General features: G+C 46.2%; 1 long non-coding RNA gene across 3 annotated transcripts; it reads right to left on the reverse strand.

Annotated features, from left to right (window-relative positions):
* Positions 1 to 30,542: 30,542 nt before the first annotated feature.
* Positions 30,543 to 49,075, reverse strand: LOC128597562 (uncharacterized). Of its 3 annotated transcripts, none has more exons than XR_008383282.1 (4): positions 48,960 to 49,075; positions 46,881 to 47,029; positions 36,539 to 36,599; positions 30,543 to 31,724 (listed from the first exon to the last, which is right to left on the reverse strand). It is a non-coding gene; the product is annotated as an uncharacterized LOC128597562 (long non-coding RNA). The 3 variants fall into 3 exon arrangements; XR_008383284.1 differs by lacking the exon at positions 30,543 to 31,724 and adding an exon at positions 34,031 to 36,103; XR_008383283.1 differs by lacking the exon at positions 46,881 to 47,029 and having other exon boundaries at positions 36,539 to 36,611.
* Positions 49,076 to 72,089: the final 23,014 nt, after the last annotated feature.

Below are 72,089 nucleotides of genomic sequence, written 5' to 3' on the forward strand. Positions count from 1 at the left end.
CCACATTGAACTCCTGACGCTTCCCTAGCACCAAACTGCCCGACTTCCGCAATTTTTCTTCATTCTCACTAACAATTTGGTAATGAAATATTGATTTTTAGTTAGATTCAAATAGATGTTATTAAGTTTGCATTGATAAATCGTTCCCTTTCTCAGGCTGGAAGTACCTCAGTCAAATTCTAAGTGCGCTCTCATACCTGGTGATGTATTAATCTGACGTGTCTGTCAGCCGGGCTTCGGGGCAGAGCTGGGGGGTGGAGGGCGTTACTACTAATTGCTCCTACCTCCCACAGACAGGATAACTCCAGCCTGTGGGTTGTAAGGATTTAGCCCTGAGACCCAAGGGAGTAAACATTTCCTTGGTGGATGGAGTCGGTGGGGGTGGGCTCATACTTTTAAAAATGGTACCATTTCTCCATGGAGGTGGGCCTTTCATAGAATGAAGAGGTGGCCCGTTAACTCTGACTTTTCCCTCACACCCTTTGTTAGTTGGATACGTAATGTCCAGGTTACATCCTAAAGCAGTGATTTTCAACTGGTGTGCCAGGAGAGGATCTTAGGCATGCCGGGAACATTTTTAAAGATCATTCATTCAATTATTTTCGAAAGAAGTCCAAACCACCGTAAGTATATTCTATTTTTCACTCTTGTTTTTTAATCAACATAATTTAAGTGTGCCATGGAAGTTTAACTAGAGGTTCAAGTGTGCAGTGAGATTAAAAAAGGCTAAAAGGCTCAGTCCCCAGATAATAAGTACAGTGGTTATGGCACCAGCCACATGCACTGAGGCTGGAGGGTTCAAACCCAGCCCAGGCCAGATAAAACAATGACAACTGCAACAATAACAACAAAAAATAGCTGGGCGTTGTGGCAGGTGCCTATAGTCCCAGCTACTTGGGAGGCTGAGGCAGGAGAATTGCTTAAGCCCAAGAGTTTGAGGTTGCTATGATCTGTGACACCACAGCACTCTACCCGAGGGCGACATAGTGAAACTCTGTCTCAAAAATAAATAAATAAATAAAATAAAATAAAAAAGGTCGGAAAACACTGTTATGAAGCGTTGAACAGACTGACTAGGGTGGATCACTTCCCTACTACAATTAAAGGATCAGCTGTAAATGATCACAGGCAAAAAACAGAAGCTGTGGCACCCTCCGGCTCTGACAAGGCTGCTGGGTAGGGTGGACACAGATACAGGTGCCTAACAACCACTGGCCTTCGCTGGCCTGACCACATGGAACAAAGGCCAGGACTCCAGCAACTCTGCTCTCACCTGAGTTACCACTACCAGTGTTTGCTCACCACCCCACATCACTCTATCCCTCATCCCACGAATCTCACTCAGATCCAACAGCTCCCTGAAAGACCACACCCAGGTCTACAGAAGAGATGCCGACCTCCAGGAGCTCGTAACTCTTCCGAATCTCTGCAGTAGGCTCAGGGGCTAGGGCGCCAGCCACATACACCAGAGCTGGTGGGTTCGAACCCAGCCTAGGCCTCCCAAAGGACAATGACAATTACAACCAAAACATACCCGGGCGTTGTGGCGGGTGCCTGTAGTCCCAGCTATTTGGGAGGCTGAGGCAAGAGAATCGCTTAAGCCCAAGAGTTTGAGGTTGCTGTGAGCTGTGACGCCACGGCACTCTACCGAGGGCAACATAGTGAGACTCTATCCCCAAAATTAAAAGAATCTCTGCAGTCGCCAAGCCTGGGATATCTGTCATTCAGGGAGATAGGGAAGGCTTACATTAGTGTCCTGGGCAAAGGTAGTTGCTTGACCCACCCCAGGCTAATTACCAAGGCTCCATCCTGACCTCTCCTTGTTCAGCAAGGAGGCATGAGGCCTCTGGGAGACCAGGCAGTGCTTCTCCTGAATGATTTCGAACTGTAATGGGAGTTGGGATATCCTTTCCTCTCATGCTGAAACAAGGATTCAGGAACCAGAGCACACATTCTACACTCGCTGTGCAGAGAAAGCCAGGCTGCTATGGGTCAAGGGTAAGGCTGCAGTGGTGTGCCGGCCCCCGGGGTCCAGGGACAGCCAGCAATGCCTCTTCCCTCCCTGACACTCAGCACCCTCTTTTGTCTTGGGTTTCTCTCACCTGCACCCAAGAGTCTGGCTTCCCTTTCTCTGAGTGCCTCCTGCTCCTGTGAACCCACTCTGACACCACACGTGTGGTCACAGCCTCCAGCGGCTTCCATCCGCACAGATCCTTAGCACCCAACATCCAAGCCTTTGAGATGTGCTCAGCTCACCACCCCCCCCCTTCTTGGGCTAAGCTTCTGCCTCAAGGTATCCACGAGTTCCCCTCCCTTCTCCACTTCTGAATTTTTTCAACAACTCTTCAGGATTCTTAGAAGGACCTCTTCTTCCCTGCGTGTGTGACCTCTTCATTCCCCTTCTGGAGGCCTCCCTGAGGCCCTTCTCTGGAATCCCCTCTCACATGCCTTCTGCTCTGCTAGACTGGAAGCCCAGTGTGGGGGATCTTAGTCCAATTCAGTCTTTTATCACCAACCCTTTGCAAGGCGTTCAAGTGCACACGACAGATAACATAAGCACTGGTCACATTAATTCATTCATTCACTCTCAGCCTCTCAAAGTCCTCTCAAAGTCTTCAAAGCCAAGATCAAACACTGCCTCCTCCCTGATCCTCCTGAAGCTCCTTCAGCCAGAGTTAATGTCTCCCATCTAGGTGTCTCCCACACACACGGCTCCCACCTCCTCATTAACATGCATTAGTTAGTGTGTGCGTTTGTATCCGCTCCCTTAACAGCTCACTTAGACTGTGTATTTCCTTAGATTGGAGGTAATTCCTATCGTATCTGTTACCTACTCTTGAAAATAAGATCCTTAATGATAAAAATCTGACTTTTTCCCCCTTGGCATCTAGAACAGGGTTTGAAAGAAGCTGAATAAATGTTTGCTGAATTGAATGGAATGGAATCAATTTCACTGAAGTGGATGGATGGGAATATGATGGGCTACCTTTGAGCCCTGGGTGTTTGTCCATATATCGGTTATGAATGAGAACAATACTCAGAACCAACCTCATTTAAATAAAAAAAAATAAATAAATAAAAAAATAAAAGGATTTGTGAACTCACTTGATCCAGGGCTAGACTCTTACCTCAGGCTCTGCAGGACCCTGGATCTCGAACAAGGTTATTTAAGACCGTCTTTCCCTATCACTCCCTCCGTTTCTCTCTGCACTGACTCCATTCTCAGGCAGACCTTAGCCTCATGGTGCCAAAATGGCTGCTAGAAGCTCCAGCCATCACAGTCAGTCCTCCACCAATTAGAAACGAGATGACTTCTCTCTTTGGACTGCTCTGGGCAAAGACCTGTGTGTTCTGATTGGCTCAGCTTGGGTCATGTGACCATCACTCTGGCTGGTCCTACAGAAACACCAAGAACTAAAGGGGAAAAGAGTTCCCCAGAGCTAACGAGGAAAGAATAGATACTCTGACTTGGAGCTGCAGCTCCCTCCCTGCCCTGGTGCCCTCCAGCTCACTAACCCTGGTCCCTCACAATGCAATTTACAGAGCACGGTTGTTTCCTTGGATACCTGCCCTTCCAAACTAGCCTACCTGAGTCTTTGTAAAGAAGCTTATGCAAAGAGTGACCGTTCATAAGGAAGCAGTGGTCTCCCTCCTACCTGCCCAGGGCTTGGAAAAGGAAACAGGGCGTCTTCCCCCAGAACTCCTTCTGAGCTTCCAGACTGGGCTGCAGAACTATGGCACGGGAAGGGCACATTGCAGAGGTGGGAACTCCAGGGATGGCTAACACCGGGAGTTCAGCAGAGAGACGCAGGTGCCAACACAGATCCTAGCCTGAGCCATCCCTGGGGTGTGCAAGGCTGTCCTAGTAAGGGATTGATGTTCCAGCTCTTTTCCACAATGGGGACAGCTGGGACACACAGAGAAATCCCCGCTGTTCAACTGCCTAAGGCTGCAGACCTTCCAACAGAGCTGCTAGGCACTGCCACCCGCCATCCACCTTCTCTTTCCGATTTCTTCTACTTTATATTACCGAGAAAAACAAAAGGAACATGTCCCTTTATGATGGGCATTATTGCTCCCTCACCCTGTCTTTGCACCCAGCCAACGCCGCTGTCCAGAAAACAAAGAAAAATCATTCTGGTGTCCTGGTGGCGAGCACGGCACTCGCCCGGCCCTTTCCCCTGCACTAGCTGTCTTCTGTCTCAGCTTCCCAAGCCAGGGCTGTGCCAGTTGTCCTGCATGGGAGACCGGCCTCTCTGGGCGGAAGGTAACAGAGATGCCCACAGCCCAAGGGCCTGAGACCCCTGCTGCACCCAGGCAGGTGAAGGCAGGGCCAGACGGGCAAGGAGAGAGGAGTCCCTGGCTTCGCCCCTGCTGTTGGAGTTCCCTCTCCTGGCCACAGTGAATCCGATTTAAATCTGATTGATTTTATCTGTGAAATGAGCTGAAAATCCCTCCCAGTGAGAAGTGCTCAACTCCTTTCCTCAGTTCAGACAGTCTGGATAAATCAGATTGCCCACCACCCGGAGCCCTAGTGCGCTGCGGGGAGCAGATGGGTGGAGGTCGCCAGGTCGGTGGGAAGGTGGGAAGGTGGGGCAGGCTCCTGCCCCCCAGGGAGGAGCTGTTCCCATCCTTCCCAAGGCTGAGAAGTCCTTAGCAATCCAGTCAACACTGCCCTGTCCCCTAATACCTTGCGTTTGATGCTCAAGACTCCTCGGTTCAGGTTCTCCAGAAATAGAAATAAACCCAGGAGAAGGATATGGGGGCAATTAGTTAATCTGGGAAGGGGTCCCAGGAAGGACCTTTGAGGAACTTGGGATATCAGTTAAGAAAGAGAAAAAAGTAATGGACCAACGTGGTGACTCCCACCTGTAACCTCAGCACTCTGGGAGTCCCAGGAGGATGGAGAGCTTGAGCTCAGGACTTCCAGACCAGCCTGAGGAAGAGTGAGATCCCATCTCTACTAAAAGTAGGGAAAGAAGCCTATGTATTTTGGAGGGCACCTGTAGTCACAGCTAGTTGGGAGGCTGAGGCAGGAGAATCACTTAGGCTTAGGAGTTTGAGGTTTATGTGAGCTGTGACATCAGGACACTCTACCCAGGGTGACAGAGTGAGATTCTTTCAAAAAAAAAAAAAGGAAAAGAAGAAAGAGAAGAAATCCGGTAAACCTGCTCCTTAACTCACTGCCAAGAACTGGGGCCAGTCTCAGAGGCTGGAAAAGCAGGCCTGGCTCTGAGAGGGGGGAGGCCGGGATGCTTATATTATCCACTGGCCCCATCCATCCCTCCCAGGCACTTCCGGCCTGCCCTGGGCACGGGTCACTCGCCAACAGAGACACAGACACAATTCTGCCATGCACGTGTAGAATCCTCTGCTGGTGCCCTTGGAGCCAGGCCTGGGGGCCATACGGCCAGGACAGTGAGAGCAGCTCTCTCTACATCCTCAGCTCCCCCTCCATCTTCTGTCTTGGCCCTTGCAACCCGTGACATTCTTCCCCTGCAGCTGCAGGTTCACATTCTTCCTCCCAAGGCTGGGTTTTCTGCAGTCACCCCAGGAGTCCTTGCTCAGCCCCAGAAGTCCTTCCCCAGCGCCTCTACCAGAGGCAGCAGCCTTCTTCCTCTGGGCCAAGCCCCTCAGCTTTCCACCTCTACTAGAACAAGAATACAAATGATGACAAGGCTTCTTCCTCTCATCGAAAGAGACTCTGGTGTGATTCTCTAAGAGCCACTGATGGAGCTTATGTGAAAACTTCATTAACTGGTTGCCAATTTCCGGTTACTCCAGGGTAATCTGAATGCGGTGGGCAGGAGGTCACGGTAGGAGCAGTCAGGTGCAGAGGAAGCTGAGGCTTGGCCCGGCCCTGAGACTCCCACATGCATGTTGTGATGGGACATGGGGGTCTGCAGCCTCAGACTCCTCCCCAGTTAGCCCAGCCTCCCCCAGCGGCCAGAGCCCCAAGGGGAAGAGAGACAGCTGGAGCCCTCTGTGCCAGAGCCTCAGAGCCTTGCATCACCATAGCCTAGCCAGGTAGCTCTTGAGGCCTCTCTTCCAGCAAAGAGGGAAGCCACATTGTGAAATGGGGGCCCATCCCTGCCTGTGCATCATCCAAAGCTATTAGGTAAATATGAGGAATTCACAAGTGGGAAGATAAGCTTGCAAATAAAAGCCCAATTAAGCAATGAGTGTTTTAGGCCCGGTGGTGGTGGCTCCTGCCTGTAACTAACACTCCTGGGAGGCCGAGGCACGTGGATCACTTGAGCTCAGGAGTTTGAGATCAGCCTAAGAGCCAGACTCCATCTCTACCAAAAATAGAAAAACGAGTCAGGCATGGGAGGTGGGTGCCTGTCTTCCCAGCTACCCAGGAGGCTGAGGCAAGAGGATCATTTGAGTCCAGGAGTTTGAAGTTGCTGTGAGCCATGATGTCACCACACCACTTACCCAGGATGACAGAGTGAGACTCTGACTCACACACACACAAAAAAGGAATGTGTGGTTGTAAGATGCTACTTCCTATTGGCCAGCCTGTCACAGGGAATTCACAGGGGCACCAGCCTGGAGAATGGTACTGGGAAACAGAGGAGAGGGTACACAGAAGCTTGTGCAAGTCAGTAATTACAAACAGACATCCCTACTTGGCCCTGAAGGTGGTTCCTCTGCCCCTCGGGGAGCTGTGCAGGGCTGCAGTGCCCACCTGCGGGTCAGGGGTGAGGACAGGGGCAGGGCAAGAGGAGGACGCGCCCTTCTACTGTCCTGCACTGTATCATGTCTGCAAATAAATGGAATAATTCAGTTTCCAGGACTCTTAACCTTTTCACTTGGCATAAATTGTGATCACCCAAATAAATACAGGCAAATCACATTAAAAACATATATATACGAAGCTCATTTATCCAAGACGTTTTCCGACTCTGAAAAATACCTGTATCTTACTGAGAGAGAAAGCGGGGGAGCTCGATTCAAGCGACGTGCACATCCAGTTCTGTCTCTGCCGGCTCTGGGCAGGGGTCTTTTGATTCTTAATGGCCCTAATGACCTAACAGTCCCACCTCAGACAGGTCAAAGGTCAAAGTTCCAAATTGGCAGAGGGAGGGTGAGATGTACGAGCCGATCGTAATGTGGTGCCAGGAATGTTTGAGCAATAATCAATTGCAAATTACGTCTTATCAAGTTAAGAGTCAAATGGACGGGGTTGTGGCTGAATATTTTATCAAAGCAATTTAATAAGAATGCAAATGACTGATGAACCTTTAAAGAGAGATTTTAGGTACCCTGAAGAGCTGCATTGCACAATCCCCTGCCTCCATTTGGAAAGAGCTGGGAGTGGGACAGGCTTCTGGAAGAGGCTACTCTGGGCCCTTTCCCCCAGTCAGGGGCTCTATCCCCCTCCTAGGATCCCATTCACAGGGATGTGTGACCCTGTGTTCCTGGGGAATGAGGGCCATTGCCGTCCTTTGCACACAGCGCTTCTGCTGAAACTGTGACCTGCCATTCATCTCAGCCTGCTCGCCAGGGTTATGGGGAGGTCAAGCCTCCCCAGAGTGTGGCGGGGAAGGCAGGCCAGGGTCCAGGTTGGAGACAGGCTCCCAGCCCTTCAGAGCTGCTGCTTCCTCCAAGTGTGTCTCTGCAGATGCTGTTATAGGCAGGGCTCTCAACTTTCTGGGAGCAGAGCAGAAATATTGCTGCAGAATGCCTTTCACCGATATAGCACAGTCCTCAGTGGCACTGGAGTCACATTTAAAATGCTGTGCAGAGGCGGAAACAGCAGGTGAGGGGCCCCCAGAGCAGGCTCCGGCTTTGACCCCCTGCTTGGGTTCACAGACAATAGAAAAGAGAGGAAAGAAGGAAGAAGGAGAGGGAGGGAAGGAGGGAAGGAAGAAAGGGGCGGGGGGGAGGGAAGGGAGGGACGGAGGAAAGGGGAGGAAGAAAGGAAGGCAGACTCCGCATCGCCGGTGGCACATTACCGTTTACACCGGGCCCTCACTTCTGCCAACCCTTGTGGCTCACAGCAGTGCTCCAGAGAAGAGTGTGGCACCAAGTTTGTCCCCCTCTCACAGGTGAGATGACTGGGACCCGGGGAATGAAGGGGCCTTCCCAAGGTCACTGCGTAATGGAGGTGGGTCTAGAAGCACGTGGAGCCAGGCCAGCCCATGATCACTGTGAAGAGCTGTACGCCTCCAGAAGACATGGAAAGCAACGTTCCCAGCAGCAACGGACAGATGTCATCCGGGGGACAGTTGTGACACAGGCCACTGATGGGACAGTTGTAACACAGGCCACTAATGGTCCACTGCTTTTGCACCAGCACTGCATTCGAGGGTCTGCCTGGCCCTGGTCAAGATGGCAAGAGGGGGCAGAGTCACCTCAGCCCCCGGCTGGAGTAAGAGGCCACTTAGTGACCAGCCCACAGGCCAGCCGACCCCAGGACGAGACGCGATTTTGCAGTAGTCTCTGGCTCTACCCTGTTTCCTCGAAAATAAGACAGTGTCTTATTTTAAGGTGTGCTCCCAAAGATGCACTAGGTCTTATTTTCAGGGGACGTCTTATCTTTCCTGTAAGTAGGTCTTATTTTCAGAGGATGTTTTATTTTCGGGGAAACAGGGTAGAATCAAGTGCTTATCCTCGGCTGCTGTTTGCAGCCAGCACAGCGTTCAGGGAGCTTATGCCCAGGTGAGGGCGACAGAGCAGTCGCCCCAGCTCTCTGCCTCCTGGGACTGCTCTGAGGATTCACCTCCATACCCTTGGAAAGCTCAGCAGAGTACCCAACCTCGGGCTCTCACTGTTAGACTATTTTCGGCTCTCTTACAACGTCTCAAACAGTCCAACTGCAGGGAAAATGGGTGAGTGAGGCAGGAGGTCCTAGGGTCCCACTCCACAATTGCCTCTGCTCCCTGCACAAATGGAGCCCATCCCCTGCTGAGGATGGGGAGACAGCCAGGGAATCAAATCTGAGAATGTGCTCGATGTATTCCCAGCTGGGATGGGCTGGTCTGCCTGCCTACCTTCCCTTTCAGGGATGGTCATTTCCAGGATCAAATAAGTCATCAGGAGAATCTGGTCTTGCTGAGATTGCCCTTCACAGAGTCACTGTCTTCATAGCCCCCCTGACCCTCTGCACCTGCCTGGGCCCTGCCTGGAACCCGGCGGGGGAGGGGCACCCTTTGGGGGCTTTAATTACACTGATCTCAGCGTCTGTTGAGTGATCACTCATCTTTCTCTAAGCCCCCATTTTTCCCAGAGCATTTTCTTGATGTTATTAGAGCTGTCTATAAAATATGAATCCCAATTCCATGACAGTCATAAAAGCCATAAAATTCTATGCCTGCCATGAAAATATTACATGATTTATTTTTGTGTGAAGTACATATTAAATCTCAGTCCTGGTATAGGAGCCTGGCTCTTCAACATCACAAACTTTTAATAACACACATTTTGCCTTAAATTGCTATTATTTTAAGTTTCTTTCTTCGTTTTACAATAGCCCTCATTTCAAAAATAGGATCAGAAAACAGCCCTTATTTATAGGTTAAGGTTGGTATTCACCGTCGCTTAAACTTTCCCCACCTTTTTTATGGTATTTGTTTTCGTTTTCTATACGACATGGTTTGTGGGTTTGATTAGTTTTGTTTTATGTCGCCTGCCTTTGGAGAAATACCAGGTGATGAAGCAAAACTTCCAGGATGCGTCTGATACCACTCTCCGGGGTCATGAGGTGGGTCTGAATAAATCCACGTCAGAGACCACATGGCTGGAATAGACAGGGAAGCAGGGAAATCTGCCTGGCATAGAGTGGGAGGGACAAACATTCAGAATATCTCTCTCCTTTTTCCAATGCCCATGGATCAGTTCATAAGAATTTACCAAGTTGCCTGTGTCTGCCAATCAGTTATACCCTGATGTGGGCACATGAAAGAAAGAGGCTCCTTGGAAAGAAAAGATTCACACACAGGAACCAGTCAGAGGACAGTGTGAGGCAGGGCCAGGCCGTGCAGCTCACACTGCATGTGTTGGAGGGTGATCAGGAAGGAGAGCAACCATCGGGTTTACTCTGCATGGAAAACCAGACTTGAGTTGGCACTTGGATGACAAGGGGACTTTAGAGAGGCAGCTAAGAAGACAGGACAGTGCTAGGCAGAGGTGCCTGGGCTCATGGAAAGGAGGGGAAGACTAGAGAGACAGAGAAAGGGTTGTGCTGGGGCAGGCACAGCACTGCTGGAACCAGGCACCACGCCAAACCCCATCTCACCATTTGCCTGCTTTTCTGCTCAAAGACCCCACACAGCATTTCAAACAAATTCAAGGGTGCAGAGAAGATTGATTTTTCAGCCTGGACGATATATGTGACATTTGGAATGAGTTGAAACTGATCTAAGAGATTTTTATTTCAAAAGCTATCTGATATATTGTGTCGATGGGGTGTTTCATACACCTCGTCAGAGTTCAAAGACTGCAGCCGGGAGGACAGGGCTTCCAAGGTGGAGAGCAGATGTGTACAGCTGCCGGGAGAGGAGGTCCTGGCCCCCTCAAACTGGGCCCACCTACCACCCGACATTCAACAGGGACAAAGCCACATGTCTGGTCCAGGCAGCCCTCGGGTCTGTGGCACCTTGGCTTGGGTACCACATTTCCCTGACTCCTTCTCTCAGCTCCTGGGCCCTTCCCGAGGCATCTGTGGGGCTAGGAGTCACTCACCCTGTCACTGGGTGCTTCAACAAGGTCACTGATGAGACACTGCCGTGGCCAGTTGTTCTGATACTGCTGCGACCACACTCATCTACCACCCCCAAGCACATAAGCCCAGTTAAAGCTCATGCTAGCATCTTGTTAGGGAGGGCAAGCCCAGGAGGCAGAAATGAGGGTGAAGGAAGTTGAATAGATAGGGCCAACATGAGGCTGGTCACTCTGGCTACCACTGACGTCTTAATCTTCTGGGACTGACATCTGAGGAACTTCAAAAAGCCACATCTCAAGATCATCCATCATCAGGGTGTTGGGGTAGATGATAAAAGTGGAAGAAATAATTTGAAATGAGTGGTCAAAGATTTTCCCCATAGGACATTAAGACCTCTACTCTACTGAGTGCCAGGGCATTGCATAACTTGTAATAAACACGGAGTGGCTGGAGGAGAGGTTAGAGATGATGTCAGCTGCACCTATGTGAAAGTCGGGGATGCACCTGTGTGAAGTCGGGGACGCCCCCCTCCAGAGCTGACCACTGGGGCAGCAGCCAAACTAAGAGGGTCATGCAAGGGGTCCCAAATCATTCCTTGGGTCTGGACGGCCTGCCCTCCATCCATTCACCACCCCAACCCAGTTGTTAATGGCTGTGAGTACACGTTACCCTCTCCCGTCAGATCCCTCCACCTTGTGGGTTCAAGATGACCCCTTCTCCCGAGGGTCATCAAGCTTTGCAAAGTGCATCACAGCCACTGTGGGTCAAGTATGGGGGCAGCTTTCAGAGTCCCCAGCCCTGAACTTCAGGAAACAGGCAGGTAACATAGCATCTACCTACCATTGCCTGGAGTCTCCAGGAAGCTGCCTGGCCCTGGATGGCAGCCTTTCTGGAATGCAATAAAATTCCGTCTCCTAAACACAACCAACGAGCCTTCTTTTGACATGAAAATATCTGCCAAAACAATCCCACAGATTAAATAAATAGTAATTCTAATATTAGTCTCAAAAATCACACATCAAATAACATCTTTTTGCATTACAGTGGATTTGGGTATTTTTTTTTTTTTTTTTTTGCCAAATTAGATAAATGCCACCACCTCACTTAAAATACGGTATCACCTCCGTAGCTGACCACCTCCCAACACTGACCACTTCCTTAAATTGACCTCACTCATACAGACTGGACATGCACCACAGGTACGTATCAGCACAGCAGGCCTAGTTCCTTACGTTGAGCACCTCCGGATGTTGACCAGTTTCTTACAGTCCCTTGGATGGTCAACTGACAGAGGTTCTACTGTAATAAAAATAAGAAGATGAACTCAGCACTTTGGGAGGCTGAGGCCGGTGGATTCCTTGAGTTCAAGGGTTCAAGACTATACTGAGCAAGAGGGAGTCTCTACTAAAAATAGACAAACTAGCCGGGCGTTGTGGCGGGCGCCTGTAGTCCCAGCTGCTTGGGAGGCTGAGGCAGGAGGATGGCTTTAACCTGAGTTTGAGGTTGCTGTGAGTTATGATGACACAGAATGACAGATGACACCCTCTACCCAGAGTGAAAGAGTGAGACTCTGTATCAATAAATAAATAAATAAAAATAAGGAGAAGGAGGAAGAAGAGGAACGAGGAGAAAGTTAAAATAGTTGAAGGGAATCTGAGCCTGGCGTGGAGCAGACACCCTCCCAGTCTGATGTTTTCCAAAGAGCCTTTCTGGAGTAAGCGGCAGTTGGAAGGACAGAGGCAGGAGACGAGGCATCTGGAAAAATATTAAGAGTTTTGTGAAAGAAAATCAATCAAAGAAGATACACAAACCTGATTAGGAAAAGAAAAAATATATGCTGTAATATAGAGAGCAGCCTGTGAACGGGTGGCTGGTTCCTATAAGATTAAAGAAAATAACCCGAGGTGAGGCCTTCCTTCTTCCTCTCTGCGCTTAGCGTCACCCACCTGGAAGCTGCCTCCCCCTGGCTTCAAGCAATTTGCTGAGAAAGAATATTTTTGCTACTAAATGATCTCATTCCCCGGTGGTTCCTACAGCCACTGGCTCCGAAACAAACGGCCTCGCTGGAGAACGAAGGATTGCAGCCTTTGGGTGCAAGAGGCCCTCGTGCCGGGCCTGCGCCACACCCTGCTGTCTGCTCCTGGGGCTTTTGAAAAGGTCCCAGTTATAAAATTAAAAGTCAGGGCAAGAATAAAGGTTCCAGGTCTCCTGTGAGACCCTCCCTGGCAGAGGAAGCCTCTTGGTCCCAGCAGGGGGAGGGAATTTCTAGGTTGAAGTATCTCAGTGCTCAGCTTTGAAGCATCAGTCAAGAAGGCGGCCAGTGCCAGGCCCAGAAGACAGAGCAGGGTGGTGGTTTATAGGAAAGCTGTGACTTGTGTGGCGTCTCAGGCCTAAAGAGCAGGGGGTGGGGGTGCACGACATTCCTCTGACACCAGGCCTTCACTCCGAGGTTATCAAAGAGAGCACAGGAGCTGGGAAAAGTGTGCCTGATCAAATGACCTCTGCCATTCCAGGAGCCACCTGCTTCCTGTTTCCAAATGGTCACAAGACAGGATGGTGGCAGGTGCACTCACGTTCCAGATACCCCTGAGCTCTGTTGATGGGCACTGCACCCTGTCTCCACTTTGGGGAGAACAGACCTCCCTGATTCTTTTGCTACATAGTTTATTATTTTGATATAGAAATTGGATGAACAGTATGAACAGATGTAGGACATTAACAAAGGCCATTTGACAAGTACATCTGCCTTGGTTCAACAACAACAACAAAAAAATACCCCTCTCTTCTTTATTTCTTAGGTATACTCCTTATTGTGGGTATAGGAAGTCATCTGACTGTACGGGATAACTTGTTTATTTCTAAACTTGTCTATTTTGTTCCTACATTCCTGCCTCCTGGGGGTCTGGCTACTAATTGCTGAGAAGACCACCCTCCTTCTCAGCACCAGTTTCCACTGGTTGGTGCCGGGCCATGTTGAAATAGGCACAGAAGTCAAACTCCCACCTCTTACCAACACAATAAATTAAGAGCACATTAAAAGATTACATTTTATATTTATCATAGCCAGATTTTGCTTTCGTGTCTTTCTCCCTTTTTAAATAGGAATAAAGATCTCATACAGGTTTTCTAATTTGTTATCTAGTATTTATGATAGGGAGAGAGTTCTGTCTAATCACAACTCATTAAAATCGCGTATTATTCACAATAACCCACCGCTGAAGACTCATCATGTTAGCCAGAAAGAATAAAAAGTGTTTTTAAAATGCAACTTCATTTTCAGCATCTCTCTTTGGAGACAGTCCAACGTGTTAAAGAAAGGAGAGGAATATACTTAATAAAATACCTTGGCAAAGAAAATTTGCCTCAACAACAACAGAAATGAAAGAAATAATATGAAGGGTCGCTGAACTGCTTCACAGACACCAAGTAAGAACTCAACGGGCCGAGCTCACTTTCAACTGTTGCCCTAATGAAGAGAGATAAGGAAAAAAATCAGGCCCGGAATCCGCCTAGTCTATCTCTTATTTTTAATCATGATTCCTTTTCATCCTTCTGCATCGGATTATAACTCACAGGTATCTTGTTAGCCGGATGAAGCAGTTCTCTGCTGGCCTCGCGTTCCAGGCGGAGCTGATGTTCAGATCATTATTATATGCACAAAGAGGCAACCGTGTAACATTTGTAATTCTGGCGACTGTCACCCCCCACCCACAGCAGGCCATCGGAATGGAGGTTATAAATACTCAGTTTGCTGAGTGAGATGATTCTGGCATCAGCTATGTGGCGTTTCCCACATGTTTAGCCTGAAAGAAGACATTTGTTTGGACTGCTATATGCTTCTGTGTACTTTTTTAATGCAATAAAATTGACAGATGACTCCTTTTTTGCAACAGGTTTGGAGAAAGAAAACGTTGTGGTCTCACCCCTCCCCTTTCTTCCTTGATGGCTGTTTAGACAGCGGTCTTAAAAAAATCGCTCGTTGCTAAAATCCCTCATGCCCATTTCATATTGTGTTGATTCATATTAAATTCATGACAACAGAAAAGCAACTTGAGGCACTTTTGGAAATGACCGCTCTTTAGAGCGCCTCTCCTTCCTCCGGGCTCAGTGGGCCCAGCGCCATAAAGCGGCCTGCTGTCTTGTGTCATGAAAAGAAACAGCTTTGCCTGGGAATGCCATTACTGTGTAATGAGGCATGCAGCAAAATATACCTTCAGCAGCCACTTGATGAAGGCTTGCTGACACACCAGACCAGACAGAAATGCTTTTTTGTATGTTCTTCCTCATTTTGTCCATCAATCACATCATTAGTCAAAGCAGACAAGCCTGTCAGCCGGGCCCAGATGCAGAGTGGCAGACGACCAGCGGACAGGTGCTGCTGCTCCCCCAAAACGAAATCCTGAAAGGAGAAAGGAGCCAAGACCTTGTTTCAAGGGCTGGAATGTCAATGAGAAAGAAAAAAAAGAAAAAAGAACACGCACACACAGAGAAAGGAGTTCAGAAACGGACTTTTGAGGAGTTGACCAGCCCGGTGCCCCAGTATTGCCGGAATGAGCCGGAACGAGCAGGAACAGAGACTCAATTTGGAGAGGTTCAAGGGATCAAGAACAAAATCCATTTTGTTTCTTGTGGTCCATGAAGTATTCAAAGGCAACATTTAAAAACAGTAAGTAATGAAACTTCCTTTGTGACCCTCTCCTATATCCCAAATGTGTAACCTTAGATTGGGTGGCTCAGATGCCTCAGGCCGCCCAAACTCTCGGGAGCTATCTACCCATCTGGGATGGGAAATCACTCATTCCTGGGGAGATAACCCAGCCCTCTGGTGGGAGCTGCCCCTCCTTTCCCCCAGGTCCTAGAGTTTCTTCCTTTCCGGAATCATTTTTGCCACACTTTCTCCCTGGAACTTGACAGGTTAAAGTAGCCAACCCTATGGAATCATCTTCGATGGTTAATTTCCAGCTCTTCAAACAAGCCCCCAAATGAATGTATGTAAGGACCTGACTGCTTAGTTACCGCCTGGTTACCACCAAGGACTAGCTCACTCATCGGGCCCCCACCCCCAGCTTGGCCATCTCAGCTGCAAGGTCCAAGGTCATAATTTGTGATAGTCCAGCGGAGTTGAGGGCTTTCTTAGCATGCACCATTTTATGGTGTTTTGTTTCCTGTTTTGTAAATAGACTTTTATCTGTAGGACAGTTTCAGATTAACAGAAAAATGAACAAGATAGTACAGAGTCTCATCCCCAGTGCCTCCTATCATCAACATCTTAAATTTGTAGAATGCATTTGTTATAATTAACAAGCCCATATCGATGTATCATCATCATTAACTAAAGCCCAGCTCTTATTCAGTTTTTCTTGGTTTTACCTAATGTCCTTTTTCTGTCCTGGGACCCCATCTTTGGGGATCCCACATGACATTGAGTTTTTCCGTCATCTTCTCTGCTGCAATTCCTCCAACTTTCTTGGATGTTAATGACCTTGATGGTTTTGAGGAGTTCTCCCATGGGCCCTTTTTGGGACATCACTTGTTTTTTTATCTTGTATTCACACATACATATATATTCTTAGAAAATACATGTATGTGTGAATGCACATCTTTTACACTTCAATAAGTACTACCACTCAAAAGTGGGGAGGGGCCAGGGAGAGGGAAGGAAGAGAGAAGACCCTCGAAAGGTCAGAAGTCTTCAGACAGCACCAGAGAGAAGATTCTGACACTCCCATCTTTCCTGGACTTGACCTTTCCAAAGATGCGCTGAGCGGGAAGGGGCGAGACCTGATAGATTCAAACCCACACTTACCTTTAACTAAGAATTAAATCTGCAGAGATTTCCTCTGGGGTTTCCAAAAGGAAAGCAAGCCTGTCATTAATCTCACCAGCCATGAGATGCCACCATGGCCTGATTCCATTTATCTGGGGAGCAGCTGTGGAGACATCAGGTTAGGATGACACAGAGATGGGGACCCGAGAGGATCAGGGCTGTGGCCCATCTGAGAGTCTAAATGCACCAGCGTCCCAGGACCTAGACAGGTGCTGGTGGGAATTCAGCTTCTGAAGATGCCTCTCGGGTCCTTTCTCCTTCCTCTGTCTTTCCTTAATCCTTTCCTCTTAACCTTTTTCATCCCTCTCCACAAAGCTCAGAGGCATTGGTGAGGGAAGAGATAGTCAGGCTGAATGTGTGCTCACACCTTGAGCGATAAAGAAAGACCATTCCCTTCTTCCCCCCTCTCAACATCTTACTTGGAGGACCACCAATTACCAAGACACCAAAAAACACAGCAACTCGGTACCCAGCACAGCCTCCCAAGAGCCTGAACATCATATGCAATGTTGTCAAATTACACTTTACATCTCATCCTCGCAAGCATCCCAAGTTTTCCAGCTCACACACATGTTTTATGAGCCTGCCTTTCACCCAGAAGGTCTACAGAAAGTAAAATAAATGAATCTAACACTCTGTTCAGCTTGGATCCGCTGACACTTATTCTTAGAGGGGACAAGTGAAAGCTTTGCTTGCGCTGTAGGAATTTTCAGGTCTGAAGTGCGGAGGATCAGCCGTCCGTCCGTCAGTTTTGCAGAGGGTCTACTAGGTGCTGGTCACATGGACAGACTGGTCCCTGCCCTCAGGGAGTTTTAATGGTTGGACAAACAGGGCGGGCTGCATCCTTCCTCCTCGTGACCATCCACCAGATTAGATGGTGCCCCTGACTCAGTGAGGGACAATCCAGAGGGCAGATTAGGCTATGAAGGTTCTTTTTCTGGGAGTTCAGAAGAAGAACGCAGAACACCTAAATCAAGTCTCTACAACTTCCAGGTGGAAGGATGAGCAGGGTCAGGGCTGAATTGGGCTTCAGATGCAAAAGAGGATCAGAGAGAGGAGAGAGAGAGACAAAGAGAAAGGCCGGGATGAGCAAAGACCAGGTAGGTGGCCTTAGGGAACAGGTGCCCAGATGCTTTCCTGGACCCCTGGATTCCTGTTTCCAGTCCTGTGGCATCCCCGTCCCACCCTTGGTTCCTGGGAAGTACCTCCCTAGCCGCCCAGCTGATCCCTGCCCTTGCTCAAGCCGTCTTGGCAAAGTGGGGGTGCTTTTTCTGTACCTCAAACGCCCCTTACCAGGACCACACATACCAACTGGACCTTAAATTCGGAAATATTCTCTATATCAGAGGAAGGAGAAATAGTTGTGGAAGGAGATAGTCACGCAGTAGCCACAGAGTTTTTAAGACTCAGATAATAATCAGAAAAGAACGATGGTGTCACACTCAGAGCACCGAACAGAAGTGGGGTGTGAGTTGAGTAGCGTGAATCTGCTCCTGCCCTCAAAAGATGCCATAGGGAAAAGAACTGATAAAAATGGTATAAAGTCAAAGAAGTGAAGGCAAGAGCTCAGCTTCTTCCACACGACTTAGCAAGTCCCCTAACTGCCCCGACCCCACGCGGCGCCCTTCTCAGTGAGAGACAAGCCTTATCCCCCCGTGCAACATGACTCTGTCTCTCCCTCCTGAAAGAACACACTTTAGAAACAAAAGTCTTCCAGGTGGTGCCTGTGGCTTAAGGAGTAGGGCACTGGCCCCGTATACTGGAAGTGGTGGGTTCAAACCTGGCCCTGGCCAAAAACTGAAAAAAAAAAAAAAGAAACTAAAATTTTCCTTTGAGATAGATGATTTCATGAATGACTCTGATAACATGAGAAAACAAAGTTCTGGGAATGACTTTTTTGATGTTTTACTTGGTGAGTTGGTCGGAAGCCTGGGGAAGTCCCCTCAGACTAAAATCTTTTTTCCTGCTTTTAGGAAGTTCTTCCCATGTCTCTCAAAGGAAAAATCACCCTCTCTCAAATCATCCTGGTCTTCCTTCCCAGGGCCTTGGCCTGGTGCTGGCTGTCCCTGGGGACAATAGTAAAATAGCCGTTCTTTAGAGAGCCTTCGAAGGGCAAGGTAATGCCAGCCCCTTCTGAACACTCACTGTCTATTGCCTGAATCCCAACCAAGCAGAGGGGACATTTTCAGAAGAGGTCCAGAAATGCCAAGAAATTTTCATGAGCTGCCAAGCATGCAGGTGATGGCCCTTGGGTGCAGCTCTCATGGAGGGCTCCAGGGCCCTGCCCTGCCGTGACAGGTGCACTGCCCCTGAATGCTCAGGGCTGGAGATGGGCAGAATTTTGGAGATGCCTGATATTCCAGCGTAGCAGCAACTCGATTTGTAAGCTCCTTATTTGGCATCTTTGTGGCAAGGTGTGTTTCCATTGACACTGAGAGAGCAGATAGAACAGCCTATTTCTGTTCTATAAGTGGGAGAGAAAGTCGGAGGAAGGTTCAGGTATGTGCCAACATCAGAAACAAGACTCTTCGTTTTGTTGGCCAAGCTCTTTATAAGGGGTGACTGTTGGAGTTGCCACGCTGCTGAAGAAGAAGAGAGGGTGAAGTATCAGAGGTCCCTGAGACCACCCAGCACTCAAGGACCAAGGCACGGTGCAGAGGTCTGGTGCACCTGGGAAAAAACAGGTGATGTTTAAAGCTTTCAGAAAATGGAAGATGCTTCTTGAGGCTTTGAAGAGAAGTCGTGTCTCAGCTCCGTGACCGACACCGGAGGAGGAGAGCATCCAGTGGCACACAGCTCCCATCAGCCCGCACTGCTGCAGGCCCTGAGCTGGGACAGGGCTCAAGGCCTTGAGTCCCTATGAAGCAGGAGGCTCCCCCGGGTGCAGTTCAAGTGCTGTCATTTTTATTATTATTATTAAATCATAGCTGTGTACATTGATACGATCATGGGGCATCATTCACTAGCTTAACAGACCGTTTGACACACTTTCATCACACTGTTTAACATAGCCTTCCTGGCATTCTCTCAGTTACTGTGCCAAGACATTTACATTCCACATTTACCAAGTTTCACATATACCCTTGTAAGATGCACCACAGGTGTACTACTGGGACTTGATCAAACTAAAAAGCTTCTGCACAACCAAGAACACAGTAAGTAAAGCAAGCAAACAGCCCTCAGAATGGGAGAAGATATTTGCAGGTTATGTCTCCGACAAAGGTTTAATAACCAGAATCCACAGAGAACTCAAACGCATTAGCAAGAAAAGAACAAGGGATCCCATCGCAGGCTGGGCAAGGGACTTGAAGAGAAACTTCTCTGAAGAAGACAGGCACACGGCCTACAGACATATGAAAAAATGCTCATCATCTTTAATCATCAGAGAAATTCAAATCAAAACTACTTTGAGATATCATCTAACTCCAGTGAGACTAGCCTATATCACAAAATCCCAAGACCAGAGATGTTGGCGCGGATGTGGAGAAAAGGGAATACAAGGGCTGTCATTGATCTCTTTGCTCCTGCAAAGCAGCTCCCAGCTAGCTCCAGGGCACACTGTCCACAATTGTGAGGTCACTCCGCCATTGCCCTCCAGGGAAGCTGGGCACCTCCACCTCACAGGGCCTGGTGGTCCAGCAGGAGCTGGGCAGCGCTTCCTGACATAGGACCCTGGCAGCTTCCACTTGTTCTCCACCAATATAAAGATGATTTTGTGCCTTCCTGCTTCCCCACATGGGGTGCTGGGCACACACCTGTGTGTGTCCCTCCTGCCTGTGAATCCGACTGGAATCACAGGAGCCCAGATGTCCAGGGTACCAGCCTGTCCCCACACCTTTCCCACCCCCACCTGGAGGCCCTCCAGGCTGGATGGAGACCAGCAGCTGTCCTGGCCGGTCAATAATTAGAGGCCCCTTTAAACTGATAGCATTTAAATAGGAAATATAAGTATAAATATTTAAATATTAAATTTAATGGCACACTGTTTTAAATTGCACACAAACTTTATGGATGCCCTGTATTTGCTCAGCATTTATTCTAAAAAGATGGGGATGAGCAATAGGGTAGCAAGTAAACTGCATAGCTTTCATTTGTTTTTAAATTTTACCGACTTATACATCAAGAAATAGTAAAAAATAAATAAACAAATAAATATCACCTAGATACACAGAATAAATGTGTAAGCCCCCAAATCTACCCCTCTCTCTATTTTCATGGCTCGCTTCAGATGCAAGCACTGTAAAACATCTTTCCAGTCATATTTCCTACTTTTTTCTACAAATATGTATGATATAAAGATTAGATTTCCACCTAAATGAGAACATGTTAAACCTATTATTCTGTCCCTTGATTTTTTTTCACTTCATTCATTCTAATGATCTTTCGAAACAATACACATTATTCTTTTTAACCACTGCCTGACATTCCATAGTATGGACATACCGTAATATATTACAAAATATTTAAGGGTCTCTTTCTAATTTTTTTCCATTATTGCAAATAAGACATTGGTGTACAATCTTGTGCATAAGTCTTTGAACATGCGTAGAAGCATTTCTACAGACCAGTGTTTTTCAACCTTTTTTAAACTCATGGCACCTAACTTGAACCTATAGTTAAACTTCAGTGGCACACTTTAATTATATTGATCCAAAGAGTAAAATAAAAAAGAACATACTTACAGCACTTTGCACTTCTTTTGGAAAGAATGTAATTAATGATCTTTAAAATTTTTCATGGCACAATTAAAATCCTCTTACCACACACCAGTGTGGCAGGACATGCCAGTTGAAAAATCAGTGCTATAGATGATATTTCTGCAATGGCAATTACTTATTTCAAAGATGTATACATTAGAAGTTAAGATGCCTTTTGCCAAAACCACCTTTTCAAAAGGGCTAATTGATCGTTCACTGACAGTAGATAACATGATATATTTTCTTTTCTTTTTTTTTTTTTTATTGCTGGGGATTCATTGAGGGTACAATAAGCCAGTTACACTGATTGCAATTGTTAGGTAAAGTCCCTCTTGCAATCATGTCTTGCCCCCATAAAGTGTGACACACACTAAGGCCCCAGCCCCCTCCCTCCATCCCTCTTTCTGCTTCCCCCTCCAATAACCTTAATTGTCATTAATTGTCCTCATATAAAGATTGAGTACATAGGATTCATGCTTCTCCATTCTTGTGATGCTTTACTAAGAATAATGTCTTCCACTCTTGTATTCTAGCATGCTCAAGACTTATGTCTTTTAAAATTTTACTGTAGTAATGTCTATAAAGAAATAATCTTGTTTTAATTTAGATTTGCCTGATATTAGAATGTTTAAATGGTTTAAATGTTTTAAAATATTAAGTATTTGCTATTTGTATTTCCTGTTCTCTGAATTGCCTAATCAGTTTCTTTGTATATCTTTCTACGGAGTTACTTTTATTTTTGTCACTGAGTTTTAGGAGTGTTTTACAACTTAATTTTTTTTTTTTTAGCTGCAGGGTATCACTCTGTCTTCCAGGCTAGAGTATAATGGTGTTGTCATAGCTCATAGCAACCTCAAACTCCTGGGCACAAGCTATCCTCTGCCTCAGCCCCCTGCATAGCTGGGACTGCAGGTGTGTACCACCACACCTCGCTAATTTTTGTAGACATGAGCTCTCCCTATATTGCCCCGACTGGTCTCAAACTGCTGGCCTCAACTGATCTTCCTGCCTCGACCTCCCAAAGTGCTGGAATTAGAGGCCTGAGCCACCGTACCATGTCTATTTACAGACTTTGATCTCGTTTGTTATATACGTTATTGATACTTCCCTGGATCCATCCTTTGTCTTTTGTTCAGAAGACTCTTCTTTGATTCAATGTAGTAAAATTTTCCTTCAGATGCTCTGGATCTTATATCTTATTACAGAACACTTTTTACACTCTAAGATTATTTTCTGTCAACAATTCTTACGAGCTCCCAATCCATGTCAAAATTCTGCGTGTCATGAAATAGAGGTCTAATTTTCCAGATGAATAGGCAACCATCTTCATTACCAGTTAATTGGTTGATTCTTTTCCTTTCTATTGAAAAAGCCACCTTTGTCATCAACTAAACTTTCAATTACACGGATCTATTTCTTTTCTTCCTTATATATATTTTTTTTTTTTTGGCCGGGGCTGGGTTTGAACCTGCCACTTCCCGCATATGGGGCCAGTTCCCTACTTCTTTGAGCCACAAGCGCTGCCCACACGGATCTATTTCTTCCCTCTTTATTCTATCCATTTCTTTCTTAAGATACATGGTTTTAACTGATAGACTCTTAGATTGAATGTGGAAATTCACAGGGAGCATTAATCCTCCCACCTCACCTCGCTTATCTTCTTTTTCACAAATGTTCGTGATTTTTTTTTTAGACAGAGGCTCAAGCTGTTGCCCTGGGTAGAGTGCTGTGGCATCACAGCTCACAGCAACCTCCAACTCCTGGGCACAAGTGATTCTGGGACTACAGGCACCTGCCACAACGCCCGGCTATTTTTTGGTTGCAGCCGTCATTGTTGTTTGGCAGGCCTGGGCTATATTCGAACCCGCCAGCTCAGGTGTATGTGCCTGGCGCCTTAGCTGCTTGAGCCACAGGTGCTGAGCCATGATTCTTTTTTTTTTTTTTTAATAGATCCTAACTGTGTACATCACTAACTCTTCATGATGCTGCTGCAATATCTCTTCCTTGTGATTTTACAACCAGCTTTTCACCTTTCTCTAAAAATCTCTTTCTGAGGTTTCAATGGGAGTTAAGTTAGACACACATCTTGAGCCCCACCCCGCACTGCCTTCATTTCAGACACTCCGGACCATTTTCTAAAGACCATTTCCTTTCTCCAAGGAAACTTCAGTTAAGTCTCCTTTATATCCACCATCAACTTTTATCATTGTATTGTCATAAGCTTTCCACATGTTCTTTCTTGGTATTAAATAGGATATTTTCACGATGTATATCCTGATGGTTGTGAAGAAACGTGACCTCTGTATGTTTATCTTCCGTCCAGCTGCCTTCAAATACATCTCCAAGGAACTTACATGGAATTGTCAGATAGGTAAGCATATAGCTAAAAAATACTGGAGGTTTTGTTTCTTTCTTGTAATCTTTATCTACCGACCTCATTTCATACCCTCCTTCAGCACCTGGGACTTCAATGAGCACCTTGTCCAGTATCTTCACTTCAAATCAAATACCTGTGACTTTACCTGGTTAATTGGGATTTCTTAACATTTTTATTGGTTTAGGAGGCTTTCTTCCTTTCTTACCTTACTAAGGACTTTAAAAATAAAAAATAGAAGATTAATTCTACTTAGTGCCTGGTCATACAGCATTCGTATTTTAATCTCTAAATGTTATTAGCTACAGTGATACATATCTGTAGATTTAACCATCCTTTAACTTCTGGGATAAACTCAACTTAGTACAAAATGACATAAATATATGTTATTTAGAATTTGTGTATCTATACTCATAATGAAAGTTTCAATTTTATGCTACTCCTGTCTTTCTTTTTGTTGTTTTTGTTGTTGTTAGAAGAGAAATTTTACCATTGTAGAATGAATTGCAAAGCTTTTCATGTTTCTCTAGGCTCTGGAATATAAGAATTGCCTATGAGAATATTTCAGATTGTATATGAAACCAGCACATTGTATCCCTTGATTGCACTAATGTACACAGCTATGATTTAACAATAAAGAAAAAAAAATTGCCTGATTTTTTTTTTTTTTTTTAAGATTTACTACAACTTATCTGTAAATGGTCTGAGTCTGGTGCCATTTTTTTGAAATTATTTTTACTATTTTGGTAAATTTTTTCTATGAGTTCTGTTCTTCTCAGGTTGTCCACTTGAATCAATCTTGGTGATGTGTATTTACTAGAAAAAAATAGTAGATTTTGGCTATGTTTAAGAATGTAACAATGGGGCACCAGCCCCATATGCTGAAAGTGGAGGGTTCAAACCCAGCCCTGGCCAAAAACAGCAAAAAAAAATAAAAATAAAAATAAAATAAAAAATAAAAAGAATGAAGCTGTAGGATTAACAAAGAACAAACTGGCAACTTTGGGGGGCACCTGTGGCTCAAAGCAGTAGGGCGCCAGCCCCGTATGCTAGAGGTGGCAGATTTAAACCCAGCCCTCCCCAAAAAAAATAATGTTTGCTTAAATTTATGATCTCATTATCTGAAGCAATGTTGTCTTTCTCATTTTTAATATTATTTATCTTTGTGTAAGCTATTTTTTCTTAATCATAATGATCAGATATTTTTGCCTTTTCTAAGAAGCAAACATTAGAACTATTTTTTATTTCATGAATTTTGGATTTTTTATTATCATCAACTTTCTCTTGGTTTCTTTAGGTTTATAGTATTATCCTTTTTTAAGCTTCTTTAGTTAAACATTCAGTTCATTTAATTTCAATCATGTTGTTTTTCTAGTATATACACTTAAAGTTCTTCTTGTCACCATTTTTAAAATAATTGTGTGACTATCATTTTATTGTGAATTTATTACTTTTATTTTGATCTCTTCTTTAACTCAAGGATTATTTTAGAAGTCTGGATTTTCAATGCTGTCTGTCTTCATGATCTAAATGATTTATGATTTGAAGAATTTATAAAAACTTGGAGATTTAATACATGGTCAATTTTATGAATATTTCACATGTCTGAAAATGGTATGCATTTTCTGTTGTTCAGTATATTATGTGTATATACACACACATACATAGTTGAGTATATTAGTGTATCATATTATTGTATTATTTAAATATTCTATAACATTACTCATTTTTCTTTTCTTTTTTTTTTTTTTAAGACAGAGTCTCACTCAGTCACCTGAGTAGGGTGCCACGGTGTCATCATAACTCACAGCAACCTCAGTCCCTCAAGCCATCCTCTTGTCTCATCCTCCCAAATAGATGGGACTACAGGTGCCCTCCATGTCACCAGTTAGTATTTTTTTTCTTATTTTTAATAGAGATGGGGGTCTCACTCTTGCTCAAGCTGGTCTCAAACTCCTGAACTCAAGCAATCCATCCGCCTCTTCCAAAATGCTGGGATTACAGGTATGAGCCACCAAGACCCACCCTTCATTTTTCTTTTAATCTATGTTCTTAGCCTATGGAGTTCTCAGAAAGGTCAGGCAAATGTCTCCCTATAAAACTGGGGCATTTTGTTTATTACATTCTCCCTGCATTTATATTACATTTTGCCGTGTATGTTTTGAAGCTATGTTGGTGGATACATAAAGGTCCTTTTTTTTTTTTCAAAATGAATGTAAATATTTTGCTCAACTTTCTACATTTACCTGGGCAATAGAAGATTGTTTAATGCAATCTGAAGGGAGACATCGTGCCAGGAGCAAAAAAAATGGCGAATTAGGTAAGGGACAGATTACAAAGCCTTTCAGTGCCGTGCTGCGGGTTTGGGGCCTTTGTCCTCTATGGAATGGAGTCATCAAAGGTTTTAATCAAGGCTGGAATAGGTTAAGCTTTTGTTTCAAAATGATCACTCCAGCTGCATTGTGAGGATATCAGTGTGGAAAGGTAGACAGATTGATAGGCAGAGAGGAGTCCACATAGGGGGACAGTGGGGACAGAAAACAAGGCACATGTTTAAAGAAATACTTTTAAGTCACACTTAGCACCCACACAGGCATTTCACAGGGTAACAGATTCCGCACATGAATTGTCCATGGAGATAGAGGCTGTGGGCAAAGGAATTAAGAGACCCTTGGCATTCAGGATTAAAAGACTCTGTCACTGCAAAGGAGGGGATTACGAAAACCCCAGTCTGCAGGGGCAGCTCAGATTGAAAACACAGAGAAGCTCCGATATAGCATTACAGGTTCCCAAACGAACCCACACTAGACAGCTGGAAAGACAAAGTACACCAGGGGCACTGCCCCAAAGCAGACATCAAACAGGGGGAGCAGCTCACTATCACAGTGTGGGGGCTGGACGTGTCCCGGTGGGGAGGGGGCTGAGTCACGGGGCTGGACTTGTCAGGGGGTGAGGGGCCCTGAGTCATGGGGTGGCCGCTAGGAGCTCTCTGCTTCCTTTTCACAGATAAGGAAAAATGGGGCATGACCACAGTAGATCCAGCCTCCCCCCTGTGGTGACAGCATCAGACTTGGACTATCAAAGAAACAAACTAAGGCCTGTAGTCCCAGCTACTTGGGAGGCTGAGGCAAGAGAATCACTTAAGCCCAAGAGTTAGAGGTTGCTGTGAGCTGTAACACCACGGCACTCTACCCAGGGTGACAGATTGAGACTCTGTCTCAAAAAAAAAAAAAAAAAGAAAAGAAAAGAAACAAACAAACAACCTAAGCATTGCTAAGGTTCAACGGAGTAGCTATCTTCTTAGAGGAATTCTGGTCTCTCTGATTCAGGGACAAGATGATTCTCCTCCTATCATTGTGGAATAAAACCTCATTGAGCTGACAGCAGGCTTTTCCCAATTGTACATCTCTAGAGTAGCCTCCTCAAAATCATAGTTAGTTAATACCCACCCATCCCCTGCCCCCTCCCAAAAAGGGGGATGAAAATAAAGCTATATTTCTCTGACAGACGCTAACAAAATATGGAATATTCTGGGGAGAAAGAAGGAAGAAAAACAACAGAATAAATTAAACTTGGAGTTTCAACGCTGACCTTGAGTTTTCCGTCTGTTTTCAGAACTTGAGGGTCAAGGAACGTCTGTTTCCAATTAATTTTATTCTTTATCATTTTCCTTAAAGAAAAACATGCCTTCAGAATCAAAGGCTTCTCTGTATTTAAAAATATATAAATAAATAACAAGGGCTAAGAAAAGTGCTACCATTTAAAATTTGCTTTTGCTTTTTTCCCCTCCCCTCGTTCAGCCACAGAGAAATGTGTAAATTGGTACCAAAAGGTTTAGAGAGAATTGCAAGAAAAACCTACCATTGTTTTACAGAATGGTTTTCTTTTTCAGAAAAGTTAGGAAACTAGTAATTTTGGAGAGTCAATCATCAAATTGTGTTTAGCAAACTGGTGGAACAAGCAGATGAATATATGAATATATTTCGTTTAAACTGAAAGCATTTTTTTAAATTTGCGAATCTTTCTTAGTGCCAACGTTTTAAAATAAGGATATTTCACATCAAGATTTGAGTTCTTGTTTTATTTTGAAAGGTACAGAGATCTGACAAATGGCAATGTACCATAGCCTGCAGGTGCTGGGTGTCTGCTCCCTTCACAGGGACACACCTGGATGGCCGGGACCTCACCACGCTGGGCCTCGGGGCAGGTGCTGTCTGGCATTAAGTTTGAGTCATGGTTTTACTTGAACCATAAATGAGAAGGAAGTGATATCCAGGTTGCTCTCAACACAGAAAAACAGAAGGTATATCATGAAGCCCAAGGGTTGGAAAATACAGTAATTGGAATACTCTTTTCCTGGCCTTGTCTAGGTTACCTGCGTGGCCTCGGTCAGCCTGGCTTTTGCAGCCACTTCCAAGCACAATACAGCATGTCCTGGAGCAGCCCCGCCCTCAGGTGAGGCTTACTGAGGCTTTTTCCGGCCTACGTCTTTATTCCAAGAAGGTCTGCAGCATTTCCCCCTGGGTGCCTAGTGCCTGAAAGATCACAGTGGGAGCTAATATGACATGTCATGTCTCCCACTGCGCACACGGAGGGACGCTGGGTAGGATGCAACGACCCCAACATACTGAAAATGCAAAGCTGGGATTGAAGATAAGGGATCCTCCTAGGTCCAAGTGAAGAGGAAAGCTGGGTGTGGTGGCTCATGCCTGTCATCGCAGCACTGTGAGAGGCCAAAGCAGGTGGATCCCTTAATCAGGAACTCGAGACCCACCTGAGAAAGTACAAGACCCCATCTTTACTAAAAATAGAAAAAAAATGAGCTGGGTGTCTTGGCAGGTGCCTGTAGTTCCAGCTAATCGAGAGGCTGAGGCAAGAATGGCTTGAGGCCCGGAGTTTGAAGATGCTGCGAGCTATGATGCCAAGGCACTGCATCCAGGGTGACAGAGTGAGATTCTATATCGAAAACAAATTTTAAAAAAAGTGAAGAGGAAACTGAAAACAAGAGAGGTGCCCTTGGTGCTGACTCCATGGCCCACCCCAGGGTGTGGAGCAGGAGCTGGGGAGGGCAGCGGGACACTTCAAACAGGAGACGCTGCAAACACGGTGTAAGCAGAGCCACGCTCCCTCCGAAGGTGCGAGGGGAGAACGGCTCCCGGCTGCTCTGCCAGGTTCTGATGGCCTGGGGCAATGCCAGCTTGTAAGTGCCTCACCCTGTCCCTCATCCCCACGTGGAAATGTGTGTTCAAACTCCCTGTGTTTTCTGCCACACATGTCTGCCTTTGTGTCCAAATTTCCCTTTCTGTAAGGACAGCAGTCGTATCGGGTTAGGGTCCAACCTAATAACTTCATTTTAAGTTGTTTTCCTCTGTAAAAACCATATTTCCGAATAAGGTCAGATTTTGAGGAACCAGAGACTTCCTCTATAGGAAGGAGGAGAAAAAAAAAACAAACAAACGACAAAAAACAAAACAAAACAAAACTGTTAAGACATTTTAAAAAAATAGACTCCTGAAAGTAAGGGGAAAGACACTTTGAAAAAAAATTTTTTAAAGAATCAAATGGCGGGGTGCAGTGGCTCACACCCGTGATCCCACCACTCTGGGAGGCTGAGGCAGTTAGATCGCTTCCTCCTATGGAACTTCAACCACACCCCCTTTCCAGGGGATACAGTTCAACCCATTATGGTTATCCCTTTGGGGGCGATTTTAAAGGCTATTTGGAAGCTGAAGATGAGGCTTTAACCTGGTGTGAAGGGGAGTTGGAACATGACCCCAGCAACTTGACATGACCTTCCAAGAGCCTAGTTACAAGGAAGGCTCTGTGACAAACTTCAGGGTCCATGATGGGGGACGGAGGCAGAAGCCCAATCGTGGTGCTACTGATGGTCCCGGGTATCCCAAGGAGCAAAGGACACAAAACCTCTGCGAGAATGGCTCCATCACACAGTCCACCTGGGATTCTCACAAGTAAAATACAGTGACAATGGCAGAGAAGTAGCAAAGTGGGCGGTGCCTGTAGCACAGCGGTTACAGTGCCCAGCACATGCACCAAGGGTGACAGGTTCGTACCCAGCCAGGACCAGCTAAACAACAATGACAACTACAACAAAAATAAACAGCCAGGCATTGTGACAGGTGCCTGTAGTCCCAGCTACCTGGGAGGCTGAGGCAAGAGAATCACTTAAGTCCAAGAGTTCGAGGTTGCTGTGAGCTGTGACACCACGGCATTCTACCCAGGGCAACAGCTTGAGGCTCTGTCTCAAAAAAAAGGGTAGCAGATTAGGAAAGAAAGTCAGCAAAAACCATTAGTGATAAAGCCCAAAAGTTAAGATAAGGGAATGCTGATTTAAAAGATACTATATATAAAATAAATTTGTTTAAAATGATTTTAAACTGTTAAGACATTAAAATGGACTCCTGAAAGTAAGAGGAAAGACACTTTGAAAAAAAATTTTTAAAGAATCAAATGGCGGGGTGCGGTGGCTCACACCCCAGATCCCAGCACTCTGGGAGGCTGAGGCAGGCTAAAGCTTGAGCTCAGGAGTTCAAGACCAGCCCGAGCAAGAGCGAGACCCCATCTGTACTAAAAATAGAAAAACTAGCCAGGTATGGTGGTGGGCATCTGTAGTCTCATCTACTCGGGAGGCTGAGGCAAGAGGATAGCTTGAGTCAGGAGTTGTGAGTTATGATGACTCCACGGCACTCTACCAAGGGTGACAGACTGAGAGTCTGTCTCTAAATAAATAAACAAATGAATAAATACTAAATAAATGAATCAAATAGATAAAGTCCCCCTAAAAAGAGAAAACATAGTCAATAAAATTAGTGGATGGCTTAAGGAGTAGTGTACAGTTACTTAAGTTTGCTTAATAAAATAAGTGAATGGGTTAAGACATAGCTTAAGATAAAATGTCAAAGGCATATACCTGTGCGCTATAAATAAACTTAAAATTATATTTCATTATTTCTCGTTATCTGTATATTTAAAAGGAAGATAAAGAAAACAATAAACATTGACTCAGAAGTGCTCAATACTGCTCCATAAAGTCCCGTCAGCACGGCCAAGACAATCGAGGTCACACAACATCATGTAGCAAATGAGTAAATCCATGAGTGTTGCTGGAAATAGAATGTTCCCTGACAGAGAAAGGAGACACATATATTAACTAGGGGGATTGAGGGCAACGCCTATGGTTTTAGGCGTAATTTGGAGGGATTACTGTGAATGAATTCACGATTTTGGGTGGTGCCTGTGGCTCAGTGAGTAGGGCGCCGGCCCCATATACAGAGGGTGGCAGGTTCAAACCCGGCCTCGGCCAAACTGCAACCAAAAAATAGCTGGGCGTTGTGGTGGGCGCCTGTAGTCCCAGCTGCTCGGGAGGCTGAGGCAGGAGAATCGCGGAAGCCCAAGAGCTGGAGGTTGCTGTGAGCCGTGTGACGTCACAGCACTCTACAGGCGGCAAAGTGAGACTCTGTCTCTACAAAAAAAAAAAAAACAGAAACACCTTTTCTGGTTTAGTACACTGAAATGACCTGGAGCAATGACCCTCACACAGAAATAAGCACAGCCCGGACAGCGGGCTTTGTTTCCAAATGCCATTCTCCACCACAGGGAAGCAGGGTCTTGGGGAAATGGCTCTGATTCAAGGAGGGAAAGGAGAAGCTGACCTTGGAACAGCTTATGACATAAAGCAAAGAGGTGCTCACAGCCTAAGGGGATCCTGCTGGCCAAATTGAAGACAATCCCAGCATTGAAGAGAATCGTGGAGAATATGGATTGCAGCACGCTGACAGAGAAATAATTGACAAATTTGCGGCAATGGAGTCTTAATTACTTAACACCAGCTAATATTTGTAGAAGTGATGATTGCATTAGAAAATCACCATTTTAATGGGTGCAGTTGCTCACACCTGTAATCCCAGCACTCTGGGAGGCTGAGGCAGGTGGAGCCCCTGAACTCAGGAGTTCAAGAACAGCCTGAACGAGAGCGAGACCCCATTTCTGCTAAAAGAGTAAAACTAGCTGGGCATCGTGGTGGCAACTGTAGTCCCAGGTACTTGGGAGGCTGAAGAAGGGGGATCGCTTGAGCCCAGGAGTTGGAGGTTGCTGTGAGTTGATTCCATGGCATTCCACCTAGGGCAACAGAGTGAGACTCTGCAAAAAAAGAAAAGAAAAAAAGAAAAGGAAATCACCATTTTGCAAACACAAATGTGTAATTGACTCAGACATGGCTTTTTCTAAAACAATTGGTCAAAATACAAAGGGTGCCGAAAAATGTATACTCATTTTAAGAAAGGAAAAAACTGGAGGCGGTGCTGTGGCTCAGTGAGTAGGGTGCTGACCCCGTATACCGGAGGTGGCGGGTTCAAACCCAGCCCTGGCCAAAAACTGCAAAAAAAAAACAAAAAAAAGGAAAAAAACTGTATTAAAATGATAATACTCAATATATACTGGCAACAAAAGATGAATCCAACTCCTGTCCCAACACCTCTTACTAGTGCAGAATTCAGATATGATTTGAGTGTTACAATTTTAATCAGTATTTCCCTTTCTTGAAATGTGTATACGTGGTTCACACAGCCTCTATATTGTTGGAGAACAAGATATTTACAAGGTGTCTGAGTATCAGCCCTTAGATTACTTATTAATTACAAGTACAAGTTGCTTGTACAATGGAAAGACTCAGCAGTCACCACTTTAACCAGTGACAATTCATGGGGTGGGACGTGGTTTCTCAGCCTTTTGCCTAAGATGAAGTGTCACAATTCACGGCACAAACTGACATTGCCTTCCTCCTGATGCCCAGGTCACAGGAAATGCACACTGCCGCCTGAGTTATTTCCCTTAGAAAGACTCTAATTTCACTCCCAAGCTGATGCAGCCTAGTAAAATTCAGAAGGAGGCAAGGATGGGGTATCAAAAAGTAAAGATGGGAGAAGATTCTCGAACGTCTGAGGGGCTCACGTTCAGTCCTGGGCGCCCAGCTTCCCTCAAGATTCTCTCCTGAATGGCCAACAGTCAGGCTAATGCTGCTTCCTCTGGAATTTTCCAGTATGAGGCAGCAGGGTCCTGGCTACAGCTGTTATTTAAACCTGTGGTAAAAGAGCTTAGTCTGGCATAAAGATATTTTATTCATACCCATAAAGCAGGTCCTGGGCTACTTTGAGTTTTGATGGTGACACTGGGGCTGACCACAGATGAGCTGGGCACTGCATGTCTGTTCACACCCCCAGAGTCTGGAAAAGCAATTCCAGCTTTATCCCAAATATTAGCCACCTCCTTGGGGGGCAGGGGCTTGACAACAGGGCCTAAAGCTGCCCCCTCCACCTGCCAACGCTTCGAATCCCCTGCTCAGCCTGAGCCTATGAGACAAGTGGCTTCCAGAACCGTGCCTGAGGTCAGGATATCTGAACGTCAGGCCAACTTACCACAGCACTTGGTCTTCCTCTCAGTTTGGGGGAGTTGGGGGGAGGGGTTCTATGCCTTTGTGTTTATCCTTATTTTACCTTTCACGGGATCTTTTTTGGCAGGTTGTAAAGTACATCCTCTCTCCCCAGGACATTCTCTGCTGTGCTGCAGTCCATCTGAACAAATATGTATTTACAACGGGTTCTTTTTTAAAACATGCATTATGTGCCTAATAGACTGAATGACTCTTTGGGGGAAGTGCGGCATAGATCCCGGCAGTTTTTTGCTGTCTATAACATTCACCTCTTTTATATGGCTATTTATTTTTCTGCTGGTTTGGATGGTGAGAAGGGCTGTGAGGAGGAAAAACCATATACCCACATATGAACAGCTATATATAAAACCAGGAAATTGGACTTATAGTACTAATGATCTTTGAGGCTGATATGAATTTTAGTTCTGTGCTGAAAAAGGAAAAGAAAAAAGTAACGTAAAAGACTCTTTATCCTGGTTGTGAGTTACTTTATAAGTTTAAATTTGGGGAGCAAATTCTTGTAACAGAATGATCTCATTTATGAAATGAAGTGAAATCCCACTTATATTGGGGAAACAATAGGGGAACCTTATTATCTCTAGTAACAAAAAGTCTAAGGACAAGACAACTCCAGAGATGGTCAATCTACAGTTCAATGGTGTCCAACAGGACTCGGATTAAATCTTTATTCTATCTACTACTTCATCATGTTAGCTTATGGTCATGCAGAAGACTGCCAGAGTTCTAGCCGTCATGAGTCAACCCATTAATGGCCTATGGAGCAGAAGAGACCCTTCTTTTTTATATCACTTTAAAAGTAACGTTTCCTCCTAGGAGAATTCCTTCCCCCATCTTAATACAGGCCTATGGCAAAGGCAATCACCGTTAGAAGAAATAAAGCCACAATGATTAGCCCTGATCCAAGGTTATTACGCTTTATTTATGTCAATTACATCGTCAATATTTACCCCATTAGAAATCAAAACCACAAACAAAATTTAAAAATGTGTTCATTTATTTGAGAAAAAACAAATACGTATGTTAATATAAATAGCATAGAGTTAGGAAAAATAACTATATTTTCCAAAATGAAAAACGAACAGTGGGAGAACTGGTATTCTTTTATATTGTGGTAATTTTCCAACGCCTGGTTGATTCCTCATACCTACTTTTGCCATCGGTCTGCTGTGATCTGTTGTTTGGTTGAAGCATATGAAGAAATCTAGCTACCCAGTTGCAAAAGGGAAGAATATTTTAAGAGCCTCTTTGGATAACTGCAGACATGCTTCTTTGATAATATACGAAAACTCAGCAAGTGGTAGTTTTTTTTTAAGTATGAGGTATAGCATGAAATCTGAAGCATATCAAAGAACTGGGTTTTTATTTCATTACATTAAAATCCATTCTCTATCTAACTTGCTGTCTGAATGGGTCCAGCCACATTTTGTAACATCATATAGGGGTCATTTCCATTCATTCAACCAGTGGAAAACACTAGTCCATTGAATTATGCAAATCTTCCAAGGTTGACACCCATTGTTACACCATTTGAAAAATAATATTCAGTAAAGTCTTCACTGGTCATCAGGAAATCTTAAGCTATTGGGGAGTTATTAATCTCAGGACGGAAAATACAATAGTTCTAAAAATTATTATTTTTCTTGAAAACTTAAATTTTGTCACTGGCAACAGATACTCTTTAGATGTTTTCTTTGTTTATTTTTGAAGAAAACATCTGCCAAATCCCCCAATTTGAATAACCATTAGTCAGATGTTCTCTAAAGCAAAAATGATGTCTTACAAGAAAAGCTAACGAGTTCCGAACCCAACTTGAACCACTGCCCAAGAAAAGGACTTTTCCTGGAGATGCACACGTCCATCGTACCTGGGTATGCAGCAGAAATGATGTTTCCATAATTCCCATTTCTACTCAGAATAATTAAATGGCCTGTACTCAAGAGTTAAGACTTAATAAGAATCATAGGTTTTACTGTTTCATCTTGATGTCCAAAAAAACTGATACTTTAAACCGTGAGTAGTAGAGATCACAACGTGTATTAGGGCCACTGCCTTGAGAGGTGCTGGGTCACTAGCAATTTTGCTCATTGTCGCTTTTTTACCCTTCAAGTGAATGTCAACATGGAGAAAAGAAGACTAGGTCTCAGCATTGTCATGAAAATACTTTTGATTTTAAGGAGTCCCTGTAAGGGTCCCCAGGACCCTGGGTTTCTGTTGATCAGACTTTGAGAACTATTAGTTCCTATCACTTGGGGTTTTTCTCTGCACCTGGGATAATTTCATTCTCTTAAAAGTCATGTTGTGGGGGCTGAATACCAAAACAGACATGGTCCCTGACTACAGGAAAGAAATGAGGGATAGCTGCTGGGCAGGCAAAAGTGTTTGCCAGAATGCTACAAGGTAGAGCTCTATATACCACAGAGACAACAAGGAAAGTGTTACCCTCCCAGACTTCCTCTAGAGACCTAAGGGCCAAGGCCAGCAGCATCTCCACCTTTCACTCCTTCTGGGAGGATGGGAGCTGGGGAGAGACCAAGGTCCTGGATTTGATCAACAGCCAGCAGCTCCAGGCTGGGTGCCATGCACGGAGATGAGAACAGTGTGACACAGTCCCAGCACAAATAGATCTTAAAGCTTACAAAGGCAATCAATCAATCAATCAATCGAATATATTCATTCATTTTTTTCACCAAGGAAGTGCTTGAACAAGGCCATGGAGTCAACAATGTGAACGAGACATGGTCTAGCTTCACAAAACTCACTGTCATGTGAAGGAGATATGTACTTTGGGATATTAATATTTGTTTAAAATCAAATTGGACTTGTGACAACGACTTTGAAGAAAGAGCAGAGAGGTTCATCAGCAGTACCCAACTGTGGTGCCCTTCTTGGAGGCCAGGGAGAATTTCCCTAAAGAAAAGACAATTGACTGAGTCTTGGGGGATGAACCCAGTGAGGTCAGCAGAAAAAGCATCACAGAAGAGGGATGGCGACTACCCAGGCATGGAGACCCAGAGGCAGGCTGGAGCTGTCTGAAGAGGAAGAAGGCAGCCTCATTTCTGGACAGCAGAACCTGAGGAGATAGTGGTTTGAGGTAGAGCTGGGGAGAGGGAGGCTGGATTGGGATCACGAAGAGCCTAATTGACCAGGGTAAAGAATTTTGGTTTTCCCATTCTTGAGACACTTTACTAAGAAGAATGTGTTTCTACTCCATCCAGGTAAACACAAAAGATGTGAAGTCTCCATCTTGTCTTATGGCTGAACGGTAACTCCACGGTGTACATGTGCCACGGTTTGTTAATCCATTCGTGGGGTCATGGCACTTGGGTTGAGTCTGGGTATTGGGTATTGGTAATTGTGAATTGAGCGGCAATGAACATTCTACTGTCCAATGGACTCAATAATAATACAATATATATACAATTACACACCCACATGAAAGAAAAAACACAAATATTCTGTAGGGAGATGGTGGTGGGAGGAGGGAAGGTGGTTGGCAGGGTCTTACCTAATGTGCACAATGTGGGGGTGCTCAGCACGCCCCCCCCAGGTGAAGGGCTCAACTCCAGCTTGGACTTTATCTTAGAAATGAAAACAATGTAACGTAAATATTTGAACCCTCATATTAATCTGCAATTTAAAAAAAAGAAATTTTAGTTTTGTCCTAAGGAAAATAGGAATCCTCTGATAAATTTAACATGAATATTTAACAGGAGAATAACATGGTAAAATTTGTATTTTCACCATGTTATTAGTTGGCTTAAGGATGGAAAATAGCCAGGAGAGAGGAAGGGTGGCTATGGGAAGTGGTCAGGGAATTACTGGAATCACCTGGCTCATTACCAGACATATACACAGCACCTCGCTCTGCCTGCCTTGCTACTGAGGGCCAGTCATAGGTGGGGCCAGCCATGGGTGGAGCCAGTTGTGGGTGGAGCCAGTCATGGGTGGGGGTCAATGGTGGGTGGGGCCAGCTGTGGGTGGGCCAGTCACGGGTGGGGCCAGTGGTGGGTGTGGCCAGCTGCGGGTGGGGCTAGCTGTGGGTGGAGCCTGTCATGGGTAGGGCCAGTCATGGGTGGAGCCAGTTGTGGGTGGGGCCAGTGGGGGGGGAGCAGCGGTGGATGGGACTAGCTATGGGTGGAGCTAGTTGTGGATGGGGCCAGTGGTGGGTGGAGCCAGCTGTGGGTGGAGTCAATCCTGGGTGGAGCCAGTCATTCCTCATGGGAGACTTTGCAAGGCTCAGAAGACCAGGAGACGCTGCAGGGACATGGCAGAGCCTTGAGCACCAACCGAAGAAGAGGTAGCCAGACAGGCATCATCTGCTATAAAGCAATCAGGAGGAAACTCATTCTATCAAGTCCTCTTCTTGTTTAAAGAAATGGAAATCCAACAGAAAAATGAAGTGATCGGAGAGGATTCCATAAGGAAAGGGTGGTCCTGGAGTTAGCAGGTGCAGGACATATACACCAAACGTCTGCCGTGAGGCTTCAGGTTGAATCAGCCCAGAGAGTCACTGAGCTCAGGTCTTTTTATGCCCTCAAGTAATGGGTGAATCAACGTCAAGCAAGGGCCAGAAAACCGACTCCAACCTTCCCTCCTGCAGACCTGACTTCCCCTCCACGGTGGAACCACTGTCTGCAGCCGCTGAGCTGTGACTTTCTCCCATTACCACCATATTTTCTGTTCATGACTGGAAGCAGGGGTGTCCAACCTTTTTCCTTTTCTGCTGTATATTGGAAAAATAAGAGTTGTCTTGGGCCACACAGTAAACATACAAACACTAAGGAGAGCTGATTAACAACAACAACAAAGGTCTGATACCACAGAAAAAGCAAAAAAAGGTCTCATGAAATTAGCACGTGGTCCCCACACAGGCTGCTGGTTGGACACCCCTGACTGTTAGAACTCTACTGAGACCTTAGTCACTTAATGAGAGGGGTGACAGGGACGGGCGCTGTGCTCACGCCTGTGTCCCAGCACTCTGGGAGGCCAAGGTGGGAGGATTCCCTGAGCTCAGGGTTTCAAGACCTGCCTGAACAAAGCAAGACCCTGTCCCTACCAAACATCAAAAAACTAGCTGGGTGTTGAGGCGGCACCTGTAGTCCCAGCTACTGGGGAAGCTGGACAAGTGGATTGCTTGAGACCAGGAGCCTGAGGTTGCTGTGAGCTGTGATGATGCCACAGAGTAAGACTCTGTCTCAAAAAAAAAAAAAGAAAGAAAAGAAATGATAAACAGGTGGATCTTCTAGGGATGTAATACTGAAACTAGTCAACACTCTGGTGACATTAGGGAAAAGTTTCTGTAATGACTTAGGATGGGCTGACGATCCTCAAAAATGCTGCAAATAAATCATAATGGACCCCTGAGCAAGTGGGCACCGCAGACGTTGTTGGGCTGCTGGGATTGTGCACAGGGGCTTAGCCGTGTTGTGAAGACAAAACACCTGCAGTTGGCCCGAGGCAGGTGGAAACTTCAGCAAAGGTGTCCAGTCCAGGTAACAATCTCACCTGAGCACCACCTCTCCACGGGGACGATCACGGGGGGCAGATTATTGATTCTGATCTCAGAACACAGCAGTCCTACTGTTCTTCCTTTGCTTTAAGAAATAGTGATTTTAGGGCGGCGCCTGGGGCTCAAGGAGCAGGGCACCGGCCCCATATACTGGAGGTGGTGGGTTCAAACCCAGCCCCAGCCAAAAACTGAAGAAAGAAAAGAAAAAAGAAAGAGAGACAGAAAGAAAGAAATTAAATAATCACAGAACAAGGTGATTAGCAAGGCCAGCCCAACACTGTGGTTCCACCAGTGTGTGAAGTAAGCTCTGGTGGGAAAAGGGACTGCAGACATATTAAACCAAGCTTTAGACCAGGGCTTTCCAACCTTCTCTATCTTATAGCGCATTTGAACCTATACACTTAAATTACATTGATCAAAGAAAGAGTGGGGAAAAAAAAGAATATGCTTACTGTGCTTTGGACTTCTTTAGATAATAATTTAATTAATGATCTTTAAAAATGTTTGCAGCACACCTAAGATCCTCTCATGGCACACCAGCGTGCCGAGGCACAGCAGTTGAAAATCACTGCTTCAGCCCCACTGGCGAGACGCGTGGAAACCATTAACATATCTTAGGCCACAATAAGATGAAGAATAAAATCCGCTCCTGGCAGCAGGGGTTCCCATAGAGATCATGCCTGTTCATTACAAATAAACCGTACAATTTGCTTGCGTTACATCTCCAGTGTATCTTAGCTCAAAAATAAAACTCCTAATAGAATAAAGGCCCTGCCTATAAATCTCAACACATCCTGCATTATTAGGAAAACTTTTTAAAATTCATAACTTATTAAGTCATAAACTCTTTTGATGAATAAGACCCCACATACCAAATGGTGAAATGCTATGAGATCTGGTAAAAGAACAAACCTGTTGAATAAATCTGCTATGCAAAAATTTATCTCAATGTTGTATATAATGAAACCCTTCTTAAACAAAACCCTGATAAAACAATAAACCTGCTCAAAGATTAAATTTGCTGCACTCTGGGGCCGTATTTCTCACCTGTTTTTGGAGCTGCCAGACAACACAACCTGTTTAACCTCTGTAGTCTATTTTTTTTTTTACACCATTTTTTGCTGTTCTGTTTCAATCACTTCTATGGCTACAAAACATAAGGAATTTCCCACAGACACAGCATGGAATGTTACTAAATTATTACCATGGACAATGTTGGCAGGGACGAAGTTTCTCCCCAGTTTGGACCCCTCTTTCTCAGCTACCCTACCATGTTTTATTTTAAAAATCTTTTCTTCATGTCTGGCTAAGCCTTATTTTCTCTAATGAATAAAAGGTCCTGGATTCCTGCCCCACTGCCTGCCCCCCAAAGACGATGGGGAAATGGAAAGCAAGCAGAGAGAGAAAAATGAAAAGCTTTGAGGTGAGGCCTAAAGATGGGAAGAAGGGCCTAGAATGGAAATAACAAAACAGACCCCCTAAGTTTCTCTTCACAGAGTATTAGAGGACAGGGCAGAAATATGGTCATTCAGAAAACTGACCAGTAGTGGGAGCTATGCCGATATCCAAGGGCAGACATAACCAAGTGACAGGCAATGACTAGCCATGGTCCTCCCAGACCCCCTTCCTCCAAAGTAGAGAAAGTAGTGTTCAGGGAAGGAAAAGTCACCTATAAATCTCAAAGAGAAATAAAATCTGCTGATGGATTTTAAATTACTTTTTTGTGTTCGCCTTCTTAGCCAACCCATTTAGAAAAATATTACTAAACATTCAAGTAACAGACATCCACCTAAGAGCTGAACTTCACCCTGGTACCTTTGGGAAGCTAAACGCTGATTTTAGAAAGGTCTCCATTGCAGAAATAATGTCTAGAATTCACATCTGGAGAGTTCCCTCAAAGCGAAGTCATCTGGTCTCTACAGAAACACTAGTCTTCCTCACTGTCATGGTCATTGCCCCTCACAGTCCTCTGGGGGGACTGGCCTTCATTCACCCATTAACTCACTTATTATGCAACTGAGGTCCTCATATTTTTAAGGTCTTACGGCAGGTGCAGGGAGTGGGGTGTTGGGGGAGCAGACAGAGATGAGCAAGGGAGCCCGACTTTTATAAGCGGCTGCACTCTCCGTGAAAGTGTCTGTGCCCTGTGCCCTGTGCCATCACCAGGACGGCAAGAATAGCACAAAATGCTGTGTTGCCCGACCCCCGTGAATACACCAAGTAGACCATTTCTAGATGGTTTTAGTCTCTCGGAGGCTAATAATGATGCAAAAACAAATGAGCTGGGGGATCATCATTTCATTTTCATCATCATATTTATTTAATAACAGCTTCATTTATATATAATTCATATACCATGAAATATACCTTTTGAAAGTGTACAGTTGAGGGAATTTTGGTATATTCATGGAATTATGTAACTATCATCACTATCTCATTTTAGAACCTTTTTATCAATCCCCAAAGAACCTCTGAACCCATTATCAGTCATTCCCCATACCCCTAGCTTAGCTTCTAACAAATCCGAGTCTTTCATCCATTCGTGGATCGATGGGCACTTGGGCTTTTTCCATGACTTAGCAATTATGAATTGGGCTGCAGTAAACATTCTGGTACAAATATCTTTGTTATGATGTGATTTTTGGTCTTCTGGGTATATGTCTAGTAGAGGAATTATAGGATTGAATGGCAGGTCTATTTTTAGATCTCTAAGTGTTCTCCAAACACCTTTCCAAAAGGAATGTATTAATTTGCATATGTACACCATGGAATACTGTGCAGCCTTAAAGAAAGATGGAGACTTTACCTCTTTCATGTTTACATGGATGGAGCTGGAACATATTCTTCTTAGTAAAGTATCTCAAGAACGGAAGAAAAAGTATCCAATGTACTCAGCCCTACTATGAAACTAATTTATGGCTTTCACATGAAAGCTATAACCCAGTTATAACCCAAGAATAGGGGGAAGGGGGAAAGGAGGGGGGCAGGCTGAGGGGGATTGGTGGGATTACACCTGCGGTGCATCTTACAAGGGTATATGTGAAACTTAGTAAATGTAGAATGTAAATGTCTTAACACAATAACTAAGAAAATGCCAGGAAGGCTATGTTAACCAGTGTGATGAAAATGTGTCAAACGGTCTATAAAACCAGTGTATGGTACCCCATGATCTCATTAATGTACACAGCTATGATTTAATAAAAAAAAAAATCCGAGTTTTCTACCTCAATGGATGTGTCTACTTGGGACATTACAGATAAATGAAATCATTCAATATTTCTGGTCTTTTGTGAATAGCTATTTTCACTTAGCATACTATTTTTAAGGTCACCCGTTTGTAGCATAATCAGTATTTCATTCCCTTTCCTTGTCATTCCATTATATAGATATATTTTATTTATCCACTCACTAAGTAATAGATATCTTAGTTGTTTCCACGTTTTTGAATGAAAATGTTGCCATTAAATATCTGTATATAAGTTTCAGCATGGACGCTCCTGTTTTCATCTCTCTTTGGTATACTCAGAGAATTACTGAGTCATACCACAACTCTCCATGTAAATATTTGAGGAACTGTCAAAGTGTTTATAATACCATCAGTGATGTACTATGACTTAGTTCCTCCACAGCTTTGCAAATGCAGTAGAACTTCCACAGCTGACCACCTCCCTGCACCGACCACCTCCCTGCACTGACCACCTCCTTAAGTTGACCTGATTTTCATAGACCAGACATGTACCACACGTACGTGTCGGGACAGTGGGCCCAGTTCCTACGCTGACCACCTCTGTGTGTTGACCAATACGTTACAGTTCCTTGGGTGGTCAATTCACAGAGGTTCTGCTGTGGTTCCCATTGTCCGCCTCTGGTTTAAGGCATTCTTGTGAATAGGAAGTGATGCCTCCAAGATTGTGGTTGTTATTTACACTTTCCGAATCATCAGTGATGCTGAGCAGCTTTTCCCATGCTTGTTAGCCATTTGTATATCGTCTTTGGAGAAATGTCTAAATATTTTGCCCATTTTTAATTAGGTTATTTATCTTTGATCATTACATTTTAAGAGTACTTATATAATCTAGATATAAGATCTTTATAAGGTACATGATCTGCAAACACTTTTTTCAATTCTGGGGACAACCTTTTCAGTTCCTTGATTGTGTTCTTTGAAATTTTTAATTAAGATAAAGTCCACTTTACTATTTTCTTTCTTCTGTTTCTTATGGTTTTGGTATCATATTCAGGAAAACCATGAAGTCATGAAGCATCACGAAGGTTGACCACTTTACCTTCTTCTACTAGTTTTGTAAGTTTAACTTTTACGTTTATGACTATGATCCTTTTTAAATTGAGTCTTGTGTATGGTGTGAGGCAGGATGCCAACTTTATCTTTTTGCATGTGAATATATAGTTATCCCAGAGCCATTTGTTGAAAAGAATACATTTTCCCTGTTGAATTGTATTGGCACATACCATTCAAAAATCAATTGATCGTGGATAATATATATGAAGGTTTCTTTCTTTGTTTTTCCCTTCCCTTCTCTTTCTTTCTTTCTTTCTTTCTTTCTGTTCTTTCTTTTCTTTTCTTCCTTCCTTCCTTCCTCCCCCCCTTTTTTTTTTGGTGCTATGACTTGGATGCCAACTGGAAGGTTTATTTCTCCACTTTCAATTCTATCAGCTCCACCTCCATCTGTCCTTACGTCACTCCCCCATTGCATTGAGTACCGTAGCTTTGCATTAAGTTGTAAAATTGGTTTAAGTATGATGTGAAACCTTGGTTCTTTCTCAAGAACGGCTTGGCTATTCCAAGCCTCTTGCATTTCTACAGGAATGTTAAGATCAACTTGTCAATTTCTGCACAAAGGGAGCTGGGACGTTGGCAGATGTTGAGCAGAATTCTGTAGATCAATTTTAGAACCATTGACCAATACAACTGCATTCCTATCCACAAACACGGGACGTCATCTCATTTATTTACATTTTTTTAATTTCTTCTTTTTTTCTTTTTCTTTTTTTTTTTTCCTGGGGCTGGGTTTGAACTCACCACCTCCAGCATATGGGGCCAACACCCTACTCTTTTGAGCCACAGGTGCCGCCCATCTTCTTTAATTTCTTTCAGCAATGTTTTATAGTTGTCAGGACACAAATCTCAATTACTTATTAAGTTTATTCCCAAGTAGGTCTTATCTTTTTTGTTTGTATTACAAATGAATATTTTGAATTTTTGATTGTTCAATAATGGTGATAGAAATACAGCTAATTTTGCATATTGATTTTGCATCATACAACCTTGCTGCCGCATTCACTTACTGGTCTAACAATCTTTTTAGCCACAATTCCTAATATGTTAGGAATTTTAGGATTTCCTGTTATTTATGCATGATCTTATCCATAACTAGAGAGTTTTGCTTCTCCCCCATCTGGATCCTTTTGTTTATGTTTTCTTATCTGATTGCCCTGGTAAGAACTCTCAGTACAATATCAAATATAAGAAATGGCTTTGAGGCGGCACCTGTGGCTCAGTGAGTAGGGCGCCGACCCCATATGCCGAGGGTGGCGGGTTCGGACCCAGCCCCAGCCAAACTGCAATAGAAAAATAGCTGGGCGTTGTGGCGGGCGCCTGTAGTCCCAGCTGCTCAGGAGGCTGAGGCAAGAGAATCGCTGAAGCCCAGGAGTTGGAGGTTGCTGTGAGCTGTGTGAGGCCATGGCACTCTACCGAGGGCCATAAAGTGAGACTCTGTACAAAAATAAATAAATAAATAAATAAATAAAAAAGAAAAGAAATGGTTTTGAAAACTTCCAATAGGACTTCTAAAGCCCTAGGATATGTTGGAGTTTTCAGAGCCCCCTCTACTCACTTCATTCCCAGATTTTTTATTTCAATGTTTTGGCCAGCTTCTTGTCTGCTGTATTTGGTGTTATAGTCTGAGTCCACCGTAATGGTAAATACTGATTTTCTTCAACAAATGCCCCAGAGATGGGGCTGTTCCCAATGAGGGTGCACCAAGGTAGACAAAGACAAGCCCTAAGAATGGGGCTTTTCTAGAGTGTTGTCCAACAGGTAAAATAGTGACAGTTCTTAGGAATGGGAGCTTTGTGGGGAAAGCTCCAAATCCACAGTGACACGGTCTATTTTTTTTTTTTAAGACAGAATCTCACTGTGTCCCCCTGGGTAGAGTCCCACGGCATCATAGCTCACAGCAACCTAAAACTCTTGAGCTCAAGAGAGCCTCCTGCCTCACCCTCCCGAGTAGCTGGGACTACGGGCTCCTGCCACAATGTCTGGCTAGTTTTTCTATTTTCAGTAGAGACGGGGTCTCGCTCTTGCTCAGGCTGGTCTCCAACTCCTGAGCTCGAGTGATCCACCTGTGTTGACCTCCCAGCGTGCTGGGATTACAGGTGCGAGCCACCACGCCCGGCCCACACTGACACCGTCTAGAATATTACAGAACTGGAAAAAGGAGGATGAAAACAGGGCAAGTTCAAATGCTTTCACTCTTGTTCTCCTTGTCAAGGCTCAGCTAGGATTTTTTTTTTTTTTTAAATAAATGCTCTTTGGGTCATTGGAGGGCTTTCGTTTCCAGAGTTTGACAGTGTTCCCAGTGTTATCATGTTTTTTGTGAAGCAGCAGAACCCCAGGGGCTTTTCCCCACCATTCTACAAAGGCTGCCATCGGGCTTTTCTATCTCCTGTTTTCCCTTCTTCCCATGCTCAACCCAACCCAGTCACTAAACAGAGCCATGTGCATTTTAATCCAGTTTTTCTGAGACTGAGTTGGTCTATACCACACGCCAGTAACAAGTCCCCTTATCCTCTGAGATGACATCTTGAAATCCTCCTAGAGCTGCGTGGAGTGAGAGTCAGAGCATGCCCAGAACTTTGACTTGAAAATGAAACGGTAGTGATCAGACACAGCTAATTGGCATTTGAGTAAAAAATCCAGCTTATATGAAATGACCTGGGTGAGGAAAACATTTTTTTGAAAGACGTGGCGCAGTGCGACCCATGACGTGGTACCTAAGATGCATTTTGATCTCTGACATGAAAAAGGTTGTTAATAAGAAATAGATATTAAAATGAAATGTTAAAATTATCGAAAGCAATTAACCGTAATTGTATCCGTAAGTCTCCAGAGCAATTAGGAAGTGACTCAGACCCAGTTGCACAAGCCTTGTCCCCGCACGCTCTGGTCCCCTCGTCCACTGCTTGTCCCTCCGGGGCCTGGCTCTGCAGTTCAACTTACATTTGTTTTTATTTCCTTCCCAAACGGTAACTGGCCTCGGCTCAGACGCCGTGATCTGGCATCTCACAGCCATTTTTCTGAACATAAACAGCCTGCATTTAAAACTCTCCAGGTCATCTGTCTTCATTTGAAGACTGGGTTAAAAAATAAAATTAATGATTGCTATCAGGGGGAAGACGAGCAACGTCTTTGGTGAAAAGTAGCTCTGCCATGTTTGGCCAAGGCTGACATCTTTCACCGGCTGGAAATGGCTGGATATACTTGTAAACATTATTAAAAATAATAACTTAATGTTTCCTTCCTGTGACTTGCTAGCATTAGCAAGGTAGTTCCAATTAGTATTTCCTCTGAGTGAGAGAGGCCTTTTACTTCATTTCATTTAAAAGGGGATTTGTTTTCTAATTTTTACTTCTGCGGTTGTCGATAATAGAACAGGGCCGAGTGACGGCTGCCTCCCCCTGCCCCCATCACTTATATTTTGCAAAGCCACGGCAAAGGAATATGCATCTTTGATTTTATTTGCTTTAGCCACGCTTGTTCGGTGAGAGAGAGAGACACATTTACATCCCTCTGAGCTGGATGGTGTTGTGTGGAGTTTTAAAACACAAGTAAATCATATCAAGGGACTAAATCATTTTGTAGGATTTTTGAGAGCGAAGGCAAATAATTCAATGATAAATTAGTAAGAATGGCTTGGAATAGGATGCTTTTGCTTGGAAAACACAGCCTCGTGTCCCCTCAGAAGGAAGTAGGAAGAGAGAGAGGGAGGAAGGCGGAGGGCGGAGGGGCTGCTTCCCCTCTGCCCAGGCACCTTCCACAGGGGAGGAACCTGTGCTTTTTGGTTCTGCTTCCACTCAAGTGACTTTCTCTTTAATAAACTCATTTCGCTTTATTAAAATCAAAAATATGTTTTTAAATGCTAAGTGAGACACGCATTATTGCAAATGCAAAGCTGCAAAATATGTTTGGCAGCCTCAAGGTAATAATTTCTTCCAATTTCAACACAAAGTTGGTGAATATTTCCATTGATTATGTTGGGCGATCCGGTCGTCATTTAATCATATTAACATATAACGTGCATATTCAACGTAATCTCACGTGCTTGCTTATCTTACACCCCAGAAAGCCTCCCAAGGCCACCGGTACGCGCGCGCCAGCCCACACTCTCGCGCCCAGTCGTTTCCTGTGGTGGCTTTCACCGAAGTCCCATTTCACGTCCAAGCCCAGCAAATAGCTGTCTTTGGGAACTGACATAATGGAACTTTTTAATAGCACAACAGAGCAAATCATTATGCAGAAGACAGGAGGCACCATTTACAACATTAATTAAGTCCAGGGAGAGAAGGGGACCAGAGAAACCCACTTCACTTTATTTTAAGTGCCTTTGCTTAGAAATCCATGTAGTGGGCTTCATGAAATTGTGGTGGAGTCCAGCAGGCTGAACTTGTGCATTTTTTTGTACATGTGGGGTGCTTCAGGTCTATTTGTTTTTGTAGCATGTTAATATGTCCAACCTGCCAGGACCTGACAAAGGATCAAGGAAGACAGAGGGCAGAGGGCTAAAAGCCCACCTGATACCCTAACCCTAACCCTAACCTAATACCCTAACCCTAACCCTGACTCCCAACCTGTGAGATGGGAAGGACTTGGGTCCATATCATCTGGACCTGAGAGAGGATAACCTGAACCCTAACCCTGACTCCAAAACTGTGGAAAGGGAAGGCAAGGAGTCTATATCCTCCAGACCTGAGAAAGGTAACTCTAACCCTAACTCTCAACCTGTGTGACAGGAAGGCCTTGGGTTCACATCCTCTGACCCTGAGAAACCTTAACCCTGACCCTGACCCTGACTCTGACCCTGACCCTGATCTTGACCCTAACCCTAACTCTAACCCTAATGCTGACTCCCAACCTGTGTGATGGGAAGGCCTTGGGTTCACATCCTCTGGACCTGAGAAACACTAACCCTGACCCTGACCCTAACCCTGACACTGACCCTAACTCCCAACCTGTGTGATGGGAAGGCCTTGGGTCCACATCCTCTGACCCTGAGAAAGGATGGAGGACAACACTCCAAGCCTGAGTGTGGAGAAGAACCTGTTCTCCCCCAAGAAGGGTCTCTAGTACACCACCTCACAGGTGCCCTGCTTCCCATCCAAACTCCTAACCCACTTTCTGCCCAAATTAAACAGCCACCAGGCGAGTGGACTCATAGCCCACTAGGAGCAAGGAAACAGGATGGCAGAGAATTCTGAAAGATGCCAGGAAAGGCTCTATTTTCTTCAGCTCTGATGCTCATGTATGCATCTCACCCAGTGTTAGGTTCTGGACTAGGAGTCACTCCTCGACCTGAACCCGTAAGGCCCAGGGCTCCCTTGTACGTTCAGTAAGACCCATGCTCCATAGGAGTAGAAAGGAGCTCGAGAGAGACGGCAGAGACTCCCAGGGAGAGACTGAGATGGTTCAGGGGAGGTGAGAGCAGGTGAGGGAAGGGAGGAGGTGGTGAGACCAGGGGAGGGAGGCAGCTATACATTACTCAGAGTACAAACACAGCCGAGCATGAGCCTGGCCTCGACCGATTTGGACAGATCCTTTCTTGGAGGAGGGCTCAAGGCTTTGTCAAGTTGACCCAGAGTGATGGGCTTTTAGGAGAGATCAAAGTAGAATCTGACTCCAAGGTTCACAGCTGACACCTGGGTGCCCAGCCTTGGCTCCCTGGAAACCATATTGCCCCAAACTCTAGAAATTAACAAAATGATGTAATTCAGCACAGAGCAAGGCAAATGATTTTCTTCCTAGCCTTTCTTAGAGGGTCTGCAGGACATGGAAGAGAGGAAGAATTCTGAAGAGAGCTATCTTATGGAGCAGCCCCAAACATGCCAGACTCGCTGACAACTTACGGTCAAGTACATGGCTTTTTTTTTTTTTAATTGAGCCACACCAGAATTAAAGCAGGTAGTGGAGAAATGGCATCACCTATAATTTAATGGACTAAATTAGGATCTTTCCACTTCTCCAGAATTAATACAATGCCATTGCTTAAAAAATACACACAACTTTCTAATTCAGATTCATTGTAAATTCTGATTTTGAATATTCTGAATCCCTTATAGAGTTTCACACCAAATGAGTGTAGGATGGAGAAGCTCGTGTGAGGGGTAATGCATAGGGGCTTACCCAGCACCCAGGAGGCCGGAAGTTGAGAGGTCTCTGGGCTCCACGTTCCAGGCAGAAGGAAGGTGACAGAGAGGAGAGATTGCTTGAGAACATGTCCTGCTGTGCGTGGCGATTTGTTCGGTATCTCAGTGTTTGCTCTGTGACAAGTTGGACTTTGGTACAAGGTCAGCTCCTGAATCTTGATTATGTTTTTTTTCCCCTTGAGCCAGGAGACATTGATCTGCACATCTAGTTTACCTTGTTTTCTTAGCCATTTGTGACACAGTACAACAGTTCCCATCGAAAAAAGTGTCATGTAAATAAATTACAACTTAGGACGTATACATTAAATAATTTTATAAATGAACTTTAAAAATGAAGGAATAAAAAATGCCGGGCCTGGCTTGTAGAGCAATAGTGATTATTCTGATCATGTTGTCATGTGTAATGAAGCACAGACCCATCATTAATCAAAAGAACCAATCAGATAACTAATTTAGGCAATATTCTTTACCACAGGACATGTCGGTCAGTAAAAATGCATTAAAATACCAAAAGATCAATAGCGGCCAGAAGGGACTGTGTTTACAAACCGGTCTTAAACTTTAGGGTATTAAATTCTCAGTCATATTGGGTATCTGTTTGGTAAAGATAAAGGAAAAGTTCAGAGAAATGAAAGTTGTTTTCTTTTCTTTCTTTCTTTCTTTTTTTTTTTTTCTTAGTTAATAGTGCGCTCGTAATGTATACTATAATAAATGTACAGAGTGTTGTGTTATTTTGTGATGAATGGCAAAAGTGTCCCCAGCTCCCTTCAGAAGCATTTTCAAGGCTCAGAAAAAAAGGACTATGGAATGAGCAGGGGATTGACAAATTGGCCCAAAGATGGCAGTGGGAGGTAGGCAGGGCCTGGTTGTTTAAAGACGATTTATGTTTAAAGCAACTGGAGTCCAGCACCCTGGTCAGGCCTCACAAGTGGCAGGCAGCACCACGTCCATGGCGCCTCCACTGCCCTGGGTTTGAAAGGACTGTTATCTCTCTGGCAGGTGGACACAGCCTCCCCGCAGCACATCCCCTTGGCAGAAGCTTCAGCCTGGCCACATTTCCTAATGAAAACTTCTGCTTCCCATTTCTAGCTATACAAAATGCATCTTGTGAAAGTTCAAAATGCCTACATCCTTTCTTCTTTCCTACCAAAGAAAACACATTAAAAAAAAAAAATTATTCCCCCTGCTGATTGCTCAGAGCTAAGGTAGCTGCTCAAGAAGGCGGGAGTCACACAACAGGACAGGCCCTTGAGGAACCACCAATCCCGGCTGGTGCTAGTTTTAGGGACACGGGACAACCTCAGACGAAGGCCACCAGAGAAGGCCATGGAGGAGCCCTCAGGGCCAAGCAGGAAGGCTGCTGGAAACTCACTGGCCATAGCTGACAAGTACTGAGTGTGGTCTGGGTGCCCAGGCTCTTTGCAGGGCTCCTCAGACATTGCAGAAAACAGCTCTGCAGGAAAGGAGAGCTTGGTTCCTGAATTGACTCGCGCGGTATTTACAATGCACCTGCTGCATGCCCACAGACACTGTCATCATTCCAACATGAAACCCCGAAAGAGAAACTGGGAACATGTGGCTTGATTGATGCCACACACCTCCCAGCTGGAAGAAAGCATGGAAAAAGGAAGGAAGGGCGGGGCGGAGGGAGGGAGGGAGACGCCGTCTTCTGGCCCAAGTCCTCCTATCACTGTGGTCCGGCTCATATCCACGGCCGCTTTCTAGGCAGAAAACAAGATGTCCACCCGGGCTGACTACTCCCTCTCCTGTTCACTCTTCAACCCATTCCTTTTTTACCCCCTTAGTTAATTTCAGATTACTAGGAGGATACTAACAATTAGGCTACCTTGTTTGCATCTGTTGCGTAAGGGTCAAGTTGTGATCCAACCCATTCCCACCTGGTTTCCATGTTTGCTGTTCCATTAAAACAGCCTTGATGAGCCAACAATGAGTTCCAAGTTCCCAATCCAATAGATACGTGTAAGTCCTTAAATTCTTTAACATTCCAGCACTATTCCTCTTTCCCAAATGCTCTCAACCCTTGGTTTCCAGAATTCTTTTTTTTTTTTTTTGAGAAAGTCTCACTCTGTCACCCTAGGTATAGTGGCGTGGCATCATCGCAGCTCACGGCAATCTCCAACTCTCAGGCTCAAGAGATCCTCTTGCCTCAGGCTCACAAGTACTGAGATTACAGGTGCCTACCACAATACCCGGCTAATTTTTTTTTTCTTTCTATTTTTAGTAGAGACAGTGTCTTGTGCTTGCTCAGGCTGATCTAGAACTCCTGATCTCAAGCAATCCAGAGTACTAGGATTACAGGCGGGAGCCTCTGCCAGTTCCGAGAATTTTCAACATTCCTCCTTTCTTCTTCCTCTCTGGCCACATCCTCTATCTTAGAGCCCTTTGGTGGCCCTTCATCTTCCACATGAACTCTGCATGACCTCTAGATGTTGGAGTGCAATAACACAAAAGTGGAAGCAACTTGCATCTCCAGCAATAGGGGCCGTGTGAAGTGAATTGTGGAGCGTTGATTCTATGAGATCCCAGGCAGCAAGCTAAACAACCAAGTGAAATCTATGTATCTTGACACGGGGAGATCTCTAAGATATATGCTAAGTGAAAATAAGGGACATTAATGTAGACAAACATGCTGTTCAGGTATATCTAGAAGTGCATATAAATATAGGCTACGCGTTTTAAAACCGGCCTACACAGTGCCAGTACGACGAATCAATATGGAAAGAGCACGGAGACCAGGGCGGCCGAACAGGATATGCCGTTTATCTCTACTGATAAATACTTTGACAGAGTCGTGTCTTTTGTGATTAAAAGAATGTTTTAAATGAATAGCTACCAGGGCACCTTGAGGCTCACTCCCTCCTCAAAGCCTTACCCCTGCTCGTTAGTTGCTCATCTGGTTCAAGGGCTTAAATCTCATCCATTTGAAAGGATCGTTAGTTCTCTAGATTCTGTCTTCCCTGGGAGCCCCACATGTGTCTAGAGGACTACCCTTTTGGATTCTCTGCTGCAGATGTCACCGTCACCTTTGCAACCTTCAATGACCCTCTAGAACACTTATTTTTCTCCCTAAATCTGTGTCTTAATTTCCCCATCTCAGTGAACATCATTGCCATCTATCCTGCCGGTCAAGTCAAAAACTTACAGGCCTTGCCTGACCCTCGCCTCCCCCCCACACACACACCCTTTGTCTGCTTGATGAGGCTGATGCTGTTGAATCCCCATCCTTCCCCCTTCTCTCTAAGCTCTTCACTATCACGCAAGGTCCGGCCACCAGCATCTCTCACCTGCGTTATTGCCACGCCTCCTCCTTGGTCTCTCTGCTTCCCCTTTTGTCACTGTCCACTCAGTTATCCCCCCAGCCATCAAAGCAACCTTTTCCATGAGTCAGAACAGTCATCTTCCCAGATGCTGGCCGCTCATGGGACCCAGCCACCTGCTGGCCTCCTGGAGAGAGCATAGAACACAGCTGGTGACTGAACGCTGCTGGGATGCGTCCAACCACAGTGACTTTATCTTTGCTCAACTTGGTCTCTTCTCCTGGAGGAGGTTAAGGGTACTCTACTGGATAAAAGGAAAGAGTAAGGGAAGACACAGATGTGGCTTCAGTAGCCTCAGTGGAAACACAGAGTAAAGAGCTTCCTTTTGCCTATGGAAGTGTGAAATATCTTGGTACAATCTCAGTGTCACCACTGAGATCAGACAATGCCCACAGCAGGCAGCTCAGGTTGGGGCCAACCTCAGCTCCACATGGCCAGAGAGTTGCCCGGGGCATTGGAAGCCCAGAAAGTTCTGGAAGGAGTCTGCAAAAAAAAAAAAAATACAGAGGCTCATTCTGTAGAACTTAGAAACTTGTTCATTGGAGCCCTTATTCTGAAATGAGACTCAAAACTAGCTAGAAAGACATTGAACCCAAGTCTGTTAGACTTTCCAGAATGAACTAGAGATAATTGACTTGGTTGTAAGAATTACAGCTTTTCGTGTCCTCAGAGAGAACTTCATAGGACAATTCCTGAGTAAAGACCAGGACCAAGTTTTGGGGAAATGATATCATGACACCAAGTTAGCTGCAAATGAGAAACAAGTGTATTTGCTCGCAGTATGTTTGAAAATGTTCCTGTAAGGAGAATTAGTTATGCTTTATTCTAATGAGAAGTTAGCAATTGGACGTTTATAATTCTAACACAACGATGTGCACGGGTATGAGTGAGTTGCTGTACTTATTTAAGATCAATCGTTATTAGCATTGAGCTATATGTGCTACATGAGCTCCACATTAAATGAAAGAAAAATTCTTTCCAAGAAAAAAGAGATTAACACTCTGGATGGCCAACATATTGGCGATTCCAAATACTGTGATTTCTGATGTGCTAGACAGATTCCAGTCGTCCTCCAGCCAACGATGGTTAAACCATATGAAGTATGTGAAAAAGCCCACAGCACAGAAGTAGGTAGCCAGAATTCATTTATTAATAAAGCTATTGACATGTTTTAATATTTATAGTTATTTACCTTGCAAAGGAACTGAATCAGGGGGTACAGAGATCTAGTCACTCGGAGAGGCGGTGTTTGCCTAGGCTAATAGCTTCCATCTGGAGGACAGACAAACAAGAGCAGGGCTGGGATGGGCCACCACGGTCCTTCTCAAGGACTCCGCGGGAACACCGGAGAGGAGGCATGCACAGCACCTCCAGCGGGACGGCATTCATTTTCAAGTGCCACTGCCTGCTCCCGTCCTGCCTTGCAATGCCGTGGGCACCCCACGGCAGCTCTCTATCTCCTGGACTGGCTCCTAGTTGGGGCCCAGCTCTTCAACTTGCTCCTTTTTCTCACACCTGACCCAAGTCCAGGGAGAATAAAGAGGGACTTCAAAGACTGCCACCATGGGGGACAGAGGAGAGAGTGACATCTCAGGCTAGAGGAGAAGGGGCCCCCCAGGAGGGTGAGGAGCATGAAAGAGCTTTAGCAACAGAAAGCGTGCAGACGGATGGGAGGCGGGCCTGTGTCACTCCCAAGGGGTCACCTGCAGCCTCTAGGTCTGCCAAGTTAGGCTGAGTCACACTGCAGTAACAAGCAAGCAAAGCAATGCGGGAAACCCCGGAATATGCGTTTCGCTCTTACTTCCCGATCTTACTTATTGGCAGGGGCTCTGTCACCCGCGCACTGAGGACCCTGGCTGATGGGGGCTCCGTTTCCACCTCTGTTCTCTCCAGCATCACGGCACAGGAGGAGTGGACCTGAGAGTACTCACACCAGTAACAGAGCTCTAGTCACAGCCCGGCGGTGAGGAGCAGTCAACCGCCACTCCTCAGTTCGAGGGAGAAGACCAGCCCAAGCAAGAGCAAGACCCCATCTCTACTAAAAATAGAAAAACTAACCAGGGGTTGGGGTGGGAACCTGTGATCCCAGCTCCTTGGGAAGCTGAGGCAAGAGGACGGCTTGAGTCTGGGAGTTTGAGGTTGGTGGTGTGGTGTCTTCATGACCCTTCACCCAGGGCAACAGAGTGAGATTCTGTCTCAAAAATAATAATAATAACAAAAAAGCTTGGCACCTGTAGCTCAGTGCGTAGGGCACCAGCCATATACACTGAGGCTGGCGGGTTCGAGCCTGGCCCGGGCCTGCTAAACAACAAAGACAACTGCAGCCAAAAAACAGCTGGGCGTTGTGGCGGGCACCTGTAGTCCCAGCTACTTGGGAGGCTGAGGCAAGAGAATCACTTAAGCCCAAGAGTTTGAGGTTGCTGTGAGCTGTGACGCTACAGCACTCTACTGAGGGCGACATAGTAAGACTCTGTCTCAAAAAAAAAAATTACAAGGTAGATTAGAGCCAAGTTTCTAAGAAATATATTGAATCTGTGTAGTCTCAAAGAAACAGCTTTTAAAAACTATTAGCCTGATCCATTCGGGAGGTCATGAATTTTGCTGCTTACCAAAACTTAAGCAGTGACTATCTCTGTTTCTAAACAGACATTAACATATCTATAGTTTTTCCTTGAAGAATATAGCAGCTTATTTTTATTGAATATAATTCAATTACTTTTTATCTCATTTTTTTTAAAGCAGCGTATTCAAATCAAACCAGGACCTCTTTCCATTTGGGGCCTGGTGACAGTGTCTTTTGTACCCAGCTAAGCAGTCTTTGCAGTGTTTGGCTCTGCTCCTGCTCCGAGGGTAGGATTTAGAACAGATGCCAACTTTCCGGAGCCGGGACGCTCCCGAGTTCTCTGCTGATTAGTATGCTGCATAATTAGATGTGACAGCCCGGAGATTCCTGGCCACACACCATTCCTGCTGGGGGAAGCCACTCTGCTTCTCTGGGAAGATGCCCCTCTGCAGAGATTCCACAAGCTGGAAGTTCCTCTGTTGGCCCCGTAATTCTTCCAGGGCACCTGGCCATAGGTCTTGGGGCTCAGGGAAGCTCAGCCCCAGGCTGGCAGCCTGAAGCTGCTGTGTGCATAGACTCAGCACCCATTGCTACAGCCTGCTGGGAAGTCTTTGTGAGGCTCCCATTTGCTGAAGAAAGCTCGGTGGTAAGTGAAGAGCTGGGCAAGTGAGAAGGGCTCTACCCTTTCCACAGTGGGAAGGGCCCACCCTGACAGCTGGCAGGCCCAGAGTGGAGGCTCTGTTTTCCCTCCATCTAGTAAATGTGCTCTGTTACATGGGCACAGATAACCCTGACCCTGTCCCCTTCCCCTGTACAGGGCCCCACTGGCTACAGAGGCACTTGGAGTAGAAAAGCCTGGATCTCACATTCACCCACCATCCCAGAGAGGACCCTCACTGTATAAGATCCTACCAGCAGGAGCCAGGATGTTGTATCTTGGGGTCAACAATCAGAAGCACCTACTGTACCCTCAAGCCACGCCCAAGCCATACTGATTCAGTCCTGGTGTAGTGGGGCAGAGTCACAGGATTGCAGCCGAGCAGGGAGCCTGCATCTTAGGGAGAGTAGCCTCACCTGAGCCATACTGATTCAGTCCTGGTGTAGTGGGGCAGAGCCACAGGGTTGCAACCCAGGGAGAGGAGCCTGCAGCTTCAGGAGAGCAGCCTCATCTGAGCCAAACAGGAAACCACAGGTTCAATGACCACCCACAGGGAACAAAGACAGAACTCTGTCCTCTTTGCTTAAAACCTAAAATATGGACTCCTTGTGAAACACACAGACATATCACTCACTTATTGATCTAGAAATTTCCAGGGAAAAAATCCCCAGTTTGGAGAACACTGCCTGGATAATTGCTAAGCAGAGGGGTGGGGCACCCGAGGTGAGATAATGTTTGCTGCTAGTAGATACTGGATTTCGAAGAGAGATTGTTGCCTTAGTACTTGACAGTGCCTCTTCATTCATCTTTTGGGGGAACACATTTTCTTCCCAGCCCCGATCTTTCCCACGGGAGAGCCCCCCAGCCTCTGTCCCTCATGCCCCGCCGGCCTTCCAACCACCTCGTCCTCACCAGAAGCTCCAGGGAAACCTCCAAATAACCAGATTCCGCCCCCTCTGTGAGAACCGGCCATACTTCATTTTTAAATCAAAGAGTAATAAAATACTAATTAGTAACATGCAGCAGCATTATTTTTATTCATCTATACATTTCTAAGTAAAATTATGCCATTCTTAAAAATTGCAACATAATACACTCAAGCCTTTCATTCTGTATGCAAAGTGTTTGAAAGTCTGAGGGCCCTGGTGATGTGGTAATTTCAAAAGGAATGGTAAGCCGACAAAAGGAAAAAAAAAGTGAAACCGTAAGTAATTCCTTTTAAGAAAATGTATAAGATACACTAATTTGAAAGAAAAGCGATGTTGAAATATAAAAGGAAATCTGGAAAAACGAAGCATCCAGCCTTTTCATTGCACGCCATTGCCAATAATATTGTAAATGTGATTAAAGATTCTTTTTGCAGCTGCTTAAGCCAATGGACATTGAACTTGCCTGAGTGCAACCTCCTGCAATCCCACCTTGTTTCCAGGAGGCGCTGGGGAGGTCTCATTGATATCAGGACTGAGATCCCACTATCATTAGAGAGGTGACTGCAGACTGGAAATATTTAAGAGCTGCACGGCTGGCTTGCAGATAGAAGGCTGCCTTTAAAATGGGTTGTATCACAAAGGGAAAGTATAAGGTATCCTAGCCGTGTGTTCCAGCTGCAGGAGCAACAGAGGGTCCAGTCGGAACAGATGTTTCCTGCACGTTGCTGCCTCCATCTCAGGCAATGGTTTATACAATATTCAAATTCAGTTTGGCACTTTTCCCTGAAGCTTTTATCCACCCCCCACCCCCACTTTCTCTTTTAGCAGTTGTAAGGAAACTGCTGTTATCTCAAAGCAGTATTGGCAGCAGTGGTTTCTGAATGCGCCCTCACCCTAGATGCAGGAACCAAAGGTCGTGGCCCTGGCTTTCTGCAATTGCTTCCTAACTCCTGTGCCTTGGGAAAACATACTTGCCTGTGTTTTCCCTGGATTCAGCTGAGGCAGAGGCATAAGAAGGTCTTGGCTTTGATCAGCGCTGCTGGGGGCCTGCTCCGGAGCTCCTGAGGCCTTCCCCGTGGACATGCCTCTGCAAGGAACCGTTTCAACTTGAAACTTTCATTGAACTCTTCCGGATGACGTTAACCATCATATGGTTTTAATAATGGAAAGCAATATGCTAATTTTCAGGCCAGTAAATGCTGTGTTGGAAACAAATTCCGGAGGAAGAGAAAGCATTGGTGTGGCTTTGGCACAGACTCTGGCCAGCTTTGAGTTGACACCTGCCGTGCTCCCAGGCTCAGGCCAGGCCACCCAGGGCACCATGAAGCCCCCTTTGCACCAAAGACTGGGGAGTTGCCGAGACGGAGACCCCAGAGGGTCGGTCTCTTCTCATATGCGTTTCTGAAGGTGTTGCTTCCAGGACAGATGGAGAGAGGGAGGGTGAAGGCTCAGCTCAGTCCAGAGGAGCACACGCCTTGTCTCATGTCCTCACCCAGAACACGCATGTGTGCTCTGCACCACATGTATGACCGCCCATGTGCCTGAACCAAGAATGCACACAAAAATTTAATAGCCCTGCTCTAGCTACAAATTAATTCAAATCTTGTACTCACATTAAAAATGAACTCTATTTTATGTTGATCATTAACTAAGAATATTTCACACTGGAGATTTGTCATATTAAGGAGAATTGAAACCACTTATATCAATTAAATGTACAGCATTATACTTAATCTCAGCAGAGATTACCAAAATACTCTAAGCATGATTTTACAGAAATGTAAAATATAAATTAGACAGCGGAATATTGGCTTCCACACACACACACGCCCCCCTGTCCCCCTCTGAGTCCCTTCTAAATACGGCTGCCTGCAAGTTGATGGGGCCAGGGGCTGGCGAGTGATATTTCAGCAAGAAACCCTGCCATCCCAGCACCATAAAAGCAAGGCCAGAGTAATTGCTGGTGCAGATGGGAGAAAGACAGTCAGTTTTAGCTTTGCGGGATTAAAGTCCTGGCTGAGAACAGACGTAGTAATGAAAGGAAGAGCTTCCCAAACACGTTGCACAGAAAGACGGAGACCCAGGCAGGGCCACCAGCAGGAAATGCTGGAGCAGAGGGCTTTGCCCCCTCTGCTCCCTGTGAACGCGTAGACGCAGGAGTCAGACTCAGTCTGTGGGCTGAGAACTAAAACCTCTTGGGTCAAGACCAGCCTTGCCTGTGGTGGTACAGGCTTCTGCAGATTTTACCAGCCCAAGCACGCTACTCACGGAGACACACTCCATAGTTATTTCCTGAGCCAGGAAGACCTGGGCCCACCTTTTATTTTGTTTTCATTCTAAAGTCTAATTTGAGTTCAGGGGTCACCTCCTCCAGGAAGTCTCCCAAGGTACCCCTGGCCAACTCTGGCCCACCCTCCTTTCTGCTCTTCCTGCCCTGTCACACCTGGTCACGAGGTATGTACTCGCCTCCTGTGTCACCCATCTCCTTTACAAACCAGAAGCTGCTGCCAGGCAGGGATAAAGCCTTAGTTCTGTTTGTAGCCCCAGGTCCTATGCAGAGCTCAGGGCAGAGTAAGCAACGACCATGATGTGACGGAGCCACCGACACTGCTGGCCTGTGATGGATGCTGGACCCTCCCTGTACCCCGGGGACATTTGATGGGAGAGGCGGCCATGAGCACCAGGGAAGGGTGGTGCTTCCGAGGGTGAGCAGGGGGCCCATGCAGTGGGGAAGGAGTGGCCCGAGGCTGGTGACAGGCTCAGGCCTGGACTCACAAGGATGAGATTCACGGGCCCTCCCTGCGGGGAGAAGCTCCCTGTGCCTCTTCTGACTGGCAAGAATCCCCAGTCCCGTTGGCCCCTAAGTCCATACCCAGGCAGAGAGGTCATCTGTCACCTTCTGCCACCTCCCAGGCACTGCCATGGTGCCAGGAACAGCAGACACCATCGCCTCCCTCCGTGAGGGCATAACCCACAGGGAAACACACTCACGGTAAAACATTTCAGGGAGCAGCTGGTGGTGTCAGGATGATCAAAAAGGGAAATGATGAGGAGTGGGGGAGCCAGGGAGCAGGATGAGGTGCGTCCAGCTCAGGGGTGAGACAGTGCAGGGCTCACCAGGGAAGGAAAGGGTTGTCCCTGCTGAGATCTGAGAGGGACCCGAGAGAGAAAGAGCAGAGACCCCAGCAAGTGCAAAGGGCCTGGGCAGCCCCACACTGGCACAGTCCAAATCAGAGGGAATAACCCCTGTGGCTGGGCAGACAAAGCTGGGTCAGAGGAGGCTGAGGCCGGTACTCCCCTCACACGCCAGGGGATAGGGGCAGGCTGGTTCTGAGTGTGAAGGAGACCAGGCTCCCTTTGCACTTTCCCTAACAAGGGCCTGTCACCTGCTGCTGGTTGTGTGGGACACCCAGACCACAGGGCTTCTGGAACAGACTGGCCCAGGCTAGCGCAGAAAGATCATTTACACACATATGACTGCACCAGCCCAGGGCAGGACGCTGGCTTAGGACCACTAGTCAGAGCCCTTTCATGAGGATGGTGTGCTATGCTGTGGGGTAACAGCTAGCCCTGATCCCCGCAGGACAGGGGAGAAGAGAGGATGGGGTTGCAAGTCAGAGTACCTGAGTGTTGGCTTCCAGGTGTCGTGTTCCAAGTCCCCAATGTCCCTTCCTCTTCACAGGGCAGTCAGCCCACGTCAGTTCCCACCGGGGTATGGGTGAAGATGGGCAACCAGTTGCCATTTTCCAGCAAGGCAAAAATTGTGCTAGTCCATATTTTGTGGCCCTAAAGAAACACCTGAGAGCAGGAACTTTATAAAGAAAAGGGGTTCACGTGGCTCATCATTCCGCTGGCTGTACTTCTTAGATTCAGGGTGCAGGCGGGTGGAGTGTTCATGCCTGTGAGCCAAGCATTCTGGGAGGCCAAAGTGGGTAGAGCCTCAAGTGAGACCCCATCTCTACTAAAAATAGAAAAACTGGACAGGTGTGGTGGCAGGTAGCTGTAGTCCCAGCTACTCGGGAGGCTGAGGCAAGAGGATCGCTGGAGCCCAAGAGTTCGAGGTTGCTGGGATCTGTGATGACGCCATGGCTCTCTACTCTGTCTCAAAAAAAGAAGCATATTACCAGTATCTGCCTCTGGTAAGGGATTCAGGGAGCTTCCACCCATGACAGGAGATAAAGAGGACACGGCAGGCCTGTCACGTGCTGAGAGCGGGGACGAGATAAGAGCAGGAGGAGGGCCACCCAGGCTCTTTTAAACACCAACTCTCCTGTGAACTGACCAGGGGACAACCCACTTGTTACCACAGGGAGGGCTCCAGGCCATTCCCGAGGGATCCCCTCTCAGGTCCCAAACACCCGTCCCTGGGCCCCTCCTCCAATACCAGGAATCAAATTCCAACATGACATTTGGAGGGGCCAAACATCCAGGACACAGCAGGCCGGCAGCTCAGCAACATGCAGACCTTTGCAAATGAAGACCGAGGTTGGGGACTGGAGAACGTTCTTGAGCCTGTGTTCTTGTTTGGATCAGACACTGAGAGTCACTTCATTTTTTTGTATTGCCATCATAGAACCATACAATAGAAGTGAGTCTGTGACACTTAATTGTCATTTTCCAGTTTACATTTCTCCTAATATATATTTTATTGTTTTCTTGTTTAGCACTTTTTAAATTAATCATAACTTTGTGCATTGATGCATTTATGGGGTTCAGTGTACTGATCTGATATACAATGTGAAATGCTTACATTGAGCTACGTAACACATCCCTCACAATTATATTCCTTTTAAAAATAGTTTTGAAATGTACCATTGCATCATGCACATTAGGTGAGGTCCCCCCAATACCCTCCCTGCTCTCGCCTCCCCCTCCCCTCCCCTCCCTCTCCTCTTCCCTTCTCCTTTCTGGATTATAGTTTTGTTTTGCCAATCGTATGATGGGTAGGTGGTTATATCTCTTCCACCAAACTTCTGCTATTAAATGTTGCCAAAAAACCCACATTCCTATATTTCTTACCTGGTAAATTATGAGATAATCTTCCAAAAAAAGGAAAAAATCTGCATTTTTCTGTGCACAGTATCAGGCCATTTTTGCACCTCCGGGTTTGTGCTCCCGATCCTGTAGACCTGGGAGTGACGTTCAGGAAGGAACAGGTGATATGGGTAAGAGGCTCCGACAGCATTTGTGTGAAGGCAACGGTTTCTGCAGAAACCTTCCCTCCTTTTGTCCTCTCCTATCTGCAGGGTATTGGCAGCTCTGACAAGACTTTGATTATCTAGTCAGCATGAGCCTGAGACTTGTCACTTGTCAGGTTTGAGCTGACAGTCCCAACGCTGATGAGACAATTGGAGGGAGGTTGGCTGGGCGTGAGGAGAGTTGGGGTCAGCCACCCAAAGTTTTCTCTGCACAGTAAGGAGGGGAGACCCCACCTCTGTTAATGGTGCAAAGAAGTGAGGGGGGGGGCGGGAGGGGCTCCGGCCACCTCACTGCTGGAGGGGACCCTGGCTAGCAACTCTTTCTTCCCCCAGCAGTGATGGCAGAAAATACAGGGAATGGCAGGATCCAGGGCCCCCCTCCACCGCCACGCTGCCCTCCCCTCCTCCCATCAGAGGAGCTGGATTACTTTCACACCAGCCCCAAGCTGATAGTAGATTTCCCCTCATTAGGGGATGAAAATGAGGCCAGGAGTTAGCAGCTGGCCCCAGCTGATGTCAGACAGAGGAGCAAGGCAGTTGAGGAACCCAGGGTTTACGGGTCCCCAGCAAAGTGTGGGGTAATCGACTGTCCTCAATCTTCACCCGTTACGCCCTTTATTAGTGCTGGGTGTCTCACCTGGCTGCCCATCCACAGCTGTTCACGGGGACCCTGGGGCTTAGCTGTGTCACTGCTATACTTTGCAGATGAAGAAACCAAGGCCCCATCCAAGACAAAGAGGAATAAATGGTTGTTGGTGCCGACGTCACTTAGGAAAGACACAGCCGTCAACCCTGACATTCTCCAAACCTCAGCTCTGTGTCCTTCCCTAGTTCCCAGTGCCCCATCGGCCAGGAATCCACCCCCTGATGAGTCAGGTTGGAGGACTCGAGGGTTTGGACCACAGTTGGGGCCAGTTTTCCGACATGCGTGTTTCGATGGCAGGCACACAGTCTTGTCTGTACCACGCTCTGTGGGGCACTGGGCCACGTTTGGTGTCAGTCCCGTGGGTGCCTTTGAGTTAGTGACCCTGACAGGGGTAGAAGGGGAGCTGGCCCCAATCCCAGCTCCAGGGGCAGAGGGTCAACCCAAGGCTTTTGCTCTAAGAAAGAGGTTTCCACTGAATTCATAAGTGGCAAGGCCCTCAGGGAACGGCCACCTGCCTCTGTTGAAGGCAGAGATGCTGACTGGTGGGCCTGGGGTCTGCCTTAGCCAGAAAGGGCACTGCCACTCCATGCCCGCCTGCTCCAGGCTTCTACCCCAACCTGCTCCAACCAAAGGCCCCATCAGCCTTCTCCCTGGGACCTTCCCAGAGCTTCCTGCCCGTAACGATAACCCACCACCCTGTCCTCTGGATCGTAAGGTCACAGACTAGCCCATACTCTAAAGCAGGGGTCCTCAAACTACGGCCCACAGGCCACATGAGCGGTGTGATTGTATTTTTCCCATTTTTTTTTTTTTTTACTTCAAAATAAGATATGTGCGGTGTGCATAGGAATTTGGTCATAGTTTTGTTGGTTTTTTTTTTTTAACTATAGTCCGGCCCTCCAACGGTCTGAGGGACAGTGAACTGGCCCCCTGTTTAAAAAAGTTTTAGGACGCCTGCTCTAAAGGAACAAAAGCTCCAAGGAGGATGCCAGGAATGGGTCCTGGGCATGGAGGGCCCAAAGGCAGATCTCATGCTGGGGAACTGGGGAACCAGTGGCCAGAGAGGGCTGGGCCAGGGCTGTGGTGCCAGCTGGGATTCTCTGGTCCCTGTCTCCTGGGATCAGGTCTTAGTTCCTTTTCTAAACTGGATGTGTCCAGAGGGCAAAGGTCGGACCTAGACGTCCGTCTCCTTCACAGCAAACCCATTCACAGCCAACGCTGCACAGCCACAGGACAAAGATTTATGTGTAAAGCAAACTTGAAGATGAGCTGGATTCTTTTAAATCTTACCAAATGTTGGATTTCCCAAGTAACACACCTTTTTTTTATGAAAAAGAAACACTAGAATCTAAGCCCCTTTGTCTGGCTCTGCAATTCTGTTGTTCTTCCTCCTAAACAGTGTCTGCAGGGATCAGTTTCGCGTGTGACCTCTCGGGGCTTTTTGTATCATGTCCAAATATACGGGGAGAGGGGAGGGGAGGAGGGGGATGGGTGAGCTCCCACCTGACGGTCACAACTGGGTAAGGGGCACAACCTCAGCGCAGACCTTACCTAACAGATGCAGCCATTGTAGCCTGTCATTTGTACCCTCATGTTAATCTGAAATTTTAAAAAATACTTATTTCCTTGAATGTAAACTTTTGTCAAGCCAATACTTAGCTATCCAGAGCATGCCTTAGTCACTCACCATACGGACTGATGGAGACCTACGCCACTTTTCTAATAGCTGCATAGCCTTCTTTAATAGTCTGTTTTATTTGGCTGTTCCTATATTAAAGGATGTATAAACTGTCCTCCGTGTTTTGACATAACAAAAAACGTTGCAATAAATATTCTTGCATCTGCCTTTATATGTCCAAGAAAATATAACATAAAGAAACCAAGAGGTTAATAGGCTGGATGGCAAAGCTACATGTGTATTTAACTTCAAAGTCTATTTTCACACCCTCCTCCGATAGACTTGTACCAGCGTCGGCTCTCAGCAGCAGGTGTTAGAACATCTTTTACCCAAGCCTGGTGGGCTGACTTTGGAACTGAAATTGGAGGACGTCGCAGTCCCTCAGTCACAAGTAGCCTCGCTGGCATGTGTGTGAGCAAAAGAAGGGATCCTTTTTGCCTGGAGAGAACACCTCTGGGAGAGGCAAGCTGGAAATCAGGAAGCCTGCAACTCCATTAACAGGTCAGATTGTGGAAAACCATGCTGAAATATCCAGCCCACCCCACACAGGGGCCTGAGGGCAGAAGGAAGGAACGGTTGCTCCTGGCCAAGCTCCGCGCAGACCAACCAGGAACTGGCGGCATTTTCCAGGCAGTGTGAGAGCAGAGAGGGACCACACCCTGGCTGGGGCCTGGAGCTCTTTGCAAATTCATTTAAGATGTACCTTCATGGAGCTTGCATTCCACTGGGAAGACACTAACAGTATAAAGTTTGTAATAAGTAGTGATTAATACAACTGATTTTCTGTCTGGACTAGTCCAAGGCTGGGTTTCTCAGTAGATTAAGAGCTGTCACATGGAGAAGGGGCAGCATTGCTAAGTAGATGTGGCACCTGCCGTGACGCTGCAGCCCAAGGGTTAGAGCCCCCCGGGAAGGCTGAGTTCAGATCCCACCCAGATAGAAAGACAGATTGAAAAACTGGCATGAACCCTCGGGGGCCTGTCCTCTCAGAGCTCCCCACACACCGCCAGGATAGAGACTGGACTTGATCAAAATCCTTCCCGGACGCACCCCGCTCCAGCCACCCTCAAGAACACCCTCCCACACCCTGAATTCCCAAGTTTCTTGGCCCTCTGAGAGGACTGGTCATCAGAATTCCCTTAATCCGTCATTCTCCCAGGCATCTGACCAGCACGTGTCCCAAAGATATGAGGGAAGAAATTAATGCCTCGTTAAGATCCAAAGCAAGGACAATCCACAGCCCCTAGATGCGGAAAATTGGGCAGAAAGACGGCGTCCCCTCTTCAGCACAGCTGCGTGTGTGACTGAGTGAGGTGACATAACTTCAGTGAGGCCCAGCGCGTCTGCTGCCCGGGAGTGGCCGTGACAGAGAGATACACAGTAGCTCCTGTGTGGGTCCATGAGCTCCCACACACGCACATGTAGACACCATGTGTGGGTCTGCACATACATGACGGATACTCTCTGAGTGCACTGGTGTGTCACAGGAGGCCTGGTAAAGTCAGAACCGGCTGAGGCAGGGGCTGAGGGCTGGGTGGGTGCTTTTTGATTTCAGTTCCAACATGATGCCCTTGGAGGACCCCTACAAAGGCCATGAACCTGCCAGCAGAGTCCCCATCCTGAGCTGTGGAGGTGACCCTACTAAGGCTGGTCAGCTCACAGTCCCCATGACCTGAAAAATGAACTAGGAAGAGCCAAGGCTTGCAAAGCTCTGACGCATCTGCACTGCCACAGGCACACTCGTTCACATGCACCAATAACCCCAACTCTTCACATGCACCACATGAGTCCTCAGGAGTACCAGGTCCCCAGCTCCTCCCCGCTGTGGAGGGCTCACTGCTGACTGACCCCGGTGAACACACCCGGAGTTGGACCCAGAGACCTCTAGACAAAGGGGGTGAGAGAAGCAAGGGGCAGAAATGTGACTGTGCTTCCAACAGGTACCTCTATCCTCAGAGGGTACCTCTGCCACTCCCCAAACCCAGCATTGCTGGACAGGGCTCCAGATGAGGAAGTAGGTGAAAACTGGTGAGAAAATTGTGATCCGTGCCCCTGCCATGGTGAGGAAGGTCACCCATGAAACAGTGATGGTGTGAAAGAATCAAGTGGACAATGACCTGATGCTGAGAGGTGCAGATGGGAGGGGAGGGCATTCCTCGAAGGCTTCTCCGAGCAAGTTTTGTCTAAGCTTACACCTAAAAAATGTACAAGAGTCAAGTAGGTGAGAGGTGGAGGGAAGGAGAGGAGAACAGGGCCAGAGAGGTGTCCCTGTGGGCCAGGAGCCTCATCTCACAGGCAAGCTGTGCCCAGCGCACATGGGATACCTGGGGTGCACCTCACACCTTGCGTGTAAGTGGAAAGTGCAGTCCTGACCTGCAACCAGCTTCCCAGCGAGAAGGAGGGAGAGGGAGAGCAATTTCTCCTGCCTTGGGACTTCTAGAAAGCATGAATGAACGTGCCTGCCCCTTTGTCCGCGACTTGAAGCTGGAGGCACCAGGGCCACCACCAGCCCTCACTGCCTCTGGCTCCAACCCTGCTGCTTTTCAAACATCTCGGCTCTGAGAGGAGCCGAGTGAGATGCCAGCGTTCCAGGGAGAGGACAGCTCCCTCCTTCCTTGGTACACGGAGCTGACTGTGCCTCCCCTGGGCCAGACCACCTCCATCCTGACTTAAAGATGGCCAGTGAGCAGACAGAGGCCCCAAAAGTGATCGCAGAGAGGAGCTGCCACCCTGGTTCTCTAGAATTGAGATGCTGCAGATAAGGCGCAATGATTGTGGAAAGAGCTGGCAAATTAAAGATGGTTGGTATTGATTCCAAAAATACTTTTGCTTTCAGCAAAATACATCTTTAATTACTTTCTTGCTAGCTGTCATTTTTCATAAAGCAGTCTAGACAACTCATGCCAAGTCATGCAAAGACTGTTTTCAATGAAATGCCTTTTCTTGATATCAAAGATCATAGAGGATTTTAAAAAATCTCTTCATACGTGAAGTTGAACAAAGGTTTAGAAAACTTGTCCCATGCACAGCATGGCAAACTCCCGGGCTCCCGCTGTAATAAACAGGCGGTGAAGGTGCCACCTGTTTCTTTCCTTTCCATTTCCCCATCTCCTGTGAATTCTTGTGATGGTCTAGGAAAAATATATACGTATCTATGCAAATAGGATGCACATTACTTTTACTTTTTTGCTTTTGTTTGCAATTCATTATCCATAGATTCAAACTCCCTTTTCCCCCAAGCAATTTAATACACAGACCAAGATAACAGCTGCACACCTACAGTTCTACAAAATACGTAATACTGAGCCAATTGTTTTTTAATCCTCATTTATCCGAAGCAAGCTGAAACAGAGCAAGGAAAAGGAAATAATTTGAGCGTGTTCCCCCTGTAAGTTTGATTAGAAATGACTAAGTTGAGAACAGGGAAGGCAACTGTAGCAAAACTGCAGATTTAGCTTTCAGCATCAGAATCAATGTCCAAGTTTAAAATTGATATAATTGACTGTTAATTAATTCCCTTGATATTTTCATTAACACTTGGGAGCAACAAGTATTCTATGTAGCCTTTCTGAATTATTCAGGAGGCCCTCTGATTCCCTAGCAAAGGTGACATATGATTGATGCCGCTCTTGACAATGAAGCAAAACCCAAGGTTGCTTTCCAGCTAGCTGCCCCTAGGTAGGCAGAGAATTGGCCAGGGAGGGGGATGTGGCGGGTGAGGCAGAGGTGCCTCAAGTGAGGCTGAAGCTCCCAGCCCTGACCCCTTCTCTGCTCTTTGCCTCCACAAGCACACTGCACTCTGAGTGGTGGGTCCAGGCCCCCACTCTTAAACCTTCAGAATCTAGGACCTCTGACGATTTTGAAGATCGGCAAGAAATCCTCACCAAATTATGGTGCAAAATACATCAAAATCACTACAGCTCCTAAAGGTCAAAAGATTAGAACCTCATGTTTGGGAGCAGAGACAAGTAAGATAAAGTGAGAATTGAGAGGCTGGACATCTCAGGACAAGCCAGGGCTCAGGGCAGAAAGCAAACGTTGCTGCCCCTGCCCTGGCTGGAGCTCTCCGAAGCTGTCACTCACTGAGGCCAGGTTACCTCTGCCCCCTCCACTGCCTGTGAGAGCCTAGAACATCCTCCACCTGTCTTCAATGAGCCTCAAGGTGCCAAGCTGTGATTTGTATGTAACCCAGCTGTTGGGTCTACTCCCGTGAATGTGCTGTCTCCAACCAAAGTGACCTTTCATTCCTGTGGCTGGAGTAATGAAGGAATGGGCGAGCAGGGGATAGAGTTGAACCTGCACCCTGACAGAGGCCTCCAGGAGACAGATTATGGACCGGTGAGTGCCTGGAGGAAAGTCACATTCTCTCACGTCAGCCTATTCCCGTTGGACCACTAAGAGTACCACAACTTTCAGCAGATAATGTCTAACTCCCCTGAAGCAGGTCGTCTTGAGTCCCTGGTCCTGTCTCAAGCTTCCAGACCCCAGGGTTCAGGTTCAAGATGGGGGTCTTGCTATGTTGTCCAGGCTGGTCTCAGTCTCCTGAGCTCAAGTGATCTTCTGCTTCAGCCTCTGGAGCAGCTGGGACTACAGGTGTGAGCCCCTGCTGCCAGCTGAGACAAAGGTTCTTATCTGTGCTGAAGAGTCCAGGACAATAAACGCCTACGTTTTGCCATTTCAAACAAAAAGGTGTATTTATCTAGGCACTGTAAAACATAATAGAAAAATGTTAAAAGATAAAACAAAGAAAAGGCCATGGGGATTGAAGAACACCGCAGAGGGTGGTGGTCCCCAGCATGCTGACTTTCCCACAGAGAACTTCCAGGTTGGAATTGAGGCCAGAGTCATGGCACGGCCCTCCGTGCCTGGTGACCCAAATGCATCAGCAGAACAAGGGTTGTGCCCTTCCCACAGGTGGATGGTCTGGCTACAGCCTACCGTGCCTGGAAGCTTCTCTCAGCTCCTGGAAAAAGGGACGAGTTCAGACAGGGACCCTGCCTCTTTCCCCCTCTGTGACATTCGCCAGGTGAAGGGAACCAGAGAGACGAGGCAGAAGAGCAAGAGAGTTCTGCTAGGACAAAAAAAATTCACATGTTACAACCCCATTGTTTACTGGAATTAAAAAAAAAAAAAAGTTGTTTTTCTCTTTTTAAATAATAAAAAAAAAAAAAGACTCGAAAAGTTAAACCAAATGGAGTGAAATAACATTCAGCTCCAGCTTAGCAAGTGCTTGCTGGGTTAACGTCATAAACTCTCCTCTAACAAGTGGCTTTCCGTCACCCAGCAGCCCCATGGATGGCCTGGGGACGGAGGCCTGGTTGTTAGCTGGCAGATGAGGGACGGATCTGCTTGTCAGGAAGCCAGGGATTGCCCTCAAGTTGTTTGTAATGACAGGTGACGAAGAATGGCTGCCCAGAGTGATGGCTTGTTTTACAAGCGCAGCATCGGGAGAGGCCCTGCCTCCGGAAACCACCAAACCACCCACCGGGCAGGGTGAATCACCTCTCTCCGCAGGCAGCCTCCCCGGGCCACACTGCACCCTGGGGCAATTTACACACCAGGCCAGTTTGCTCCCTGTCATCCGAGTTCCGATAAATACTGTAGTAAAAATGACGGATATTTTCTTCCTTCTGACTCACCCCACTCCTTGCTCTCTGAGATTTCTGTCCTTCATTGTAGCACTGAAACCGTTCCCAATCATTTTTTTGCATTTGATCTTGATTGTCTTTAAAAAATTAATCAGACACATGTTCACTATGTTTTTTATCCAACTGTCTCCAGAATGTTTTTTGACAATTTAGAAAAATGTTTTGAAAAATAGGGAAGGGAAATATTTAAGTAATTATGATCCTCCCTTTGCGGGGCCAAGTGAAGTAAACCAGTGCAATGAAACCTGTTTTACAGATTTGTTTAATAATGTTTAAGTACAATGAAATGGCATTGCTCTGAGGCAAAGGATTTATGATCTGGATCCTCTCCGATACTTACCTCTTTAGGGACAGTGTGCTGGGACAAGGAGTGGCCTGGGTTGGGCTTCAAGGCTCGCTGTCCCATAACCTCCCCCAGCCTTCTCTGAGTCTCCTTAAATAAACATACAAAGTCCAAACCATATGCTTGTTAGGCAGAAGCATCTTGAAGACATCTCCAGACCAGACTGTGGTCCCCAGGACCTCCCAAACAGAAGTCCTGGTGCTGCTGTTACAAAGTTGGGGCTATATTCATAGTTTCCATAGGTCCCTCCACAGAACCCGCTACCCTCAGAGCCAGAGCCAGCACCCCCGCCATGAGCCCCGCCAACCTTGGAGTGAGCAGCCCCACCATGAGCCCACGCCATTGTGTCTTTGGAGAGGAGGCATGATGGAAAACATTGCTTTAACCTATGGGGACTATGCTAATTTCAGGCAGTGAATGTCAGAATTAGAGCCCAGGCATGATGGGGTAACAAGACAACTTGGCTGTAAGACTGCATTTCACCAGATCCTCAGGCCAAAGAAGGGGACAGAGAGGATTGTTGTACTTCAAAGGTTTAGAATTCGCGTGTTTTCCAAGAGGGCAGGAGAAGAGAGAAGGACGCATGTAATGAAAAAGACCTCCTTCCTACTATGTAATTGGTGTGCTGGAATCTAATTCTGACATTCGCTGCCTGAAATTAGCATAGACCCTGTAGGTTAAAACAAGGTTTTCCAACGTTTTCTATTTCACAGCACACTCAAACCTATAATTAAACTTCTGGGGCACACTGAAATTACATCGACTGAAAAAAAATTAAGACAAAAAAGAGTGAAAAAACACTTACTGTACTTTGAACGTCTTTCAAAAAATTTTAATTGATGATTTTTTAAATTTTCGCGGCACCCCTAAGATCCCCTCGTGAAACACAGGTTGAAAATCACCAGCTTAAAGGCACAGTCCCCAATAAGACTGGCCTCCCTTCATAGGCCTCCCACACCTTCTAGGTCACCCACACTTCTGACAAACGGTTGACAGATCTGGAGGACACTCAGGACCTCCTTCCCAAATTTAAAAAGTCACTAGAACTATTCTCAGACTCCACGAAATCAGTAGACTATGATTATAGTTTTATTATAACGGATACGGTCCAGGGTGAGCCAAATAAAGAGATACACTGGATGAGGTCTTAGTCCCAAAAGAGTCTCGGAGGCCACTGCCTGTGCACACAGGGTGTGCCACCCCCGGGCCTGCGAATGTTCACCACCAAGAGGTACCACTGAGCATTACCATCCAGGGTTTTTACTGGGGCTTCATTGTAAAGACCTGATGGATTAAATCATTGACCTGGGGGTGACTGGACTCCACCCCAGTCCTCCTCCCCTTCCTGGAGGTCAGGTCGGTTCAAAGGCCATGGTTGATCTTCCTGGTGACGGACCAGCCCCCACCCTGACTTATCTCATTGTGTGAACTCTGGCAAGATAAAAGAGGTTCACAAAAAACCTCCGTAACTTGGAAAATTCCAAGGATTTAGAGTCCGTCTCCTAAAATCCAGGGACAGAAGCCAGTAAAATTCTTCATTTACACAATATCGAACCCTGTGAGGCAGTGAGGTGTCATTTTCCTCTGGAGTGCTGGACCCCTCTTATCTCAAATTTGTACCCCACTCCCATTTCCAATGTCTCTGAAAGTCCACACATGCTCTATGATGTGTGCGAAGTGTCCAGGGCTTCCGCCTGCAAGGGGCCTGCTGCCTCTGGCTTCTGGCCTCTGACAGGTGCCTGTTTCCTTTAAGTCAAGCATGAATTTATCTGTTGTTTCCACCTCTGCCCCCCTCACGGCAGGCATCTTGTGAGTTTAGTCACATTTACCAAGGACCTGGGTCTTGCCAAGGGACCGCTTTAAGCAATACCTTGCCTTGGATGTCCAGCCCACCGCAGATGCCCCCGGGCAAAGCTTGCCACCTCCCTGGCTCCACTGATAGCAGCTTAGCAGGCCCTGGGGTCTTCCCGTCAAGGTCACGTGGCTAATCAATATGTTTCTTCCAATGAATACAGAGCTTTTCCCCAGGACCCTCCCACCCCATTTCTTCTGTGTATGCATCTCATGACAGTCTTTACATCATCACAGGGCCCATTAAAAGTTTAC

This window comes from Nycticebus coucang, chromosome 10, assembly GCF_027406575.1.
Source record: "Nycticebus coucang isolate mNycCou1 chromosome 10, mNycCou1.pri, whole genome shotgun sequence".
Taxonomy (NCBI): Eukaryota; Metazoa; Chordata; class Mammalia; order Primates; family Lorisidae; genus Nycticebus; species Nycticebus coucang.